We start from the raw sequence: 72,089 nt of genomic DNA on the forward strand, positions 1-72,089 counted from the left end.
TTTGTTAATACACATCATACAGGTGAGGTGCCTGGGCATGGCCATGCGTTAGTGAGAGGTTAGTAACAATGTAATATATTTGTTAATACACATCATACAGGTGAGGTGCAGGGGCATAACCATGAGTTAGTAAAAGGATAGTAATAATGTAACATGTTTATTACTTTAAGTCATACAGGTGAGGTGCAGGGGCATAGCCATGAGTTAGTAAAAGGATAGTAATAATGTAACATATTTGTTACTATAAGTCATACAGGTGAGGTGCAGGGGCATAGCCATGAGTTAGTAAAAGGATAGTAATAATGTAACATGTTTGTTACTATAGGTCATACAGGTGAGGTGCAGGGGAATAGCCATGAGTTACTGAGAGGTTAGTAACAATGTAACATATTTGTTAATACACATCATACAGGTGAGGTGCAGGGGCATAGCCATGAGTTAATGAGAGGTTAGTAACAATGTAACATATTTGTTAATACACATCATACAGGTGAGGTGCAGGGGCATAGCCATGGTTTAGTAAAAGGATAGTAATAATGTTACATGTTTGTTACTATAGGTCATACAGGGGAGGTGTCTGGGCATAGCCATGAGTTAGTGAGAGGTTAGTAACAATGTAACATATTTGTTAATACACATCATACAGGTGAGGTGCAGGGGCATAGCCATGAGGTAGTGAGAGGTTAATAACAATGTAACATATTTGTTAATACACATCATACAGGTGAGGTGCAGGGGCATAGCCATGAGTTAGTGAGAGGTTAGTAACAATGTAACATATTTGTTAATACACATCATACAGGTGAGGTGCAGGGGCATAGCCATGAGTTACTGAGAGGTTAGTAACAATGTAACATATTTGTTAATACACATCATACAGGTGAGGTGCAGGGGCATAGCCATGAGTTAGTGAGAGGTTAGTAACAATGTAACATATTTGTTAATACACATCATACAGTTGAGGTGCAGGGGCATAGCCATGAGTTAGTAAAAGGATAGTAATAATGTAACATGTTTGTTACTATAAGTAATACAGGTGAGGTGCAGGGGCATAGCCATGAGTTAGTAAAAGGATTGTAATAATGTAACATGTTTGTTACTATAGGTCATACAGGGGAGGTGCCTGGGCATAGCCATGAGTTATTGAGAAATTCGTGGAGTGGACTTAAATACATGGAGGCTGGATGTAGTTCTGATTGAAACTGGTATAGAGTTTCATACTTTGGTTATGCAATATGAGTATAAACTTTGCCCCATATTTTTTTTTTTTGATTTATAGATTTCAGAGAGAGCACAGCAGGCAATAGTGATTAAGTGCTAAGCAGATAGAAGAGCAGGTGGAGGTGTCAGAGTATTTTGCTATTTTAAGGGTTATAAGAAATTGTTTATGGGTTTGTTTATGTGGATGTTCTAACCAGTTGTGATGACATAAAGCAGAGCAATGGGGAGCTTTATGTGGCAGGTTAGCTACAAATCAAGCTGTCTTATTAAATCATTGATCCAGGTGTGATTTAATAGAGATCTGGATGTTAATCAGGATGGATAACCCATAGAGAAGAGATGGTAAAAGATAAGTGTTAGCTATCATGGCTATACTAGAAGGAGCAAGGATTTTTTTTTTTTTTGCTCTGTACAGTAGACCTGGCTTTTGATGAGTTATTTTTACACAGGTTTGTATGTGAAGATCAAGCTATGGTGACTCCAAGCAATTTTGTATGGGTAACTAGTTCAATAACTATTAATTAAAAAGGTTATGTGGAATTTAGTTTTTGCATTGGCATGAGACTTTGGAAAAAAATTAGGAGTTTAGTCTTTTTGAGATGTTTATTTATTTATTTATTTTACATTTGTTGACTGGGCTAGTCTAACTGGATACATTTCCATTTTCAGCAGAGGCCCAGGGAGATAAGCTCCAAAAACACACAATTACAAAAATGTTGGTACAGTACAATAATGTAACAAATGATCATAGTAAAATACCTTGCATACTAACAATCTTAACACAAACACTAAATAAAACTTTCTGCATTAGAATGATGTTTCTTTATACATTAGCTTAAATGACAAGATCATGGTCTCTTTGGTTATGAAGGAGAAAGACTGGAGTTAATACAGAATATTTAAAGGAGGGCAGCATCCAGTAAGTAAAAAGATGCTGAGATAGTCGGGGATGGTACAGGGGCATAACCAATGTGTTCTCAGGTATAGTTTCAGGTTATGTTTGAAAAGTGATATTGAAGACAGGGATAAAAGTTCACTGGGGAGTAGCTTCCAGTTTTTCCCAACAGTGTTACAGAACAGAGAGTCTCCTGCCAAGTTGTTGGATTTACTTGTGCAAACAAGTAATTTATTTGACGAGCGTAAGTTTTTAAGATTTTTGTAAGGGGTAATAAGACTAGAGAGTGTTGGGGTGTTGGTAGGTTGGTAAAGGGTCTTGTGGGCAATAGTAAGCTGGTGAAACTGAAGCTGATCTTCTAGCTCTAGCCATCCTAGCTGCTTTAGATTGAGACAATGGTGGGTTCTAAATGGAGTGCCAGTGGCAAATCTAGCGATATCATTGTAGGAGATTGCCCGTTTGTTGAGGTTATTTTTTGACAGATTAGTGTATATAGGCAAAGCATAGAGGAGTGTGGAGATTAAATGAGTGTGGGATATAGTGGTTCTAGCTAAAGGTGTAAGGTAGAATTTGATTCTATAGAGGGACCCCAGTTTCTTATTGACTGTTTTTATTGTGTTGTTAATATGAGTATCAAAGTCAAAGTTGCAGTCTATTGTTATTCCTATGAATTTGGTGGTTGAGTCAGGAGATATGAGAGTGCTATTATTAGACGTGACTGTAAAATCTACTGGGGTGGACTTCTGGGTAGGAGTGAAAAGTAAAAGTTTTGTTTTTATGGGGTTCAAGAGGAGGCAACGCTGTAAAAAAACATTTTTCAACTATAGTAAATGCCTTTTGGGTTAGGGACTGTAGTTCAGATGGTGAATTAGCTGAGCATATTATTGTGGAGTCATCTGCGTATTGTATACAGGTAGCTTGAGGAATTGCTGAGTGTAGGTCATTAATCAAAATAGGGTATAGCAGTGGGCCTCATATGGAGCCTTGAGGGACACCAAGTTTAATGGGGAGGTGGGTAGATAGATTATTATCCCATAGCACAGCCTGCTGTCTATTGTCTAAGTAAGATTGGAACCATTTTAAAGCCAGTGCATCAAATGAGAGGGATTTGAGGATATTTATAAGTAGCTGGTGGTTAACCATATCAGAAGCTTTAGAAAGATTGATAAAGAGTGCAGAGGAAAGAATGTTGATGTTACTTTTTTGTTTATGCAGTATGTAAAGGATAAGAGGGCAGTGGTGGTACTATGGAATGGCCTAAATCTATGCTGACAGTTAGCAAGTAAGTTGTTTTGGATTAGGTGGTGTAGTAGTTGCCTATGGATGCACTTTTCCATTATTTTTGCCAATGGAGAAAGTAAGGCTATGGGACGATTGTTTGAAAATTCATTTGAGTTACCACCTTTATGTAGGGGATAATGTGAGAGATTTTCCAGATAGTTGGGAAGGTACCTTCAGTTATGGTTCTGTTAATCAATATGGAAATCGGATAGGCTATGGCTTTAGCTGATTTTTGCATGTATTCTGCAGGTAGTTGGTCGGATGAGGGGGTGGTTGGTTTTAGTTTTTGGAGAAGGGTGCAGATGAGGGAAGTTGGAACTGATTGCAACTGAAATGAAGGGAGTGAGCTAGTGGTGGAAGTTGGCAGAGTTGAGCTGTCTGGGGATAGTTGATTGGCAAGAGAGTGGATGGCTTCTGTGAAAAAGGTATTGAAGGCATTGACGGTTTGAATGGCATTCTCAAGGTTAGGGCCTTGTGGGGTTGGTGTAATGGATTGGCCTGTGTGTAGAAGTCTGTTAATGCTTGGCCAAAACTTTTGTGGTTTATTTTAGTGAGTTTGTTGGAGTTGGAAGTAGAAGTTCTTTTTATGTAAGAGAATAGCTTTTTTTGCATTATTTCTCAGTTGTCTAAATTTGTGTCGGTCTATTGGGTTTTTAGTAGTATGCCATTTAGCCCAGGATTTGTTTTTAAGAAGAGTTTTTTGCTTGGTTTCTTTTGAGAGCCACGGGGCAGGTTTAGTCTTATTTCTGATAGAGCATGTTGGTGCATGGTGGTCTAGGATGGCTACGAATTTGGAATTAAAGTATGTTACGGCATCAAGTGGGAGGGATTTTACTGGTCACCAATTACATGCCTTAAGTTCACTTTGGAAAAGTTCAGGGTTGAAATGTTTTTTGGTCCATTTTGTCCTGAATGTACTTGTGTAGATAATATTGATCTTATGCCTGATAATATAGGTCACTGAGTGGTCACTTAAATCATCTGAGACGGTCCTTACTTTGTATGTTTGATGAGGATTATTTGTGAGAATCCAATCTAAGGTACTGCCTTTATTATTGGGTTTGTTAATCCTGGTTGGAGAGGTAATAGTTTGAGAAAAACCATATAAGTTAATACGGGTAGTAGGGTGTTCAGTACTACAGCACTTCCAGTCAATATTAAAGTTACCAAGAACTATAGTTTCTTGTGAGAGATTTACAGAAAGTCAGCTAAGGATATTTTTTAGGGTGTTTATGTTATTACCAGGAGGAAGGTAGATACAGATGATATATATGGATTTACAAGTACTGAGCTGAATCTTAGAAATAAGGATTTCGACATTATTATCTAGAGGTGGTTTAAGGACTGAAGAAGTGACTTGTAACCCTGCTTTGTAAAGGATTGCTACCACACCTCCCTTCTTGGCTGTGCGGTCTAGTCTCAGGATATTGTAACCAGGTGGGATGACTTCATTATCTTTAGTTGCAGGTTTTAACCATGTTTCTGTTAGACATAGGATATCAAATAAATGGACATCTAGCAGAGTGTGGAGGTTGGCAACTTTATTGTTAATGCTGCGTATATTGAGATGTGCTATAAAGAGTGATTTTGAAAGTCTAGTAGGGGTTTGTGTACTAGAGAGGTTAGGGCTATGGAGTTCAGTGGTAGGAGTGTTCTGTGGGCCAGGGTTGGGATGAATGTCTCATTCAAGTAAGAAGTGGAGTTGTATTCTAAATATAGAATTTAGAAGCTTACAATATTGGTACACAGATTTCCTAGCTTTTAGATTGTTATACCTGATGTGGGCCAGTCTATGATACTTAGCAAGTAGGTAGCTAGGTCAGGATGCAATGTTTATGTGGTTTTGGGAAATAGCTAGTGTTAGTGTGGCAGTATGTTTGGAGGGGCAATGAAGTTGTGGTCGTACTGGAAGTTCATAGGAGGTTAGCAGGTAGGCTATAGTTAGAGGATGTAAGAGTGAAACCATGTGTAATAGCTTTATGTGTAATGGGGTAGGTAATACAGGCATTGTGATGATTTAGTTTAAGATACTATGTGGAAGGTAATGAAATATTCTACAGAGGTAGAATAAAGTAACAAGAAGGTTTTGGAATGCTAACGAGGTGGACTGATGATTGGCTATAAGGAGATGGGGGTGTAGTTTATAGGTATAAATGTAGGAGCACTGGGGGTGGGTGGGAATTCGGGGCAAAGTAGGGGAGCGGAGAGAGCCAGAAGGGCATACGGAGTGGGTAGAGCTAGCCACGGAGTGGAGTAGCTAATAAAAACCAATCAGTTACACAGTGAGGTTGTACACTAAGAAAGCTTAAAGTAGGTAAGTTGCATCATCTGTGTCAACTTTGTTTGAAAAATAATACAAAAATTGTGCTTCCATTTCAGCTTTTAAGTGGACAATGTTACTGTTAATAGCAACCAATTGCCTGTCTCTAGTACTGTGGTGGACTTTTAAGTGGTATAATGCCAGTCCTCTATCTTTCTTTCTATATAGGTTTCCTTATTGTGTCTATTATGGGGAGAGACTACTCAGTTTTAATGTTTGAAATGGGGTGACTGGAGTTGGCTTAACAAGTGAAGTTGGATTCCACAACTGGGGTTTGCATGTAGCAAAAGTAATTGTGCTCTGTCTCCACCTACTGGCAAAGTTGTAGAATTGCAGTAGGCGTAGTTAAACTAGTTTAAAGTAGGGAATGTAAGATGGGAGAGGGGCAGACTGCCTCAGGGTAGGTCCGTGGGTGTGCTGACCCTTTACAAATATGACTTGAGAGGAATACACACAATATAATAAAATAAAATAATTACAGAACTGCAGGCTATATCCTACACTGTAAGGCTGAAAAGAAGAAGAAGGTAGTCCATGCCTGGGCCCTGGGAATTCTGTTGGGATATTCTTTTGGATTGCTATTTGCAGGTGGGGGGACAGCCCAAGTTTCCGTACAATGCTTTCAAGCTGAAAAACAAGAAAGTAAAAGTCTAGGTTAAGACTGGTCAAAAGGGTCTTGGCAGAACAGAGAGGAGGCTATGGGAGTAAAGTGCAGGTGAGAAGCAGATAGAGTGTGGAACACATTGTAGTTTTATCATAGTTAGTCCAATGTTGTACTCAATAAAACCTAATCAGTTTGCTAAAAAAAAAAAAAAAAAAAAAGAAACCAGGATAGTCCCATGCATTTTCCCTTCTAGTGGTCTTACTGTTATTAAGCATTCACTTTAGAGAAAACAGAGCAGTAAAATCCACATTGCCGTGAGACAGGCATTTACAGAACAGTAATATTGAAAGAGCGGTGTTTAGCTATTTCTCTAAATCTGCTGCTACTCTATGTAGGGCAAGAAATGCAGTCTTATAAATAATTACAGTGTTCTGTACCTGTTAGCAATCACATTTATAAAGTAGCTATTATGGCTTTATAAAGTTTTGCTTTATCAGTCTACATTAAACCCTTCAGTAGCTTTCAAAGTAAGTAAGACAGCTATAATGGCTTCCTAAAGGTCTGCATTAGCATTCTACTTTAAAACATTCACTTTTACATCAGAGCATCAACGTTGTCATAAAACCTGCATTTGCAGTACAATAGCGCTGATACAGCAGGTTATGTTGTGTGGTTCCAACTGCTTTAAATTATTTCAGGGCTAAAAATACTGCAGTCTTACATATTATCTAGCTACTGTACATTATAGGTCTGCATTAGTATTCTACTTTAAAAACATGCACTGAAAAAAGGCAAATCAGCATTTCCGTGAAACAGACATTTATAGTACAATAGCGCTGATAAAGCAGGTTGTGCTGTGTAATCCCAACTGCTCTTATCTTATATCAGGGCTCATTCATGGAGTCTTACTAATTAACCAACAGCTATATGATGTTATCTTTCTGTACTTTAAGAGCATAATATTCCCATTAGTCTGTCAAGTTTTGTTGCAATAAGAAATGATTGCTACTGTACATTTAAAGTGAAAGTTGCAACATTCAGCTGTGATACACCAGTTGCAGACATCAGTTATTACATACAACTGCAATCCATGATCTACATACACAACTCTAAAACCTAATTTGGAACAGTAGAAAAGTTTGTTATACAATGTTTTTTTTTTTACACAAGATAGAGGTGAGTATGGACCTAGACCTTGTTTAGCAACACGTTGACAAGACAGATACATAACAGTTTGAGTTTCATTAAAGTGCCCTAACAGATTTTAAATTACTTAGAAATTCACACAATAAGGCAGAAATATAAATCAAAAAAGCAGAAAATGAAGTAATTATGGACAGCACATCACCCGTATGACCGAGGGGACGTTCTGATTAGGGAGGTATAATTTAAAAATGGCGCCCTGACTACTAGCCTATACTTATAGGGTTTGGTTCTGGGAAAAAGAAAGGGGGTGGATGTAGCATGTGTTCCAGCATTGGGGAGTAGGGGAGATGAAGCAGCCGTTAATTGTTCTCAGGGGGATAATGTAAAAGGCAAAAATGGAGCCACGGAGTGCAGTACATAGTAAGAGCCAATCAGTTACACAGTGAGGTTGTACACTAAGAAAGCTTAAAGTAGGTAAGTTGCACCCCCTGTGTCAACTTTGTTTGAAAAATAATACCAAAATTCCGCTTCCACTTCAGCTTTTAAGTGGACAATGTTGCTGTTATAGCAACCAATTGTCCATCTCTAGTACTGTGGTGGACTTTTAAGTGGTATAATGCCAGTCCTCTATCTTTCTTTCTATATAGGTTTCCTTCCTGTGTCTATTATGGGGAGAGACTACTCAGTTTTAATGTTTGAAATGGGGTGACTGGAGTTGGCTTAACAAGTGAAGTTGGATCCCGCAGCTGGGGTTTGCATGTTGCAAAAGTAATTATGCTCTAATGTCTCCACCTAGTGGCAATGGTGTAGGTGTAGTTAAACTAATTTAAAGTAGGGAATGTAAGATGGGAGAGGGGTGGACGACCTCAGGGTAGGTCTGTGGGTGTGCTGACCCTTTACAAATAGGAGATTAAGTAAAAGTTTTGATGTAGCCACAGTTTAACTGAATTAAGTCATTTTGTGTTATGAATTGTAGCTGCACTGAGCTGCCAGTTGAGCAGGTGAGACTTGAGTCGTCTGCATACTGAATAAGGTAAGCTTGCTGAGAGACGGTATATAGGTTATTGATGAAAATGTTAAAGGGCAGTGGACCAAGAATAGAGCCTTGAAGAACATCTGTTTTAACTAGTAGAAAAGGAGAGAAAGATGATAGCCATTTGTCAAATTGATATCTTTCAGACAGATAGTTAGAGAACCATAGAAAAGTTCATTTGGAAAGGCCCAGGCAGAGCATTTGAGTAAGAAGTTTTTCATGTGATACTGTTTCAAAGGCTTTGGAGAAAATATAAACTTACCTTGGTCTCTAGCCTTATTACTGGTGTCAGAAAAGTTGAAGAAAGCTTTGGTGGTGGTGTGACCTGGTTGGAAACCATGTTGCATTGGGGTTAGAAGATCGTTTTGCAAGTGGTAGCAAAGGAGTAGCTCATGAATACAGTTTTCCAGGATCTTAGAAAGGGAAAACAAGATGGCAGCTGGCTTAACGTTAGAGATTTCAGCGGAGTTACTTCCTTTATGGAGGAGAATAATGAAGACCTTTTCCCACGGGATAGAGACATGGGAGTCCTGGATAAATCTGTCAATGAGCATTGAGACTGGTTATGCTATAGAGTCTGCAGCAACCTTAAGGTCTCAGCAGGAAGATAATCAGGTTAAGGAGAAGTCAGTTCAAGTTTCTTTAGTAACCGTTTAACGTATGATGTGTTGACAGGTTGGAGATTAAAGGCACGGATGTCAGATCTAATAGAGTTTTGAGGTACGCTAAATGGTCAGTGAGAGCTGGAGATAAGAGAGGCTATGATGTCAGTAAAGGAAGTGTTACCTTTGTTAGCTGTTTCTGAAGGGGATAAGTCCAAACAGGGGATTGCTGAGGAAGGAGAGCCAGGATGAAACATTTTCATAACTGAGCTCCAGAATTTCTTTGGATTTTTGTATAACTATTTTGCGGGTCAGAGCAATACTTTCCCTTGTCTAGGTGAATTTTGTTTCTTTTGTGCAACTCCTTGTATAGATGTAAGGTTTGGGGGGGGGGGATTATCTCTGTGCTACTGTTTCCATGCTGTGTCACATTTTTCAATGAGAATTCTTTTAGACTGAGACAGCCAGAGGGCTTGAGTATGGTTTGCTCTTTTATTTCTAGTAGGGGTAAGGGTATTTAAAGTATTTTATTTCTAGTAGGGGTAAGGGTATTTAACGTATTTTATTTCTAGTAGGGGCAAGGGTAAAGTATTTTATTTCTAGTAGGGGTAAGGGTATTTAAAGTATTCATGACTATATTTTTGAATTTTTTGACAGCTTTGTCTAGGGGTAAGGTTTTGAGTGGAGACTAGGTGTGTTTCAATAGATTATTGACTGTATCGGGATGAAAGTCAGAAAGATTTCAGGTAGTTCTGTATTGGTGTTTTTTTATCTGGTGGGTGTTTTCTTTATTGGTGAATATAGGGTGACAGTCACTAAGGGAATCAGGTAGTACCCCTCAGATTGCATACTTGCTAGGGTCAGAGACAAGTATCTAGTCAAGAATAGAATTTTTATGATTCACTTTGTCAAGCTGAGTAGGGGAAGAGAACAGCTGTTTGAACCCATGCAAGTTAAGACCAGTATTTGGGGTGTGTGATGTCAGAGATAACCAGTCAATCTTAACTTTGTCTAAGATAATGGTTTCAGGTAGTAATATTTGTAGTTAGCCAACAAAGAATTTCTTCTAATAAGTTAATATTATTGCCTGCTGGTATATAAAGGGCAGCAATCCAAGTTTCTTATGTTTATTAACATTGAGAAGAGAAATGATTTCTGTATTTTGGAAGGTTACTATGCTAGTTTTGAGGCGTAAAAAAACTTGGACAGTTATATACAATTGCAACACCTCCCCATTTCTGTTTAGTCAGTTACATTGTAGCCAGAGGATAGAATTTCAAATTCTTTTATATGGGGTTTTAGCCATGTTTCAGTAATGAGTGTAATATCTGGTGACTGTTGAAGAAACCATGCTTGTAGATCTGTAACTTTGAATACCATGAGTGCTAATGGAATTAAGGAAAGGTTTTGTGGATGTTGTATTGGAGTTAGGGGTGGGGGGTGGCAGACTGGATGAGGCTGATTGGCCAGAGTTGGATGGATGCCACCACAAAGAGCAATTTTAAAGAACATAAAGACCAATTATAGAGAAGACTAGCTTACGAATAGTTAGTTTTTATAAAGTATATGTAGTTGGGGCGGCACAGTGGTGCAGCACAGCCGCAGCAAGAGGTTCTCAAGGATTTTCTCGCCGGGTCGATTCTCTGTGGTGTGGTGTTTGCATGTCTGCATTTTGTTGTGTTTTCCTCCACTCCAGGGTGGTTTCCTCCCACATTCTAAAGAGACATTCTTGGAGCATTCCCCCGGCCCTCCTGAAAAAACAGGATCTGTGGAACCTAGTCGGACATTCCCGGTCAACAAATGTTAAATAAAAAAAAATAATAAATAGTTATTCCAGATTATGTCAAAATGCACTGAATGCTAAGATGTTTTGCATTTGAAAAGGTGAATAGGTTGGGCATTAAATAAATCTGAGGAAATATTTATGAATGAGGGTTTAGCCTGTGTGTAGGAAGGGTGGCCAGTAGTGTACAAGTGTGAATAAAGTGTAAAAGTAACATGGTGGGCACTGAAGTGACATAAAATGAATAGAAGATACAGGAAGATAACATGTTAGAGAGGAGTAATTAAGGGAGCTTATAGTTGAATTAAAAAGAAAAGACATTAAAGGAAATGGGAGGAAGATGAGGGAAATGGATAACAGTGGAAATGGCTTGCTAGAGCTGCTAGGCAGGGTGGTTCCTTATTATGGATATGTAGAAAGGTTAAGACTTTAATAGAGTATAATTAGAGAAATGTAGAATATAACATGGTGCGGTCGGGTGAAATTGTGAACTAAAAATAGCATTAGGAGAAGGATTATGTGGGTAATGTGTTTAAAGAAAGGTTTGTGGGTATTATGTGTTATGTCAATATTATGAAAGGAAGAGTAATGTTAAAAGACTTGCAGAGGAGGAAGAAGTGCATATTGTACAAGGGAGAAAAGAAGAATAAAAGTATAGCTTGTAAATTTAAAACGAGAGCAGATTAAATGAAGTGGGGAAGTGTGGAGAGAAGGTGATGAAGGATTCTAAAGGGTTTGTGTGAATGCTACTGGATAATGAGGTAGTAGCAAGGATTGTGAAGCTAGCAGGAAGAGGAGTGTATAGGAATGTGGAAGGGGTGGGAATATGTTTAGTATAAATTTAGATAAGGTGGGTGGGAATTGGGTGGAAGGGCAAGGCAGGGTAGTGAACCCGAGACTAGTGATGATGAATGAAGTGGGTTAGAACCCCTCACAGATGTTGGTATTAGCCCAAGAACACATTCAGTGGCAATGGAGGTAAGGGAAGGTTTATGCAACAGTTTGTGTGGTTTTGATAAAATAATGTGAGTAACTCAACAGAATAGTGGAGCAGAGAAAGTTTTAAAAAGTTGCTTATGTGTAAGAAAGCCATACATTAAAGGCAGACAAGCTACTCATGGGCAAGAATGCCACATGTATTCAAGTAAAATAGTTTTAAAAGTCTGAAGTACATTAACATACAAAGTGTCCTCTTTCTTTAGCAGTAGCATTGGCTCCAAGTTCAGGATCACTGATGGTTTTAGCAGTTTATCCAGTGGCACTCTTAGATACTGTCCGCACTGAAAAAATATTTTTTGCAGATTACAAATCCACCTGGCAGAACTGAGATAATTTTATGCAGAAAGATGAGGAAACTCATGGTCCGATCCAACCATAAGCTAATTACCTTAGATATCCACATCCTGCCCCCAGCCCCCATTAAGGAAACCATGGTAAAAAAATTCTCCAAACCCAACTTCATGCTTTTTAAGACAGAAGTGGTGAACTTCATGACACCCATGCAGATGGACAATACAGTTACGACTACTGAATCCTACACAACTGCACTTTGTAAGCACTTACATGAGTGCATGGATCGTGCTATCCCAAACAGAACCAAGATGCTATCCTCAAAGAAAACAAAGCCAGTCTGCTGGTCCCCTGCCATAAACAAACTGTACAACAGAAAGAAGAAACTGTTGCAAAAGAGAGTAAAATCCCATGAGTGGAGAAGCTCCCTGGTCAGCCTCAGTAAGAAGTTGCGATCCCTGATTAAATCCTCCAAAGCTAGTTATGAAAACAAAATCACCACTCTATAGCTATGTCAAGAATCTCAATGGCAACACTCAGATCTGCTCTGAGTTACATCACAATGGCACTAAATATACAGGCCCAACTGATATTGCCATCATCCTGCAGATAGGTTCAGTGCTAACTTTACCCCCCCCCTCACCCCCTAAAGAGCCCATCTCTATACCAGAAGAATGCAAAGTTCCTGCAATCATGGCTGCACAGGTACAAACACACTCTCCAAAGCCAAGAACACAGCATCCATGGGACCAGACAACTTCCCAGGCTGCATTCTACATGAACTACAGAACGAACTGGCACCCCATCTAAGTACCATGTTCAATCATAGCCTCACCTCAGACTTTGTGCCTGCTGAATGGCGCACAGTGACTGTTATCCCACTCTACAAAGGGGGAACCACCACAGACCCTGGGAACTACCACCCCGTTAGCCTGACAAGCCTGGTCTGCAAGGCCATGGAACATATCATCGTGGGACTTATAAACAAAGACATTGGTAATCTCCAAACTCTGGACCCCACCCAGTTCGGGTTTGTAAAAGGCAGATCATGTCTCCTAAACCTGATACTCACCAAAGCCGTAGACAAGGGTAAGGTGGTTTACACAGCCTATCTAGATCTTGCCAAGGCTTTCAACACCATCCCCCACTCTGGAATTATAGATAAACTCACTAAACTAGGTATAAATCCCTATGTCACAAGATGGGTTGCCAACTGGCTCACTGACAGAACCCACACTGTGAAAGTAGCAGACTCCAAATCCAACTTTAGATCAGTGACAAGTGGAGTACCACAGGGTTAAGTCCTGGGTCCTCTCCTGTTTGGTATCTACTTCTCGGAAGTACAGGCTAACACAGAAGGTCTTTGGCTAATGAAGTTTTCAGATGACTGCAAAATAGAAGCCATAATCGAAACTCCTAACAATATGGACATCCTACAAAAGGGCCTCACTGAGACAGATGCCTGGTGTCAAAGCCATGGCCTTAAGCTCAGTGCCAAAAAGTGCATTGTCATCCCCTTTGGTAAAAACTCTGTACCCATGAACTACAACATAGGCAGTATTATACTTAACACCAAAAGTGTGATAACAGACCTTGGGACACAAGTGGACAGTAGTCTCTCCTTTGATAATCACATCACTACAGTAGTCAGGAAATCCTTCTAAGTGGCACAGCTCATCACAAAAGGTTTCTCATCCAGAAAAAAAGAGGTCATTGTTCCCCTCTACTCATCACTCATTAGACCCATTATAGTGTACAATGCCCCTTTTGGTATGTACCTCACAAGATATCTACAACAACTGGAAAGGCTGCAGAAATACCTCACAAAGAGGATTATCGGCCTCAAACAGATGCTCTACATAAACCATCTAAAAAAACTCCAGCTTTACTCCGTCGCATATCGCCTACTCAGAGGTGATCTCTGCCTAACATACAAAGCTATGTCAAACCCAGAGCTGTTGGACATGCTCCACTTAAAGAAATCCCAATCCCTCCGAGCTACACGCTGTAGGGACCTAAACCTTGTCACCACAATAAACAGAACATGCCAGAGGGATAGATTCCTGTCCCAGAGACTTCCCATACTCTGGAATAAACTACCTATCTATATTAAACAAAGCTCCTCATTAACACTCTTCAAGAAAAATCTTGATGATTGGATGGGAAATAGGAAATTCACCCCGGGGATCACCTCTGTGGCTCTGCTTGACAGTGGCACAGGAAAATAATTTTCTTGGGTGGCAAAAGCCAGGGTACCTTTTTGGCTGGGCTTGTATAGGCCTCAGGGCCGATAGCCTAGTACCTACCTATGAACCTATGAACTGATGACTTTCAAGACTGGGTGGAAGTGACAATCATGCAAGACTATTAAAGAAATAAGGCCTGAGGTGAAATAAAATTTGTGCAGATTTTTGAAAAGACAAAATGAATAACTTTCAATTAATTTCACAATCTGTCAGTTAGGACTTTTAAACCTTCCTTATTGCAGTTATTGAGTCTGCTTTAAAGGTACAATGCATACTTTACAAAGCACAGATTTGAGTAAAGAATTAAAGAATCATACATCAGTTTGCTTAGATAACTGGTTTTCCAGAAAAATAGCTTAGGCCACTACAGTGCAGTATTAAAGCCTTAAACACCCAGCTGTTGTGTATCAGCGACCAGCTTGTAACATTAATTGTCTTTTGCAAACAGCTTTTGTACATCATAAAAGGCAGTATCTGAAGGTGGTGGTCTTTATGAAGACTTGTAATACGTTTCCAGATTCCTTAAATTCAGCAATGGGTCATTAGAGGAGAACTTGTAACTTAAATTAACATCACAAATTGCACTGTTTCCAATGCCTCCCAGTGATTACTTGAGACACCAAATTGATGGACTCAGTTACATTCATTCACTAAGTATTTACTTTGAATACAAACTGCATCTTACACCCACGGATATTACTCTTTGTAAAGATCTTAAATGTAGTTTACATAATGTTAACTGAAGATGTAAAGTCAGTTAATGTGCTTTAGACTGTGGCTGTAAAGCTGTATGTAGACACTGATAATTTCCCTGTAACTGAAATTACGGATAAAATAAGTTTAATAGATACCAGTCTATCTAATCGTGGTCACATTATCCTTATATGCATTAATTCTCTAGACTCAACAATTGAGCTTAGATTGATAAAATGTTTGTTTATAAAATATGTTGAAATTTAGTTCATATGTTAATCTGTTCATCTTTCCTTTCTAATCACTTTCAGTTTCACTAAGTTTCTCCTGAGCTTATGTACATCCTCACAATTCCAGGGACATGATTCCAGAGACATGTAGCTTTCTGTTCTAAATTAAGTAAATTTTCTGGTAAACTACATTAGCTTAGAATGACAACTAGAAGTACAATAACTGTAGTGTAAGTTGTTATACTCCAAAGTATACATTTTAATGTATATTATAATTATTAGGTTGGGTCTCTTCTTTACAAAAATCCTGGAATGCTGGATATATAAATATTCTTGGTACATGTTCCCTGGGATTTCAAAAGAAAAGACTTGGCAAAATGCAGAAGCCTTATCTCAGAAGGTTTCCAAACTGTGTCACAATAAACCTTTCTAATTTATAGACTGGGTGGCACAGTGGCTCAGTGGTTTATGATGTTGCCTCACAGCAAGAGGTTCCCCTGTTCGATTCTTGACTGGGGTGCCTTCTGTGTGGAGTCTGCATCTCCTCCCTGTGTTTGTGTGGGTTTAATCTAGGTGCTCCAGTTTCCTTCTACACTCCAAACACATGCAGTAGGTGGACTGGACACACTAAATTGGCCATAGATATGAGTGTGCATGTGAGTGTGGTGTGCCTAACCCAGTGTGCAAACATGGGAAGAGGGTTGGGCACCAGGATAGCAACCTGACCCTGTATAAATCATAACAGCTACAGTAACAATGAGTAATAGGAGAGCACTCATTGCGCAATATGCTGGATGCCACAACTGGAACTGAGGGAGAAAGAGACAGAATTATAGGCCATTCTACCACTGAGGTACTCTCAGTGGGACTTCAGCACAGAGAGTGGTTTCACACATGAAGCTGTGTGGTTTTGCAGCAATCTGAGGGAGTGCCTAATGCTAAATAGAGGGGTATTCCCCCAGCAATGTCTGTGTCTGCCAATTTGCTTGATGATTATGTTAATCACTCAGTTGAGTAAAACTTTAATTTAGGAGGAAAATGTGATAGCTGTCAAAAGCGACAGTCAGTCATTCACTCCTACAGGAATGCACACAGAGCACACAAGAGCAGCATCAGCCATCCATCCACTCCTATGAGAATGCACACACTGAATTTACACAGTGCAGGTAAGTCCAGCAGCAATCACCCATTCACTCCTATGGAAATACACACAGTGCACACATGTCCAATGACAGTCTCCTAGGGAAATGCATACATTGCAGCAGTGGTGACTGGTGACTGGTGACTTCTAATTAAAAGGGGGCTGCAGGAGACAGTTGAATGGGTGGGGCCAATGGGAAGGGGTGTGACCAACTAGAAAGGGGCAGAGCTATGCTCAAAACCACAAAAAATTGGGACTTTAATTAAATACGCTGCCCTGGGTGACAAACCATCATTATGAGAGTTCAATCAAGACAAAATGAAGTGTAGAAGAAAAAAATATTTTAATGCATTGGCTACATGACAGCTTACTTAATATCTAGATGGAAACAAAAAGGTTGTGAGGCATGAAAAAAATAAATTACTTTTTAAATACATTACTGGAATGCCAGTCAAAATCAAGTATAAAAAAACAAGCAGCACTCAACTCAAACCACTTCTCCTTGCACTGCAGTTCTAATTATAATTTATATTCAACTTTATAATAGTACCAAGTAACATGCTGAAAGTAGCAATCTCTGTGATACCCCCACTTATAAAAATGTTTCTTATCCAAAAAAGACCTTCTGCCTGACAACAACTATCTACTTGGTTCATGAGGAAACCATGATCAAAGTAAAAAATGAACAGCAAACAAGAAACAAGCTCAAAACAAATTACTTAAAGGATTACTGCACATGTTATGGACCACACATGATAGATTGACATTCTGTTTAGTTTACTGGTAAAGCCTGCAAAGATGACTGCAAGTCTCCAACAAATGTAGTGAGCTTCTGAAAATACTGTAATCCTGTCCTTTATTACAAATAATGTCATATGCATTTCAGTACCTAAGGCTTATTTGTTATCTAGTTATGTAAATATTCTCTGCATGGCAACAACAAAAAGGCTTTCAGTGTTGGTAATTCTTTAACAGTATGCTTATTAAAGCTTACTTGCATCTTACAATCTCAGACAAGCTTAACTGATGGTCATTAAAGCATTGCTACTTAAATACAGAGCAACAGGCAGTGCAACAACGTGCATTTTCTGAATAATAAGAAGCATAAATCAACAGTATAAAAATATGACAGAAAACCAGGACATTCTGCAAAATCAAGGACAGATGAAAAGCCACTGTAGTACTTGTGTCTACCTTGGATGGGGGGATACTCTACACACACACTGCATAACTGCTCCTTGCCTTGCGTGGACACATCCAGAGTCACTGCATGGGGGAGTAGGTTGCAACAAGCATGTCACAATTTGAAATGTCTCTAGCTGATAGTGATGGCCCTGACACATTTGTCATAACTCTCAATCTCGGATCAAAAAATCTGGACAAAGCCATAAATAGAAGTGGAACAAATGTCAAAAAATAAAGACAATTTTTAAATATTGCTCTTATAAACTTGGAAAGATAATAGAATACTAGGTCTTGCATTACTATGAATTTTCTGAAGGGTATGATGTCTGAAACTCAAATGTCTGTCATTTTCTAACTTTAATCTTTAATGATTTGCCACTAATTTGCCAGAAAACCACAATTTTATGAAAAACGGACCAAAAGTGTGATGCAAAAATATAAAATAGCCACACAATACAGCTGAGAACCTGTCAAAGAAAGGGCACTTTTTAATATTAGTACTGTTACATTGAGCAGCTGACAAAATAAGAGAATCTACATGCATTTCAAAATAGTAATCTATAACTCTGATCATTACAAATATTTCTTAATTGTAAACCCTGCACATTTTCTTCAAAAATTGTCATTTTGTAGAGGGATTATTAGGGGGAGAGTAACATTTTGAGCTAAAGTTGGGGGAAGTTCAGAGATTTGGATATACCTAATTCTATAAAGAGATTTATTTGCGCATACCTCTCAACCTGTTAATACAGGAAATCTGGACAAGGCCAAATATATTGGGAGAACATACAGACAGTACTAAACATTTCTGTTGGATAAACTTAGACAGTTCATAGAATAACAGGCCTTGTTTAGCATGCATTTTTTGAATGGTATGAAGTCTGAAACTCAATGCCTGTCATTATTTAGTGACTTCATTCCTAAATTATTTGCCAGAAGACCACACATTTTATGAGGAACAAACCAAAAATAAGAAGCAAAAATCTATTCATTGTTTAAACATCTGGACACTTTAGAGATATAGTTCAGCTGGGGCTGTCTTTAAGTTTGCCACCCTTTCCCCTCACAAAATCATGGTCGAATGTGGCCTCCACCCTGCAGCCATTCCACTGTCCCATAAATTTCACCCCATTTACCATAAACACTGTAATGTGCATACTGTTTTACTTCCATGATGATTTGGATTGCATTTAAAAGTTTTATTTTACATTTTACAGCACAAACACTAATAGACATCTGCTAAATAAAGCAATGCAGTCCCACAATGAAAATAGACTTAGCATTAAAACTTCTCTCTCCTTGAAACTCACATTCATTGAAACAGCATTGAAGCCCACATTCAAAGAAAATACATCTGGTCAGTGGCAGATAAAGATTAACTTTGGGCTGTTTTCCGATCAGAGGCCCCTTGCATATGAAACATACATGTGTTCTTTGATACGCATTCCTGATTGTATTAAATTATATTCTTGTATAATACAGTACAGTTGTTAGAGGGCATCTTACATTTATTGTTTTGAAAATGTTCCAGTAAATAATGAAATAATGAAACAAAATGCATGCACCAATAATGACAAAATTGCCCAATCATTTGCATCATAAAAGTCTACTCAAACTTCTACAATCCACCAGTATCAGTAAATAGGCACAATGTCTGCAGAAGTAAAAGGTATCTAAATAATTCCACATTAAAGAGATCTGTAACTAATGAAGAGGTTGTTGCTAGCAAACAATTTTATATTTCATTGTTTCATCTACAAATAAAGTGCCTGTTGCCCTTGAGGAATAAATTACCCGTGTTACATTAAAAAAAGATATGCTAGTAATATTGCAATAGGGAATGGATGGCAAACTGATAACACATTGATAGTTACAAGGTATCTCCACCAAAGAGGACATTCTCAGGACTGCAGCATCCGCCCCTTTAAAGTACAACACAGTACAGTATCAGCAATGCATCTACATGCTGTGGAAGTAGAACCCACAGCCTTCTGCATTGAAAACAAGTACACTATCTGTTTTGCTATTAACAACGCAAGCAGACTCAGCATAAGTAGCACTAAACTTCTCTTCCCCTGAAGCTCTTAGCTCCTTGTAAAATTCACTCAACATTCAAATGTATCTCTCACATTTGCAGCACAAGAAATCTGAAAAAAGCCAAAATTTATTTAGTGGGGGGGGGGGGCAAAAGCCCAAAATCCAGGGACACATTTTAAACATTGCTTGTATAACCTTGGAAAGTTGCTAGAATAAAATGCTGTGCTACCGCTATGCATTTCACTGCCAAGTCTTGAACCCAGGACCCTGTGCACTACAGTTAGAGCAACATACCACTATGCCAAATCAGCTGTTTCTTGAAACACTGGAAGACTGAAACTTAAATGGCTATCATTTAGTGAATTCAGTTCTCACCAGAGGTCTCAACCTCTTAGCACAAAACACCTAGACAAAGCCAGTAATGGGGGAATATGGCCCACAAACCAATTCAGTGAATTCAGTTCTCACCATACCTCTCAACCTCTTAGCACAAAAAAAAAACCTGCACAAAGCCATTAATTGAGGGAATACAGCCCCAAAATAGGGACGAATTTCAAATATTGACCTTATAAACATAGAAACTTGCTAGAATAAAATATTTTGCATTACCATGTGCTTTCTGAAGAATATGAAGTCTGAAATTCAAATGTCTGAAAATCCATAAAACTCTAAAACCACTGATTTTATGAGGAACATAAGAGAACAAAAATATGAAGCAAAAATCTGAATGCTTTTCACAAGTGATGGTGGGTAGGCAATTCAGGTTCTTGTTACCTGCACCCAAGGCTGAGGGTTAGGCTGAGGGTTTGAACCTGAGTTACTCTGTCTAGCCACCAGTTATAGTTAACTGGGACATTTCACACACACACACAAACACACACACACACACACACACACACACACACACACACACACACACACACACACACACACACACACACACACACACCACTAAAGCAAGTACCAGAACTTGGAGATCGCTCTGTCCAAGTTTAATTTGTCCTGAAGCAGCCAGCCATTTCCTCCATATGCAAGCTAAAAGTAGCCTGAATGCCGAGCATGCATGAGTGCGCTGCCTCTATGTGTTTCAAGCATGCACAGACTGCAGACCTTGCAGTCCAATCCCTTTCCAGTCTATGTGATTGTAACTGCATAGACTTCTGGGTTATCTGTATGATTGCTGCCTTCTTCTGAATCCAGACTGATTAAACAGCAGTCTGCATTTGAGTTTCCACTCGCACATGCATGAGTTTTGTGATTTTTTTTTTATTTTGGTTTTCAGCTGAGGGGGGGGCTGCAGTCCTGCAGCCCAATAGCACGAGCCACCCCTGCATTGCAGGCAGTGGCAGTCACCCATTCAGTCCTATGGGAATGTACACAGTGCAGATAAGTCCAGCAGGAGTCATGCATTTACACCAATGGGAATGCACAGAAAGCAAATAAGTCCAGCAGCAGTCACCCATTCACTCCTACAGGAATGCACACAGAGCGCAAGTGCGGTATCAGCCATCCATCTACTCCTATGAGAGTGCACACACTGAATGCACACAGTGCAGGTAAGCCCAGCAGCAATTACCCATTCATTCCTATGGAAATACACACAGTGCACACAAGTCCAATGACAGTCACCGTTCACTCCTAGGGAATTGCACAAATTGCAGGTAAGTCTAGTGGCAGTCATCCATTCAGTCCTATGGGAATGCAGACAGTGCAGGTAAGTCTAGCAGGAGTCACTTATTTATATCAATGGGAATGCACACAGTGCATGTAAGTCCAGTGGCAGTCACCCATTCAGTCCTAGGTAAATGCACACAGTGCAGGTAAGACCAGCAGCAATCACCCATTCACTCCAATGGGAATATACACATTGAAGGTAAGTCCAGCAGCAGTCACTTATTCACTCCTATGGGAATGCAAATAGTGCAGGAAAGTCCATCAATGCCATGAGGATGAGAGGCACATGTGTGTGCATGCCTGTAAGGACATAAATGAGGTTGCACAAATGGGTGTGGTTGTGTGAGTGTTTGCTCAGGTGGTCACACTAAGGGAGTTAAGTAGAGAATTACAAATCTGGATATGTGTGTACACGTATGTGTATGTAACAGCATACATGCAGGTGTATTTGGTGAGTGTGAGTAAATGGGGTCTATATCACTTTATCAAATTGCTATTTAGTGAATAGCAATTCATTGAACCTCTGTTTATCGAACGGCATTTCACTGAACAGCAAAATCTTTCCGAGGGTAAGAAAGCACTTGGCTAGCATCACGACTTTGCCCTTTTCCCCACCGTAGTGCGATCTTGGAGTTGGTCTATATAGTCAGGGTTTGGGTTGCTTTGATTTTGTGTGGTTTCTGTTCCAGTGTGCCTTTGTTGAAGTGCTTCCTTACCCTGGGAGAGAATTCATTGTTCACTGAAATACCATTAGATAAACAGAGGTTTGATGAATTGCTATTTGCTGATTCGATAAAGTGATATAGGCCCGAGTTAATGTGTGAGGGCTTGTTTTCAGATGAGTGTGTGTGTGTGTGTGTGTGTGTGTGTGTGTGTGTGTGTGTGTGTGTGTGTGTGTGTGTGTGTGTGTGTGTGTGTGTGTGCGTGTGTCTGCCTGTCTGTACTTGTAGGTGGTACCTAGTATTGCTTGCTAGGGAGAACACCTATGCCATCAGAAGTGACAGAGCAGTGTTCAGTTCACAGATATGGTAACACATTGCTAATGAGGTCTTTCTCATTATGGTTACATCATGTCTCTGATTTGGGATTTCACTCTGTTGTGCTAATTAATCAGCCTGCATTGGGAAACAACCACAGGCAAAGAGAGAATCTATGAATCCCTGGGTAAATGTTTTAATAACGTTTAAAAAAAAATGGATGAACATGATTATAAATCATGTTACAGTTACAGAGTTAAAATTTATGATAGCAAACTAAACTTGAACAGTTACTATTCCTCTCCTAAAAGTGTTTGAATTCCAGCAAAAAAGAGACAAAACTAGAAATATTAACTAATTAGACTCCAGCATTTTTAATGAAATTGACAAGTTCTAACTTTTTTTCCAAATTAAAAATGTTGAATGGACTCTACAGCCAGTATTTATATTTTTATAGAAATTAGTTCACTGTTACAAATACTGCTATCGAATACATTTTAAATCAGGTTGCTTTACACACTCTGACTAAATGACAACATTATCCATTGCAATTTTCTGCATTAAATGAAAGAAGTGATTGCATGTCTGCCCTGAAAACATTTGTAGGACTAAAGGACCATCTATAAACATACACATGCATCTTCATATTAAAGTAAATGACTCAATAAAGAAAGTCTGTGATAAACCTTTAGAAAGTGAAAATCCTTAATTTTCTTTATTATGAAAAGTTGGCTTTACTTTCTAAGATCACTAAACTAAAGGTCCTTATTATGAAACTCACCATCATCCAGTTTCATTGCTTAAGTCAGATTGCATTTTTGCATCATTATGGATAAAGTAGTTTTTCACCTGCTATAAATGATCAAAGTCTGGATGGTCTTCTACCAGGCAAACTAACTAGATACCATTCCAAAATAGTTTTGGATGCATCTAAGTCAGCTAACAATGATCAAATAAAATCTCTAATGTATTGCAATGTTGATTGTGAGAGGGCTTTTATAAATTGTATGGGCCTTTCCTTTTTGAAATGCTAAAATGTGTTTTAATACTTTATTTTTGTAAACTATAAAAAAACTAAACTTATACTTAATTTTGTATACTATAATTAGACGTATTTGCACCTCAAAAAACTCAAACTAAGCTGTGGTACAAAACAAGTTTATCTTCTGACCTATTGCCTTTTTATCCAATTCTATTATTCCATTAGTACAAAATATTTTTCTTACACAACCTTTTTTATTATTTACTGCAGCTACTACTACTCTATCTGCTGATAAGTTATTGATTACTGTCTCTGGTCCTTCCCTTGCTATACAACAGCAATATTTTACATGGTTGCACTTCTCAGGGGAGACTTCAAATCAAGCTCTTAATTCTATCATGGCTGAAGAGGTGATTCGCAATTCATGAGTTATGTCACCCTCTCTGTTGTTTTCATAACTTCTGTTTTTAAAACAGAATCTGCATTCTTGTTTTATTTTCCATCAGATGTTTTCATAGTGCACTACTGCATTTCTTCTAATAGTCTGATATTCTAATTCTAACTTAACTGCTCACTAATTTTACCAGCACAGATTTGAACTCATGAATGAGGTGCTGTACACACTGTATATGTTTAAAGGCAAGGCAACGTAGACCATGTCGAATGTGAGGCTGTCCATCCAATTATCTAGGTTTACCTTGAAGGTGACAAAGCTGTTACTCTGCTATGAGCTGTAGTGGAAGTTTGTTACAAAAGTGAAGAATACATTTGGGTGAGAATCCATCATCCCAACATATGTTATTTATCTGTTGTTGAAGGATTAATTCCTTCTGTGAAAGAATAGGAAGTCAAAGAGGATTGGATCTTTCAGCAATAGAAAGATTAGAACCAGATCTCCATGAAAGGGGTCTTTAAGTGACTGATTACAGACAGAGAGGAACTGCCAAATTGTACTGATGACTAAGGTTATTAAGGACACTGATCATTTTAGTTATGAATCTCTGAGCTCTCTCAACTTGAACAATATGTTTGGACAAATACGTGTGAAAAGGTGCATTATACTCAATAACGGGTTTGGTCAGGTATGATTAAAGGGGAATTAAGACTTCTTTGGATGTAGTGGAAATGCCTTAGGAAATTAGATAAGCCAGACAGAAGACTTTCAGAACTACCATGGAGACATGATGGTCTAACAATAAGGAATGATCAACAAGAATGCCTAGAACCCTTACTGCATTATCTGATTGGAAGGTTGTGTCACCCATAAGGTACGTGAAAAAGTTTTGTTCACCAAAATGAATTATGCTACATTGTTTTAAATTTAATTTGAGACCAGTGCCCTTGCATTAATTGTTATCATGGTCTAATCCATGCTAGAGCAACCATGAAGCAGTGGAATTTCGAATAATAATGCCCATTTAAAACTGACCTGCAAGCCTAAATAACCATAGGCCAAAAGTGACCTCTGAGCCTAAATAACCAAAGCGCAGGAGTGATCTGTGAGCCTAACTAACCATAGGCCAGGAGTGACCCGTAAGCCTAAATAACCAAAGGTCAGCAGTGACCTGTGAGGCTAAATAACCAAAGGCCAGGAGTGACATGTGAGCCTAAGTAACCATATGCCAGGAGTGACCTGTGAGCCTAAATAACCAAAGGCCAGGAGTGCCCTGTGAACCTAAATAACCAAAGGCCAGGAGAGACCTGTGAGCCTAAATAACCAATGGCCAGCAGTGACTCATGAGTCTAAATAACCAAACACCAGGAGTGACCCATGAGCCTAAATAACGAAAGGCCAGGAGTGACCTGTGAGCCTAAATAACCATAGGCCAGGAGTGACCTGTGAGCCTAAATAACCAAAGGCCAGGAGTGATCATCTGTGAACCTAAATAATCAAAGGCCAGGAGTGACCTGTGAACCTAAGTAACCAAATGCCAGGAGTGACTTGTGATCTTAAATAACCATAGGCCAGGAGTGATCTTCGAGCTTAAATAACCATAGGCCAAGAGTGACCTCTGAGCCTAAATAACCAAAGGCCAGGAGTGACCTGAGAACCTAAATAACCATAGGCCAGGAGTAACCTATGAGCCTAAATAACCAAAGGCCAGGAGTGACCTGTGAACCTAAATAACCATAGGTGAGGAGTGACCTTCAAGCCTAAATAACCATAGACCAGGAGTGACCTACGAGCATAAATAACCATAGGCCAGGAGTGATCTGTGAGCCTAAATAATCAAAATGCCAGCAGTGACCTGTGTGGCTAAATAACCAAAGGCCAGGAGTGACCTGTGAACCTAAATAACCAAAGGCCAGGAGTGACCTGTGAGCCTAAATAACCATAGACCAGTAGTGACCTGTGAACCTAAATAACCATAGGCCAGGAGTGACCTGTGAGCCTAAATAACCATAGGCCAGGAGCGACCTGTCTGCCTAAATAACCATAGGCCAGGAGTGACCTGTGAGCCTAAATAACCATAGTCCAGGGTGTTGGTCTGTAGGTCTGAGAAACATAAGAAATGAGTGGTAGACCACTGGTAACTTTTTTTTTCAGAAATGGCACCAACGTGATCCAAACTTAAGTGATTTTTAATGTCCAGCTCAATGAGGTCTGAGGTACTGTGCTTCATAGCTTTATATAATAAGCTGGTAAGACAGGTAGGTCTATAGTTACCAGGGTTCATGTTTGGCCTACCCTGGTGTAATGGCATTACAATGAGGTCTGAGGCACTGTGCTTCATAGCTTTATGTAATATTATAAGTTGGTAAGACTGGTAGGTCTATAGTTACCAAGGTTCATGGTTGGCCTACCCTGGTGTAATGGCATTACAATGAGGTCTGAGGCACTGTGGTTCATAGCTTTATATAATATTATAAGTTGGTAAGACTGGTTGATCTATAGTTACCAAGGTTCATGGTTGGCCTACCCTTGTGTAATGGCATTACGAGGTCTGAGGTACTGTGCTTCATAGCTTTATATAATATTATAAGTTGGTATGAGTGATAGGTCTATAGTTACCAGGGTTCAAGGTTGGCCTACCCTGGTGTAATGCCCATCTCAATGAGGTCTGAGGTACTGTGCTTCATAGCTTTATATAATATTATAAGTTGCTAAGACTGGTAAGTCTATAGTTACCAGGGTTTATGGTTGGCCTACCCTGGTGTAATGGCATTACAATGATTGTTTTACAGCTTAAGGACTGTAACCAAAGGAACATATTACATTAAAGATGTTAAGTACAGGTTCGAGTAGGACATATTTTTCAGTGATGAGCAGGCAACTTGATATATTATCAAGACTCATGAATGAGATTTTTTTATTAATTTATTTTCAGTGCTGAGAAAACTTGTTCCATAGCAGTTAAAAGGGGTGGCTAGGATTGTGGAATATGTGGAATTGCTGTAACTGTGGGTGGGGGGGGGGGTAAAATTAGTTAGCTAAGATTGTAGATATTCCCTTCGGGTTAAAGTATGCAGTATTATTCTGGAATAACTGAGGACATTGTTGGGTATTATTTCTTAACTTCCTGACACAGTTAAAGAAAGATTTGAAGTTATTTTTGCTTTAGGAGGTATTTTAAGTTCATACTTAGCTCAGGTACTCTTACACTCTTTTTAGTAATTTGTTTAAGTGTGCCATTAAGGTCAGTAGAATGAGACGTCTTATAAGCATTAAGCAATTTCTTTCTCTTGTTATATAATTTATTTACATGGGTGTTCACCCATAAGGGTTTGGTTTGAAACTTCTTATTATATTTGGTGCAGACAGGGGCTGCTTTATCAAAACAACTACTTAAATAGGTGTAGAAGTCAGAGGCATAGGCAGCAGCCTTAGCAATAGCATCCATCCGATGAGGATTACAATAAAACTTAGTCAGTTCATCAAGTAATTGAGGAATGTTTGCTTTTGAGAAGTCCCTTAACACAGAGGTATTTACATGGAAGTGACACCTGTTTAAAGGAAAAGGTCAGTAATTTATGGTCTGGTTTCACAAGGTAGGATGACACATATGGAGATGCTCTAGATGAGATCATATTTGTAAGGACTAGATCAAAGATACTGGGTCCTCTAATAAGATGGTTAAGTATTTTTAAAGAAGCGCTATCATTAATAATGTCAAGGAAGTGTTGGATATATCGCCTATTGTTAGTGTAGGTGAGCTAGTTTATTGAGGGATAGTTGAAGTCCCACAGTTACAACAACCACAGGTATTCATTTTAATAGGGATTTCAGCTAATATGTAAGATAGCTAATGCACTCAAAAAGGGGCACAGATGGTGCTCCATACCTAAGAATGAAGTGGTAATTAGTCTTATTAATGGTGATTTGGACATCTAGGAGTTCAAATGTTGTGTCCAGGGGAATCTGTTAGGAGGTGATGATATCTTTGAGAAATACTGATACCCCCCGACAACTGACCATAGGTCTGGAGACATGTTATGCACTATACACAGGAACAGATGGAGTGCTTTTTATATATTTAAGTTTGTGTACCAAGGTAGTACAAATTCATTGCTCTGAAACCAGATCTCTTTGACTACACACACACACACACACACATATATATATATATATATATATATATATATATATATATATATATATGTGTGTGTGTGTGTATAATATATATATAATATGAATCTGTTTAAGTTGCTGCAGACAGATGGCAAAATCCCACTCAAGACCAGTTCTTTTCTTGTCTCACACACATATGTACAGCAAAATCATTCATATCCTTCTGCATGTCCTTCTGGTTACAGCACCTAAGGTCATGCACCCCTGCATGGACAACTACCAGGTCATAATTGTATTTGTCAGGATGGGAGGATCTAAGAGCCCTTGCTACATCCCAGATCTTGGCTCCAGAAAGACAGATGTCACCCTTTTCTTATTCAGTCCATATGCCTAACAATAGAGTTGCCTATTACTTAAACATTATTGGGGAGAGGTACAGTCACAGTGGACCATAGGGGTGTGGAGTCTGCACCCTTGTAACTCTTAGAGGTTTGTGTACTGGTTGTGGATAAGAAGGGTGAAGTTAAATGCGTTACCATGTGGCCTAATGCCTGAGATTTCTTAGCATTTAGCCAAGGAGACGTAAGTGCTCTTTTCTTAACAACATCAGTGTAAACTGGTTTATGGGAAATGCCTTGTTCTCCATGTGTGTATGTGTGTCATGCTACCTGAATGTGATCTGAAGTGCGAAGACAGCCTCCAAGTTAGGTAATTACTTTCATCTCTCACAAATTGAATCATTATGATGTAGCAATAAAGAGTTTTCTCCATGGCTGCACAACAGAGAAGAAAAGGGGAAAAAAGTGTGCTGCTGGCTTGCACAATACATTACACTGCAAAGAAACTCACCAGGATGAAACATCATTGCACTAAAGATGCATGATGCAAGAACCAGAGATGACTTGTAGGTATGTCACTAAGATTACTCTCTGGATAACATCACCTTCTTCTATTAAAGGATAGCATAAGCCATATCCAGCTTCCTAATGAAGTTTCACATTCAAAGTTAATGTCTCACAACTCATTAAAATGATGGCTTTTTAGAACATGTTTCTTTTTAAAGGCAGTCATTAATCACCTCTATATAAATCAAATGTGTGGGTCACATTTTAGTTGCACGGCTAGGCTTATAAAGGCCGTGATGGTGTTAGTCAAGGATGCACCTATGAACCTAAACAATTTTGCTATGATTGTAGTGGGTTTTCTAAAAATTCAAGACACACAATGTAGAGGAAAGTGAAAAAGAACAATTTTTAGAAACCTCATGGTTTTTATGAGTTGCATGCGTAATAAGTGTGGATACCATAAATCATAAGGCTTCTGTCATTCCTGAACTAGTAGATGACACAAGAACCTCAGTTTGTTTATTCCAGAATGCCATTCCTTCCAGATCATGATAGTGAAAAGAGAATGACATTTATGACTAGAAGGCCACATGGTGACCTCTATTTTCAGATCCAATCTCATTTCATTACAGGAATGGTCTGTTTTAGCACATTAAATTATTTGGTAAACGGTTGTCACTTAGAGAACGTCAGTCACCAAGACATCTAATTCAGCAATAGAGTGACGCATGACTGAATTCATTGCCACAAATTGCTCTGATGATTATGAGAATAAAAAGTAAAAGGGATATAGCCCACACACTGGTTAGGTTATGTGACCAGATATTGGAGGCCAGTGACAGAATCTCTAACCAATGTCTAGTAGATGATCAGGGAAGGAAATATTAGAGTAGCACTTGTGCCAGTATTTGTGAGAATCTTGCAGCACTGATGAAGGTGTCAGTGGGCATAGTTCAACACCTTGCATACCACAACAGAATGCAGGATCTCTGTATTACAATACTTCTATTCTGTTAATATGGGTGCAGGGGACCACCAGGACCACAGGTTATTCCGAAGTGGTTACAGTCTGTATCATACCACTGGCATAGCAGCATGACAGATGTTACTCAGCCCGTTCTTCTCTATAATGCTATGCCCAGAGACTTAGCAAGATCTGTAGGTATAGGTAGTATCTCAGATGTGTAGTGCCTTCATTTAACCCATGCCTCTTGCATCAGAGAAGTTGAGAAGTTGTACATCAGACAGATAAGGGCAGTCAGACTGCCTTGCATGCCAAGGGATAAATGGTGCAAAAGTGACTGGAGCAGAATAGTGTATGCATTTCGCCATCCACTTCATAGAACAACTGCCCCCATTGGCATAGTAGCGTGACACCAAGACTTCTGTCACTGACCCCCCCCATCATGTGTATTATGCCATATGAAGACAATTATCATGTCATCTGGATAAAGCACTGTCTGGCATGTTGAGATACATGCCATACATTACTGACTGTAACAGGATAAAGTATGAGTTTCTCTGTCCACTACATTGAACAACGACTTCCACTAGCATAGTTGTATCACACCATGACTGCTGTCACTTACCCCCATCCTGTGTATAATGTCATATCAAATGAGTTTTCATGGCAGCTGGAGACAGTACTGTCTGATTCACTAAGTTCTACACTGTAGAGAGCTGACTGTAATTCTAAAGTGTACTATATGTCAACAATTTTTTCTGTGGCATCACAGGTCGATACACATCTTTCTGATATCTTTCCTGGCAGTTGTTCGAGTCTGGCAAGATGCAAACTTTAAGTATGTCATTTATTGCTCACAGGCATTACTTAATTTCCAAAGAAGAATGCATTGTATTTCATGTCTTCATCCGAACAGTTAAAGATCGAAGGACCTTACTTTTGTCTGTGACATAAACAGAACATGATGGAGAAACAGATTTGTGTCCCAGAGACTGCCTGTCCTATGGAACAGGCTTTTCATACATGTGAAGCTGAGTTCATCTGTTACCCAGTTTAAATATAACCTAGACCAGTGGATGGGGAATAGGAAAATTAGGGTCTATGTTATAACAGCGAATGATCAAAAGATCGAACGCTGTTATATTGACTACAAAAGAATGAAAACAAAAAAAGAGCAAACAGCCAGAAAAAAATTAGCTTTTCCCAAAAAAAAACACACTAAACACTATTTTAAAAGCCGCTTCATCATTTTGCATTTCTGACATTTACAGTTCGACGAAGATGCATTCGACAGAATGCATCTTCATTCTTCTGACAGTAAACCGAAAATTACACCAGGCCTGGCACCCATGTCCCGTATGGACAGATGTAGCTTATAAATGCCTGGACCTCAATGTCCTATTTGGATACAGGTCATCATTATTCTTTTGGGAAAATTTGGCTAGGCTTAGAGAGGACCCCCTTGGTCATTTGCCTAGTAACAATCTAGGAATCTATGAAAATAAATAAATAAATAAATAAATAACCTGCATGGTATAAACAAGAAAGACATAGAAAATTGCTTTGGTGGAACTCCTTTATTGACCAGTGAGCACTTTCAAAAAGCAGGGTTTAGTCTAAGCCCCTAACTTAATTTATAATATCCATCAATACATTCAGAATCAATTAACATCCATGAGAACACAGAACATTATGTATCTACAAACATACTTAGGATAGTAGGTTATGGTATAGTTCATTGAGTCGTGGTTCCATTGCACTGAAAATATAACAGAAGAATATATCATCCCTGGGTGAAGTGTAGGCAAGTCCTTAACTTAAAGTAACATCTTCTGGGATCGTGCAGCCTCAAAGAAAGTTTGCATTTTTGAAGGAATAGATTGTCAATCAATCATTCATTCAATCAATACACCAATCAAATCAATCAGTAATCAACCAATTTATAAATCACTCAGTCAACCAGAACTTATTGGACCACACAAATCTCAAGTAATAGCTTTGAAAAAGACAACTTCTTCCTTTTTATATTTAAATACACCAGTAGGCAGATACAGTCATATCACAGCTGTTAGCTTACTTACCACTCTGGTTAGCAATTTCCTCTTCAGCACACGGAACACAGTCAAAGCAGCAGGCAGGTTTTCCCTGGGGTATGACCTTTCTAAAACCTGGGAGACAGCTTTCACTGCAGACAGACCTTGGAGGCTGTGGATATGAAAAAGTGGCATATTATTTCCAAAGACAGTGTAATGTTTCTGTTTCAGCTTTTGTTTATGTAAGTGCAACAAAAGGTTGTTTGAGCCATTTAAACCTGGAACTCAATTGTCTAATAAAAATGCAGACATTTTCAACATGAAAGATGCTTCAAGCTTGGGTAAATTTGGGGTAGAAAAAGAAAAGTGGACTACAAAGTAGTAAGGAAGCATATGTTCTAGAAAAATGAAGACCAGATTTCTTATTTATACTAGCTGGGAAACTTGGATAAATATGTTAGTAATGTATATGTTTAACTAAATCCTATAGTCCCAATTTTTATGAAGTCATTACATTTTGGTGGAATAAAGACCTACAGACTTAAAAAAAAAGATTACCTGCACTTTTTTTGCTAGACACCCAAGTTGTTAAAAGAATACTGACTATTTATTTTATAGGACAGATGTTTGATTATAACCCTCATAAACTACAAACATTATATCCAAGAGGAAATCTCTGGAATAGCGGAATAGCAAAAAAAAGGAAGGACAGCTTTACTAAAAAAGAAATTCGTAAAAAAATGTGTATGTGAAGGGTAACCTCTGCGAGGATAAACACTGACCTTTGCCCTAAGTTTAGCCTGACGAGGATCGGAGTTCCTCCATAGGAAATCATTGTCAGCGAGTTGTGCCAACAGCGATCCCATTTCAGGAGCAACTTCCCCTGTCTTAGAGCTGGTGTGACAGTGGAGTTGGTATATATACATTTGGGACTGTGAGGGGCTTTCCCCCCATGTCAGGGTGTGCAAGGGAATTGTTCCTCTGCAAAAAACACTTAAAAAGAGTTTTTTCAGCTTTTTTTGGAAAATCAGGGTTTTTGATCCTTGTCAAATTAGAATTCATGCACATGTCTGAAAAGAATGATGAAATAAGTATTACAGAAGTAATGATCAGATGTCCTTTCTATACACAACTGAGAGGATTTAATAGGTTCATAGGTTCATAGGTAGGTAGGTACTAGGCTATCAGCCCTGGGGCCTATATAAGCCTAGCCAAAAAGGTACCCTGGCTTTGGCCACCCAAGAAAATTATTTCCTCTGCCCCTGTCGAGCAGAGCCACAGAAGTGATCCCCAGGGTGAATTTCCTATTTCCCATCCAATCATCAAGATTTTTCTTGAAGAGTGCTAATGAGGAGCCTTGTTTGATATTGATAGGTAGTTTGTTCCAGAGTATGGGAAGTGTCTGGGACAGGAATTGATCCTTCCAGCATGTTCTGTTTATTGTGGTGACAAGGTATAGGTCCCTACAGCATGAAGCTCGGAGGGATTTTGAATTCTTTAAGTGGACCATGTCCAACAGCTCTAGGTTTGACATAGCATTGTATGTTAGGCAGAGATCACCTCTGAGTAGGTGATATGCGAAGGAGTAAAGCTGGAGTTTTTTGAGATGGTCTGTTTAGGGCATCTGTTTGAGGCCAATAATCCTCTTTGTGAGGTATTTCTGTGGCCTCTCCAGTTGTTGTAGATGTCTTGTGAGGTACATACCAAGAGAGGTGCTGTATTCTATATTGGGTCTGATGAGTGATGAGTAGAGGGGAACAATGACCTCCTTTTTTCTGGATGAGAAACCTTTTGTGATGAGGTGTACCATGTAGAAGGATTTCATGACAACTGGGCAATGGGATTTTCAAAGGGGAGACTACTGTCCACCTGTGTCCCAAGGTCATCAGATGCAAACTTCATTAGCCAAAGACCTTCCGTGTTAGCCTGTACTTCTGAGAAGTAGATACCAAACAGGAGAGGACTCAGGACTGAACCCTGTGGTACTCCACTTGTCACTGGTCTGAAGTCGGATTTTGAGTCTGCTATTTTCACAGTGTAGGTTCTGTCCATGAGCCAGTTGGCAACCCATCTTGTGACATAGGGATTTATACCTAGTTTAGTGAGTTTATCTATAATTCCAGAGTGGGGAATGGTGTCAAAAGCCTTGGCAAGATCTTGTTAGGCTGTGTGAACCACCTTACCCTCATCTATGGCTTTGGTGACTGCTTTGAAGAAGTCTATCAGGTTTAGGAGACATGATCTGCCTTTTACAAACCCGAACTGGGTGGGGTCCAGAGTTTGGACATTACCAATGTCTTTGTTTATGAGTTCCATGAAGATACATTCCATGGTCTTGCAGACCAGGCTCGTCAGGCTAATGGGGTGGTAGTTCCTGGGGTGTGTTGTGGCTTCAACTTTGTGGAGTGGGATAACTGTTGCAGTGCACCATTTAGTGGGCACAAAGCCTGAGCTGAGGCTATGACTGAACATGGTACTTAGGTGGGGTGCCAGTCCATTCTGTAGTTCATGTAGAATGCAGCCTGGGATATTGTCAGGTCCCATGGATGCTGTGTTCTTGGCTTTGGAGAGTGTGTTTTTACCTGTGCAGCCATGATTACAGGATGTCAAACATTTTTGGATGTGAGAATGTTTTTTTCCTAATGTGATACAATTTTTAACCTCACAATTTTATAATACAAATGAGGAATGCCCACTTAAATTTATGTCTATATTTTACATACAAAAAATATGTAATACTGGATGGCGATATACACAACAAATGAATAGTAAAAATCTAGCATAATCTTAGTATTTTAAACATGTTTATTGAAAATATTTGCATTAATGAAGGTTGCTTTAGTTTAAGCATGTGCTTTATTTAGTGGATATCCCTCAAGATGGATTATTAATGTCACAGGTTCATTGGTTCATAGGTGTGTACTAGGCTAATGGCCTGAGGCCTTTACAAGACTAACCCTGGCATCATGCCACCCGACCTTAGTTCTCAGTGAATCTATCGAGTAAAGCCACTGGATTGATCCTTGTGGTGAATTTTCTATTTACCCATCCATTCATCAAGATTTCTCTTGAAGAGGGCCAGTGAGGTGCTTTGCTTGACATGTATGGGAAGTCTGTTCCAAAGCATGGGCAGTCTCTGGGTTATGAACCTGTTCATCCAGCATGTTCTGTTGATTGTGATAATGAGGTTGAGGTCTCTGGAGCATGTAGTGTGGAGGGATTGGGATTTCTTTAGATGTAGCATTTCTAACAGAGTTGGGTCAGACATGGCTTTGTAAGTCAAGCAGAGATCGCCTCTAAGCAGGTAATATGAGACAGAGAATAGTTGGAGTTTTTTTAGTCTGTCTATACAGGACAAGTGTTTAAGGCCTAGGATCCTCTTTGTGAGGTACGTTTGTGGCCTGTCCAGTTGTTGCAGTTGTCTAGTGAGGTACATCCCAAATGGGGCCTTGTACTCGATGACTGGCCTAATGAGGGAAGAGTAAAGGGAGACAATGACCTCTTTCTTCCTGCATGCAAAACCCTTATAAAGAGATGTGCCACATAGAAGGACTTTCTGACCACAGTGGCAAGAGAGAGGTTGCTGTCAACCTGTGTTCCCAGATCTCTTATGATGCCTTTTGTGTTCAGTGGACTACCATTGGTATGGTAATTCATGGGAACCATGTTTTTCCCAAAGGGGATGATGACACATTTTTTGGCATTGAGCTTAAGGCCATGGTTCTGACACCAGTCATTGGTCACAGTGAGGCCATTCTGTAGGATGTCAACATTACTTGGGGAGTTAATAATGGCTCCAAACTTGCAATCATCTGCGAACTTTGTCAGCCAGAGTCCCTTTGTGTTGGCCTGGACTTCAGAAAAGTATATACCAAACAGGAGAAGACCCAGGACCGAAGCCTGTGGGACTCCACTTGTGACTGGTCAGCAGTCTGACTTGGAGTCAGCTACTTTAACAATGTGGGTTCTACCTGTGAGCCAGTTTGCAACCCACATAGTGATATAGGGGTTGATGCCTAGAGTAGTGAGTTTTTCTATGATTCCTGAGTGGGGAATGGTATCAAAGGCCTTGGTCAGATCAAGGTAGGCTGTATGAACCACCTTGCCTTCATCCACAGCTCTGTTGACTGACTCAAAGAAGTTGACCAAGTTGAGGAGGCATGATCTACCCTTCACAAAACCAAACTGTGTGGGATCCAGAGTTTGGAGATTCCCTATATCCTTGTTTATTAGGTCCATGATGATGCATTCCATAGCTTTACATATCAGACTCATCAGGCTAATGGGGCGATAGTTCCCAGGGTCTGTAGTCACTCCTCCTTTGTGGAGAGGGATGACTGTAGCAGTGAGCCATTTGGTAGGGACAAAACCTGAGGTGAGGCTGTAATTGAACATGGCACACAGGTGAGGTGCCAGTTCACTCTATAGTTCATGTAGAACGCAGCTATGGATATTGTCAGGTCCCTTAGAAGCTGTATTCTTGGCCTTGGACACTGCTGTTTTAATCTGTGAAGCAATAATACTGGGTGCCTGGCAGTCTACTGGTATTGTGACTGGTCCCTTGGGGGGAGGGGTAAAGTTGGCATTGAATCTGTCGGCCAGTACATTGGCAATGTCTGTTGCCTTGGTATAGGAGGTACCATTGTGCAGTAGCTCAGAGCAAATCAAGGTATTGCCATGGAGATTCTTTACATAACTATATAAGGCCTTGTAGTTTTCTTTACTATATGCTGCAATTCTGTTTTATAGCTAGATTTAGAGGATTTAATGAGGGATCTCAAATTTTTGTTGAGGCTGATAAGGGAGTTTTCCAGTCTTGGGACTTCACCTTATTCTGCATCAGTTTCCTCCTTCTGTTGTAGAGTTTGTTTATGGCAGGGGACTACCAGATTGGCTTCCTTTTTTTGGAGGAGAGCATTTTGGTTCTGTTGGGTAGGGTGAGATCCATGCATTTGTGTACATGTTCATACAGTGCATTGGTGCATGATTCAGTGGTCATGCAACTATTCTCCATTTGCATGGGTGCCGTGAAGTTAGCCACCTGTTTTTAGGAGCCCAAAGTTAGCTTTGGAGAAGTTTTTCATGGTGGTTACCTTTGTGGGGTGGGTGGGAGGGACGTGGATTTCCAAGGTGATTAGTTTGTGGTCAGATCTAACCAGGGAGGAGATGACTATTGGTGTAGAGCAATGGTTGCCCATGTTAGCTATGACCAGGTCAAGGATGTTGCTATCTCTAGTGGGGATAAGAACGAGCTGGCCCAGGGCACTGGATTAATGAATTCCAGGACACATTGGGCAAGTGTATTGGTACATGAGTAGTTTTCCAAGTTAATGGAGGGGTAGTTGAAGTTGCTCAGTATGAGAGTGTTAGGTTGGACCCTAATATTGTCCAGGGTGCTCAGGAATGGGGTGTGTGAGTCTTGGGACATGTTTGGTGACCTACAGCAGGCTATGACCTGAATTGCTGTCTTAAACAGTGTCAGCTGCACCTGAAGTATCTCTGATGTGCTATGTTGGGCTACCAGCATGAAGGTATGTGCATCCTTTATGGATATGAAAACACCACCATCTTCTGAGCTTTGGTCCAAGTTCTGGGGCCGAAAGGTGTGGAATGAGCTATAGCCTGGTAGTGCAGGGGTGCTTTCTGCTGCCTTGAACCAGGTCTCTGTTACGGCACAAATGTCGATGTTATCCATTTAAGGAATTCTTCGAGTGAGTGCATTTTGAGATTTAGACTTCTAGCGTTGAGCAGCATGACTCTCAGATTGCATTTGTTTGTAGCTGCTATGGTGGTAATTTGGTCTTTGGAACACCACCTAAAAAAGCCACTACAGGGTTGACAAGAGCCTTGGCCAGTATCCGGAAGACCAGGGGTGATAGATGCAGGCCATTTCTGGCACAGCATCAAGGTCTGTCAATCATGTCATCCCAGGCAGACAGATACTGGATCTCCTTAGAATGACACCAGAAACTTAGCCAATTGTTGAAATCAATAATTTCTGCCTGTACTTTGCTATCATTCTGGGAGATGGTAGGATGCTGCTCAGGACTAGGGTCATACCTGCCTGGGCTACATAATACAAGTGCTCCTCCATGTCTCTTTTCATGTAGTCCAGGGAGGTATGTCTCAGGTCATTCACGCCCACATGTACAATGACAGAGTCATATTTGTACCTGTTGTTAAGGAACCTGAGTGCATGTGTTATGTGGCAGATCCTGGTGCCTGACAGGCTGCTGACTGTTACTTTCTCCTTATTCAACCTAGTGAGTGGGACACCAGTGTGCCTTACTATCGAGTCACCTATGATTAGTGTGTTAGGCATGCTGTTTTGCCTTAGGGGCTTTGGTTGAGTGGCATGCTGTTTTGGAGAGTTATGTGTCTCGTGATTTGTGTTGTGTTGTGGTGTTTGAGTGCATTTCTGCCTTGGAGGTCTCTGCTGTTTGAGTAGATTTTTATTGAGAGCCTCCACAAAGGTGAGTGTGTGGTTTGTGTTTTTATGTGAAGGTGTGTGTTCTGGAGGGTTATGTATTCCATGTGGTGTGGTGCAAGTGTTGACATTCTCCTCTTGACCAGCTATTCCTGACTTGGCTGGAGAGTGCATGGCTTCCAATTTGGATATATATAAGTGCATCTCTCAAAAGTCTGAGTGTTGGGACGTAAGAGGAGAGGGCTGTCAGTGTATATGAGGCAGTTGCTACATTGCCTCAGGATGTCCAAGTTCATCTGGTTAATAGGAGAATGCACAAGAAACTGACCTTTGAACATGCTTGGAGGGATGGGCATTAATTATAAGTATTGGAACTGTTTCCTTGTAGAACATTTTGCGCTGGTAGTACTTTTGTGTGCTACAATAATTGCTACAAGACGTCTGGTAAAGTGCTGGACTAATAAGCTAGTAAAAGTACAGGAGAGGAGAGAACTAGTAGATCTAAGGGTAAATTTGAAGAGCAGACTTTGGCACTGCTCAGAAGCTTACAAACAGCACTGGATACAGCAAATCTGTATCAGGACTAGTCTAGTTACAGGAAAGGTGGGAAACAAGCGCAAACATGATATTTTAAACCAGAAAGTTGAAAGATATGGAAAAACTGCCCAAACGGCCAATAAACTACAATTTCTGGGCCAGAAACTACTCCTTTGTGGTAGATAGGTTACCTAGTGCTTACCACTCCCACTGATAAGCTAGAAAGCTTCTCTCTAACACAGAAGGGCTTGGGGGGCTCAGAAGCTTACCAACAGTCCTGGATACAGCAAATCTGTATGTGGACTAGATTAGTTACATGTCTTTCTACTTGTGGTGTGCAGTAGTTTAGTGAAATTAAAGTTGTAACATTATGGATGCTTTTAGCATAAAAACATAACATTTAGAGTTCAGTCTTCAAAAAAAAACTAGCTGTTCTTCTATTTTTTGTGAAACAGTAACCATGACTTGGAAACAAACACCACAATACATAAGGCAAAAATGCATAAGTGATGGCACAGACAGTGAGTCCATTTCAGAAACATAAGAAGAATGCAAAATATTATGGTCAGTATGTTATGCAAATGAGTGTATAATGAGATGGAAATGGAAACATCATAATATTAAGACCAATGATGAATGCAGATAGGAGTAAACAACAAGGCAGAGCAATTCAGAGACATAAAAATGTTGAGGTGAGCTGCAACCACCAGTGTTGCTGTACACTATAATGTGTTGTTGAACAATAACAGGGACCAAATTATGTTAGTAGGGGTAAGAAAAGAATTAGCTGTAGTATACATGTAATATACATGCTAGAAGCTGCCCTCCTGTACATTGTAAGTTGCTGGTGAACAATAACAGAGACCACATTATGTTATTATGGATAACAACAGGATTAGCTGCAATGTACATGTAATATACATGCTTGAAGCTGACCTCCTGCACTCTGTAAGGTGCTGGTGAACAGTAACAGAGACCACATTATTTTAAGGGTAGCAACACAATTAGCTGTAATGTAATGTACATGCTAGAAGCTGATCTCCTATACACTGTAAGTTTTTGGTGAACAATAACAGAGACCACATTATGGTATTTGGGGTAACAATGGGATTAGTTGTAATATACATGTAATGTACATGTAATATACATGCTAGAAGCTGACCTCCTGTGCACTCTAAGTTGCTGGTGAACAATAACAGAGACCACATTATGTTATTATGAGTAACAACAGGATTAGCTGTAATGTGCGTGTCATGTACATGTAATGTACATGTTAGAAGCTGCCCTCCTGTACACTGTACATTGTTGGTGAACAATAACAGATACCACATTATGTTATTAGGTGTAGCAACAGGATTAGCTGTAATGTACATGTTATGTGCATGCAAGAAGCTGACCTCCTGCACACTGTAAGTTGTTGGTGAATAATAACAGAGACAACATTATGTTGTTGGGGTAACAATGGGTTAGTTGTAATATACATGTAATGTACAATTAATGTACATGCTATAAGCTGCCCTTATAGCCAGTAACAATGATGATGAACATTGTCACCCTCCATGTTGTTGAAGGATACCAATGTGCTTAATATACCTAACCTCCATGACTAGGACTTACTAGACCAGTACCACATGGACAGAGACAGCATACAAGAGCTGGTACCCATGTGCCACCTTCTCATGCAGACACACAGAATGCATGGAATTATCATCTACACCAAAGTGTATGAGGGACAGAAAATCTTTGTTATACTGACCCTGCAGTGACCATACTAGGACATGGTCAATGTGTCCCAGGCATCTGCCTCACAGGTACCAGACCAGTTCATTGATAGCTCAGAAGAGAGAAACAGCACTGTTTGTACATCTTATGATATAGCCCATTTCCCCTGAGGTACTACGTGCCATCAAATGCATCCACATCCCCATCGAGACCCCACCTGGGACACAGTGATAGCAGTATCACCTGGGACTCAGTGATAGCAGTATCATCTGGGACACAGTGATAACAGTATCACCTGGGACACAGTGATAGCAGTATGACCTAGGTAACAATGATAGCAGTATCACCTGGGACACAGTGACAGCAGTATCACCTGGGGCACAGTGATAGCAGTATCACCTGGGGCACAGTGATAGCAGTATCACCTGGGACACAGTGATAGCAGTATTACCTGGGGCACAGTGATTGCAGTATCACCTGGGACACAGTGACAGCACTATCACCTGGGACACAGTGATAGCAGTATCACCTGGGGCACAGTGATAGCAGTATCTTCTGGGACATGACAATAGCAGTATCACCTGGGACACAGTGATAGCAGTATCACCTGGGACACAGTGATAGCAGTATCACCTGGGACACAGTGATAGCAGTATCACCTGGGACATAGTGATAGCAATATCACCTGAGACACAGTGATAGCAATATCACCTGGGACACAGTGATAGCAGTATCACCTGGGACACAGTGATAGCAGTATCACCTGGGACACAGTGATAGCAGTATCACCTGAGGAACAAAGATAGCAGTATCACCTGGGGCACAGTGATTGCAGTATCACCTGGGACACAGTGATAGCAGTATCACCTGGGACACAGTGGTTGCAGTATCACCTGTGACACAGTGACGGCAGTATCACCTGGGACACAGTGATTGCAATATCACCTGCAGCACAGTGATAGCAGTATCACCTGGGACACAGTGACAGCAGTATCACCTGGGGCCCAGTGATAGCAGTGTCATCTGGGACACAGTGATAGCAGTATCACCTGGGGCACAGCAATAGCAGTATCACCTGGGACACAGTGACAGCAGTATCACCTGGGCACAGTGATAGTAGTATCACCTGTGACACAGTGACAGCAGTATCACCTGGGACACAGCGATAGCAGTATCACCTGGGACATGACAATAGCAGTATCAGCTGGGGCACAGTGACAGCAGTATCACCTGGGACACAGTTATAGCAGTATCACCTGGAACATGACAACAGCAGTATCACCTGGGTAACAATGATAGCAGTATCACCTGGGGCACAACAATAGTAGTATCTCAGCCATAATGGATTCCACTCCATCAACAGCAGGCATTGCGCAATGCACAGGGTATAGTACACACTGTATCAATGCATCACTGATACATTGTTAGACAATGTATCAATGTGCAACCCAGGCATTGCCCATGACTCCCACATCTGGCACACATGTGACTCATACTAACAATTTGTGTGGGGTGATTCCCTTAAGGACATCTCAGTGGTGACACTGTGCTTACCTCTTAACCTGCAGTTTTTGAAAATCTAGAAAAAACTTTTTGAGAAATAGGTGCATTCGGCAAAACATCTGGATGATGAGTGATAAAGTGTTGCAAAGTCAAACATATTTTTACTACAAGACAGATGACAAGACAATATTGAAGAATAGTCATTCATTTTTGTACTACAAGGTATTAAAAGGTAGTGTTATTTATGTTACAGGTATTACAAATAAGCATACTTTTCATATTTTTGTAAATATTTCAGTAAACAAGCTCTCAGAATGGAATTTCATGTTGTCATGTGAAAGAAGCTCAGGTCTGACTGAACAAGTCAGAATGAACCAAACTGATTGCTTACTAATCATCTAGGCTATATGGTTTCCAAGATGTGGAAAGTTATTTGTGGAAATATAACTCTGGGTTTCTGCTTCCATTTACTATAATATTTACAGTATTGATGTATGGAGTGGAAATGCACTGACTTATTTTATAATAAAACGCCACTTCTAAATCATTCCCTATCCCTGAGTTCATATAGAACTCATGGTCATACTGATCTGAAATGGATCAGATGGAAGTCAGCTCAGGACAAAGCTTCAATTTACCCAGAAAAAGAAAAACTCCACAGGTCTACTGGAATCTATTGGTCAGCAAAATTAAATGTATAAAAAGCACTTTGCTAGGATGACCCAAAACATAGGGCAAGAATAGTCACGAGAGCTACTGGACAAAATAACTAAATATGTGCACTGTGAGCAAAATTGACTAGCTTGAAAATGCTAACCCTATAAGCATTAAATGTCTTAAAAGTTTACTAATGTGGTGTACCTTGTTTGTTTGCATTCATTATTTAACTGTGCTATAATATATATATTTTTTTATCTCAGTGGTTGGATTATACCTATCAACTGTCCAGAATGTTGCTGAATGTCCCAGCTCCAGTCTCATATTTTGGGGTCTATAATAGACGATCGAAGTTTTACAACTTCGAATACCATATGGTTGACACCATATGGTCGAAGTTGTAAAACTTCGAATGCCTGTAAAAAAAATTAAAAATAAAAGTACCCTTATAGGTTAAAGCAGGGGGTCAATCCCCCCTACACCCCCACACCCCCCTCTCTGTAAATATACCAACTCCGAGATCACACTACAGTCCAGTAAGGGGAAATATTCCCTTTGCCGCATTATAGTGCAGTCTTGGAGTTGTTATATTTAAAGAGTGGGGGGTGTGGGGGGTGCAGGGTGGCTTGCCCACCTGCTTACAAATCTTAGTTTCATATTTTATGTTTTTTTTTTTTTAGAGATTCAAAGTTTTACAACTTCGATCATATATTGCCGACCATATTGTATTCGAAGTTGTAAAACTGATCTTCTAATATAGACCCCATATTTTGTACTATCCTTTGCAACATTTTTGATTTTGTGGTAAATCATGGTGGATTAATGTCAGTCAATGTTAACAGGCATGCATATCCTTTGAAAGGAAGCTACTAGCTTAGTGGGAGTAATCTGGTCAACAAATAATAAATAAAAAATCAGAGAATTCTACTTCTTGAGAGTAGTGCAGCATTCCATGCTTCTTATTGTCCAGAAAACGCATGCTGATACAAAACCTCTTGTTTTATTAACTTTTTAGTGAATTAGCATAGTGTTTAAAATTTGTCTCTGACTTTGGGCCTTTCTCCTCCAACCCCATTATTTTTGCCTTTGTCCATAATTCTTGAATAAAGAATATGAGCGTTATGTGGTTGGATGCTAGAAAAAGTATTGAAAACAAAAGTAGATGAAGCATCAAAGTGTTTAGTAAACCTCCTGCAGACCAGTGTCCAGCTCTGTCATAATAATTGTAGTAGCATCTTCACAGTGCTTTCCCACGTCAAAACTGCTATCAGCTGTCAACATCCCATGTCTGAAGCACAGGCATGAGCTGATGACAGCAGAGCTAACAAGGCATAAGAAGAATAAACAAATTGTGGTTAAAATGGTCACTTGCAATTTAATGACACTCTATTATTTTAGGATGAGCATTGGTATTTTACAGCACATTCGGGACAGATGAGAGGTATGACACTGGGTATTCACTGGAACCTTAGCTCATGACAGCAATAAGTACCCCTCAGACCATGGCAAATAATGCCTACAACTCTGCAGTGGCAAAGACCATCACCAAACCTGTGACTGGATGGATGATGGCCCACTTCTATTGCTTAGGTGCCTATGTTGCTTTGCTGTAGTGTGCTTTGGAAACCTGCACCAAGATCTTTGCCTTCTGTGTAATGTTACACAGCGTGTTGGCATGCAGACAGATACTGCAGGGTACTGATATGCAGACAGATACTGTAGGGTACTGATATGCAGACTGATACAGCAGGGTATCACCATCAGAGACATGATGTACCATAGTCAGCAGTGGATGATGGGCCTAATTAAGTGTCATTGGGGGACCATGTTGCAGGGATGACCATGTGAAGCAGAGGAGGACACAGTGCACCATGGCACTGACTAAGAGGCACAGTCTGGTTCACAGTTATAGCCCATATTAACCAAATATTAGCAGTGATGCATGCAATACCACAACCACACTATGCTATAGAGTGCATGCACTGGCCACACTATGCATCAGACACAAGCCATCCTGGTAAGAGATCACTGAGAGCCTGGCAGAGTTGTTATTATAAGCACAGGTGGGGAGGACCACTGCGACAAGGCTTAGCATCAGACAGAGTGTGAGGATCTAGTGATGTGTATGTGTATGTGTATCATGGTCTGGTAACTGTGCTGAGCTTGGAAGACAAAGCAGGTAGGGGTAGTGCTTCTTGTTTGAGGCAGGCGTTCAGATGACTGGGCCAGTATTCAGTGTTTGTGTGGGTCGACACAGCTTCTAAAGATGCTGCTGTCGGCTGTGTGTTTATTACAGATCAAGAGGGTCTTCAATAGGTATTGGTACTGACAATGCACCAACTATCCATGTGAGCACCACTAATAAAAAATGTCACTGGTACAAGCAGTGGCTGGTACAATGATGTCAAGTGTTGTAAGAATGACAGGCCATACAGTGCTGACCAGCATGTATGCTTCATGTGTATGGGGTGAACACTGTAGGCCACACCTCCCCCAACAATGAAAGTAGGCATGCAGTATGTGGTGCTACATGGCTGTGATGTACCTGTACGTGGTGCTACGACTGTGATGTACCTGTATGTGGCTCTACATGACTGTGATGTACCTACATGTGGCTCTACATGACTGTGATATACCTGTATGTGGTGCTACATGACTGTGTTATACTTGTATGTGGTGCTAGATGACTGTGATGTACCTGTATGTGGTGCTACATGACTGTGATGTACCTATATATGGCGCTACATGACTATGTATGTGGTGCTACATGACAGTGATTTTCCTGTATGTGGTGCTACATGACTGTGATGTACCTGTCCCATTCCCCCAACAATGAAAGTAGGCATGCAAGGGTCTATATTATAACAATGAATGTTCAGATGATCGAACGTTGTTATATCGACACCTAAATCTCGAAGACACAAAACAGTGAACAACCGGAACAGCGATTTTTTTCCCAGGGAAAAAAATCGCTGCCCCCCCCAACAAAAAAAACCCACTAAACAGTAAATAAAGTTGGGGGCTGCATCCCACACACCCCCCTGCTTAAATATACCAACTCCAAGATCACACTACAGAGGAGGAAATGGCACAACCCGGACAGCCGGCCCAGCAATTTCTTTCCCTGGGAAAGAATTTGCTGTTCTGGCCATTTGCTGTTTTGCTGGTTCGACACTTAGTGTTCGAACTAACAGTATTTGATCATCTGATCATTCGCTGAACTAAAGTAGACCTAGCATGCAATATGTGGTGCTACATAACTGTGATGTGCCTGTCCCATTTTGCATTTCTCCACAGCTGGCAGCTGATAAATGGTTGCATGAATAGTATCAGATCCAGAGTGTGGTAGGAGAAAGACCCTTGGAGGATATAGACTGCCCTGATGCACTGACAACAAGGTACCTATGTAGGCTGTGCCTCATCTGAGGTTATCTCACTGACAAGCCACTGCACCAATAAACTCCGCTGTGACTGTAGTGTCATTGTCCTGCTCCTGGAAGACAGACCTGCACACACGTTGCATAACAGCCCTTGAGATACTGAACTTTGGCATGAGTCAGGACACATGGCCCTTTTGGATGCCAGCACACTACCCACGGCTGCTGTTCTCACACTTGATGGAACCTCTAATGCCTCCTGTTGGTTGGGGGAGGAAACAAGGGTGTACCTTATGCTGATATGCTGCCCAATTCCTCACATTCAGTAGTCACCTGGGATTCAGGGGTGGTTTGTCCAGGCAATGATGCTGTGTCGGGGAAGGGGACGGTCATATGCCTGGCACATATTCATGCTTTGGCTGCCTGCCATTATCACAGTCTCAGATGATTGTGTCACATCAGCCATGATAACATCCATGATGGAAGACCCACACAGAGAATCACTTGTGAAAGTAGACAGAAACCTACTGACATAGCAAATAAAACACAAATAACCTAAAGGTGTTACTGCTCTATGAGCCTTAACAAGAAACTTTAAATGTGCAGGCTGTCCTCATGCTGGAGAATATAGACAGCTCTACCTTACTGAAAGAGTACTCCAGCAGTACAACGCTGCAGCGCCTTCCACACATGTAGATAATCAGCTACAAAGACAAGCTCTTAAGGTGGAGCTGTCTCCATCTACATTAGCAACAAGTGCTCCTCAAGGTGGGTTAAGGTGGAGCTGTCTCCATCTACATTAGCAACAAGTGCACCTCAAGGTGGGTTAAGGTGGAGCTGTCTCCATCTACATTAGCAACAAGTGCACCTCAAGGTTGGTTAAGGTGGAGCTGTCTCCATCTACATTAGCAACAAGTGCACCTCAAGGTGGGTTAAGGTGGAGCTGTCTCCATCTACATTAGCAACAAGTGCACCTCAAGGTTGGTTAAGGTGGAGCTGTCTCCATCTACATTAGCAACAAGTGCAGCTCAAGGTTGGTTAAACAGAATGACACTCTGGACTTCATCCATAAGTAAATTATCTTAGAGTCCCTTACCATATCTTAGGTTCATAGGTTCATAGGTGTGTACTAGACTAATGGCCCTGGAGCCTTTACAAGGCTAGCCCATAGAAGTGCCCTGGCATTGTGCCACCAGACGTTAGTTCCCAGTGACTCTATCAAGAAGAGCCACTGGAGGGATCCCCCAGGTGAACTTTCTATTTTCCATCCTCTCATCAAGATTTCTCTTGAAGAGGACCAGTGAGGTGCTCTGCTTGACATGTATGGGAAGTCTATACCAAAGCATGGGCATTCTCTAAGTTATGAACCTGTCCCTCCAGCATGTTCTGTTCATTGTGGTAATGAGGTTAAGGTCTCTGCAGCATGTGGTGTGGAGGGATTGGGATTTCTTTAGATGTAGCATTTCTAACAGAGCTGGGACAGACATGGCTTTGTAAGTCAAGCAGAGATCGCCTCTTAGTAGATTATATGAGACAGAGAATACCTGGAGGTTTTTGAGTCTGTCCATGTAGGACATGTGTTTAAGGCCTAGGATCCTTTTTGGGAGGTACTTTTGTGGCCTCTCCAGCTGTTACAGGTGTCTAGTGAGGTACATGCCAGATGGGGTATTATACTCTATGATTGGTCTAATGAGGGAAGAGTAGAGAAAAATGATGACCTCTTTCTTCCTGGATGCAAAACCCTTGGTAAAGTGATGTGCCACACAGAAGGACTTTCTGACCACAGTGGCAATGTGGTGGTTGAAAGAGAGGTTGTCGTTAACCTGTGTCCCCAGATCTCTTATAATGCCTCCAGTGTTCAGTGGTCTCCCATCGATGTGGTAATTAGTGGCAACTGAGTTTTTCACAAAGGGGATGATTACACATTTTTTGGCATTAAGCTTAAAGCCATGGTTTCGAAACCAGTCATTGGTCTCAGTAAGGCCTTTATGTAGGATGTCTGCATCATTTGAGGAGTTAATAATAGCTCCCAGCTTGCAGTCATCTGTGAACTTGGTCAGCCAGAGTCCCTCTGTGTTGGCCTGGACTTCTGAGAAATAGATGTCAAACAGGAGAGGACCCAGGAACGATCCCTGTGGGACTTCACTCGTGACTGGTCAACAGTCTGACTTGGAGTCCACTACTTTCACACTATGCTTCTATCTGTGAGTCAGTTTGCAACCCGTTTAACAATATAAGGGTTGATGCCTAGTTTGGTGAGGTTACCAATACTTCCTGAGTGAGCAAGGGCATCTAAGGCCTTGGCCTGATCTAAGTAGGCTGTATGAACTGCCTTACCTTCATCCACAGCTCTGGTGACTGACTCAAAGAAGTCAACTAGATTGAGCAGGCATGATCTCCCTTTCACAAAACCAAATTGCATGAGATCTACAGTTTGGAGATTCCCTATATCCTTGTTAATTAGGTCCATGATAATGCACTCCATGGCCTTACATAGCAGACTCGTCAGGCTAATGGGGCAATAATTTCCAGGGTCTGTAGCTGCTCCTCCTTTATGGAGTGGGATGACTGCAGCAGTGAGCTATTCAGTAAGGACAAAGCCTGAGCTGAGGCTGTCAGTGAACAGGGCACACAGATGTGGTGCCAGTTCACTTTGTAATTCATGTAGAACACAACCAGGGATATTGACATGTCCCATGGAAGCTGTATACTTGGCTTTGGACAATGCAGCTTTAACCTGTGCTGTAGTAATGCTGGGTGTCTGGCATTCTTCCAATATTGAGATTGGTCCTTTATGGGGGAAGAGAAGGGTAAAGTTGACACTGACTCTGTTAGCCAGTATGTTGGCAATATCTTTTGGCTCAGTATAGGAGGTGCCATTGTGCAGTAACTCAGAGCAAATATGGGCATTGCCATGAAGATTCTTGATATAACTATAGAAGGCTTTGTGGCTGTTTTTAGTGTCTGCTGCAATTCTGTCTTCATAGCTGGCTTTGGAGGTTTTGATGAGGGATCTCAACTTTTTGTTGAGGCTAATAAGGGATTTTTTCCAGTCTTGGGACTTCACCTTTGTCTGCAGCAGTTTCTTCTTTCTATTGTAGAGTTTATTAATGGCAGGGGACCACCAGATTGGCTTCCTTTTTTGAAGGAGAGCGTCTTGGTTTTGTTGGGTAATGCTAGTTCCATGCTTTTATGTACGTGTTCGTACAGTGCATTGGTGTATGATTCAGCAGTCATGCATCTATTTTCCATTGGCATGGGAGCCATGAAGTTAGCCATCTCCATTTTTAGGAGAAGTTTTTCATGGTGGATACCTTTGTGAGGGGTGTGGGTGAGATGTGGATTTCCATGGGGATTAGTTTGTGGTTGGATCTAAACAGGGAGGAATTGACTATTGGTGCAGAGCAACGGTTGCCCGTGTTAGTAATACCCAGGTCAAGTATGTTGCTTCCTCTAGTGGGGGTAAGAATGAGCTGGTCCAAGGCATTGGAATTGATGAATTCCAGGAAGCATTGGGACAGTACATTGGTGCCTGAGTAGTTTTCCCAGTTGATGGAAGGGTAGTTGAATTCACCTAGTATGAAAGTCTTGGGTTGGATCTTAATAGTTTCTAGGGTGCTTAGGAATGTGGAATGAGAGTCTTGGGACATGGTTGGGGACCTAAAGCAGGCTATGTCCTGAATCGCTGTCTTACCCAATGTTAGTTGTACCTGGAGTATCTTAGATGCATTATGCTGGGCTACTAGTCTGGAGGTGTGCATATCCTTTATGAATATGGAGACACCACCACCTTTGGAGTTTCAGTCCATGTTCTGGGGCCAAAAGGTGTGGAATGAGTTATAGCCTGGTAGCACAGGTGTGCTTTCTGATGCTTTAAACCAGGTCCCCATTACAACACAAATGTCAATGTTCTCCATATGAGGAGTGCTTCAAGCATGTGCATCTTCAGATTTAGACTTCTAGCACTGAGCAGCATGACTGTCAGCTTGCATTTATTTATAGCTGTTATGGTGGTAATTTGGTCTTTGGAACACCACCTAAAAAAAGCACTATAGGGGTGTCAAGTGCCTTAGCCAGTACCCAGAAACCTAGATGCAGGCCATCTCTGGCAAAGCATCAAGGTTTGTCAATCATGTCATCCCAAGCAGACAGATACTGGATCCCCTTAGAATGACACTAGAAACTTAGCCAATTTTTGAAGTCAATCATTTTCTGTTTGTACTGCGGTATCATTCTGAGTGACGGTAGGATGCTGCTCAGGGCTAGGGTCATACCTGCCTTGGCCACATAATTCGAGAGCTCCACCATGTCTCTTTTCATGTAGTCCAGGGAGGTGTGTCTCAGGTCATTCACACCCACATGTGCAATGACAGAGTCATACTTGTACTTGTTATGCAGTGACCTCTGTGCGTGTGTTATGTGTCCGATTCTGGCATTTGATAGACAGCTGACTGTTACCTTCTCCTTGTTCAACCTAGTGAGTGGGACATCAGTGTGCCTCACTATTGAGTCACCTATGATTATTGTATTGGGCAAGCTGTTTTGCCTTAGGGGCTTAGGTTGAGGGGAACACTGTGTAGGTGAGCTATGTGTCTTGTGGTCTGTGCTGTGTTGTGGTGGTCGAGTGTGCTTCTGCCTTGGTGGTCTCTGCTGTTTGGGTAGATTTCTATTGACAGCCTCTGCAAAGGTGGGTGTATGATTTGTGTTTTTATGTGAGGGCTGTGATGGTGAGTGCTTTAGAGGGCTATGTGTTCTATGTGGTATGGTGCAGGTGTTGACCTTCTCCTCTTGACCAGCTATTCCAGTTTTGGCTGGAGAGTGCATGGCTTCCAATTTGGACATATAAGCGCATCTCTCACAAGTATGAGTGTTGGGAGGTAAGAGGAGAGGGGTGTCTGTGTACATGAGGCAGTTGCTACACTGCCTCAGAATGCCCAAGTTCACCAGGTTAATAGGAGAAAGCACAGGGAATTGACCTTTAGACATGCAGGAGGGATGGTCATTATTACTAAGTACTGGAGCTGTTTCCTTATAGGACGTCTAGTGCTAAGCCTGATGAAGTGCTAGGTAAATGAGCTAATTAAAGTGCAAGAGAGAACAGATCTAGCAAGATCTAAGGGAAAAATTGAAGAGCAGACTTTCTGGCACAGGTAATATACTTTAAATGCAGTGCAAGCTAGCACACTTGATTGTGTAGCAATATTAAGGCAAATACAGTTAAAATAAATGCAGTTAAATGAAATAAATGATTTATATTAAGTGCAGAAAGATGTATAATCAGAAAAAAATCAAAATAGAGGCACTTAAAGTCTCTTTTTCTCCTTTCTGTTGCGCATGTAGTCTGCAGGACGCCAAAACAAGATTTGCAGAGCTTAAACAAGAGCAAACCTGAGCAAACATGGCCTTTTAAACCAGAAACTTGATAGGGATAGAAAAACTGCCCAAACGGCCAATAAACTACAATTTCAGAGACAGAAACCACTCCTCTTGTGGTAGATATGCCACCCAGTGCTTACCACTCCCACTGATAAGCTGGAAGGCTTCCTTCTAACACAGAAAGATCTGGGGAACTCAGAAACTTACAAAACAGTCCTGGGTACAGCAAGTCTGTATCTGGACTACTCTATAAACAGGAAAGACGGGAAACAAGCTTAGAACTTTTTTTTGTTTTTTTTTTTTGCAGAAAAGACAGTTAAAACAGTAATAAAAATACATTAAATGCAGTGCAAGCTAGCACACTCGAGTGTGTAGCAATATTAAAGCAAATACACTTAAAATAAATGCAGTTAAATGAATAAAAATGACTTAAATCAAGTGCAGAAAACAGTATAATCAGAAAAAAATCAAAACGGAGGCACTTAAAGTCTCTCTTTTTCCTCTCTGTTGCTCTTGTAGTCTGCAGGATGCCAAAACAAGATCCGTGGAGCTTAAAGAAGTGCAAATCCACACAAACATGGGCTTTTAAACCAGAAAATTGAAAGGGATAGAAACATTTCCCAAACGGCCAATTTCAGAGCCAGAAACCACTCCTCTTGTGGTAGGCAGGCTACCTCGTGTGTACCACTCCCACGGCTTCCTTCTAATACAGAAAGGTCTGTAGAACTCAGAAACTTACAAAACAGTCCTGGGTACAGCAAGTCTGTATCTGGACTACTAGTAACAGGAAAGGAGGGAAAGAAGCTTAGACTTTTTGTTTTTTAAAGATATGGATGCTGCTGACCTGTATTTAGACTATGCTACTCAATTTTAAGGTTAAGACATTCATCTGGAGCATTTTTCCCCAGGCCTCTGCTGAAAATTGGATTTGTTCCAAGTCAGATTTTCCCAGTAAACAAATGTTAAATAAATAAATAAAATCAATAAGAACTCAGTAAGAAAAAAACTCACAATGAAGCACAGATTAATCACTTATAATAAAAATAATAGCACTTGCAGTATGAAAAAATACAGAATTGCAGTAGATAGCAATGAAATATAGTTAATCAGTAGATTGCTTTGAAACAATCGCTCACAAATCACAACAGTAACAGACAGCACTAATAAAGCAATGATTCAGTAGAATGCTGTCATCAATATAGTGAGGCCACCAACAAGCAGTAATAAATATGGCAAACAGCAAAATGAAGTAGAAAGATGTACAGTTTTTTTTTTTTTTTTTTTTTAGCTAACAAGCTAAAAGTCACCATCTATGTCTCAAGAATCCCACAGGTCTTAAGTAGATGTACTGTAGGGACATTCAATCCAAACAAACACTCTATTTATGGGAGACTTTAACTGCCCCTCTATAGACTGGGAAACATACATTGCCATCAATTTGCAGGCATGTTTCCTGGACTTTATTAACACTAATGCCCTGGATCAGTTAGTGCACACTTTAATCAGAGGTTCAGACGTGCTGGAGCTTGTTTTCACCAATGTGGGAGAATGCTGCATCCCCCTCCCCATGTCACTTCCTTACTGGTGAGGTCAAACCATAAAGCTGTCTCGTAGAAAGTACAATTTAACATGGAAGACCCAGCAAAACAATTTAACATGGAAGACCCAGCAAAACATGTTACGTTTAGAAACTATTCTAAAGCATCCTATTAAAGTCAGATTGTCAAAATTCAAAGCACAACAGCCTATGCAGAATTATTAACAGAAATAAAGTATAAAACATGTAAATGGATGCATAGAGGCTTCTGTATCTACTAAAGGTAAGCCCAAAACAAACCACACTGGTGGAATCCTAATCTTAGCAGGGTGTATAACAAAAGGAAAAAATCCATGGCCTGAATCAGAAAGAGCAGCTCACATAATGACAAGAGCTCAGTAATCAAATTAAACAGGAAACGAAGAGGACTAATTAAATCCAACATGGCCAATTATGAGGTCAAGATAGCTTCTCAGGCTAAAGGCAACCAAATGGCCTTCTACAGCTATGTCCAAAACCTCAAAGTGTCAGCAGGGAGCAGGTCACAGCAGCACTCACTAAGGTGAAAAACACAGCCACAGTGGGGCCCAAGAACATCCCAGGTTGTCTCCTAAGTAGTCTGAAACATGACTAATTAGGACCACTTAAGATATTTTTCAATTACAGCCTCAAACCAGGTTACATACCAAGTGAATGGTGAATATCAAGGGTTATCCCCTTCACAAGGGTGGACAATGAACCAACCCAAGAAACTACAGATCCATTAGTCTGGCTAATGAAAAGATTGTACTGATTGGAACCTATCTGGTGAAGGGTGGTGTGTCTAGCGGTTGGACTAAGCATGCTCGTTGCTCCTTTTGAACCTTTTTAAAGTTTCTTTCAGGTTTTTAGATTCTGGTATTTAAGCCCTTCTTTGAGAAGATTTCTGCTTGTTTGTGCATAGCACAACATCGTGCACTGACTCAGAGTTGTGCACCATAGCTGGACAGATTCATTCAACAGATTTTCCCTTAGATACAGCTGTAGCACATTAGTGTAGCCCTCATCCTTAGTACTTTCCCAGTCAAAGAAAAACTGTTAGTGAGCTGTGACCTATTAAAATACTAAAAAAAAAACAGGCAGAGATATCCATCCCCTGAGCACCTGCTTGATCGATCCTGAAAAGCCCCCTTAGTGATAACAGTCTTCAACCAGCATTATGGATGGTTGGACCACCCTTGGTCCTCCTGTCAACCTTGTTGGCTTGGGTGTCTTGAGGCAGTGTAGCAATTGCCTCATGTACACTGACAACCCTCTACTAACAACTCACTCTAGCACAGACTGTGACAGATGTATATACACCAAGAATCTTGAATCCATGCTCTCTAACTCAAAACAGTAACACAGAAAAATTTGTCAACTCACCCACCACTACATATGTCATAGTACTACTACTCATTCATATAGTATGCATCAAATACAGGAAATCGACATATGCAGAGGTTCTCTCAAAAAAGTTACCAAAACACCAGAGAGCTCCAAAACACAAGACTGCTACAACTAACACAGTCACCACAGCACCCATGACACATAGCATTACCAGTCTCTCACCACCAGGCAGTAAGGCATGATACTCAAAAAACAAATTTTCTTTCATTGGAGACTCAATAGTGAGACACACAGATGTCCCACTGACCAGGATGGACAAGGAGAAAGTCATGGTCAGCTGCCTGTCCGGTGCCAGGATTCGTCAGATCATGAATGCACTCAGGTCTCTCAGCAACAAGTACCGTTATGACTCTGTCATAGTTCATGTTGGTGTGAATGACCTGAGATGTACCTCACTGGACTATATGAAGAGAGACATGGTTGAGCTCTCTGAGTATGTGCCCCAGACAGGTATGTCACTAGCCTTGAGCAGCATACTACACTCACCTAAAATGATGCCACAGTATATACAAAAAATAATTGATTTCAGTAATTGGCTCAGTTTTTTTGTGTCATTCTAAGGGAATCCAGTTCCTGTCAGCCTGGGAAGCCATGATCGACAGACCTCACTGCTTTGCACCTAGCACCTCTAGGCTTTCAGCTGCTGGCAAAGGCTTTGCCTTCCCCCACAGTGCCTTTTTTAGGCAAAGTCTCAAAAACAACATTACTGATGTGAAATTAACCAATCAGAACAAAATAAGGGTCATGCTGATAAATGCTAGGAGCTTAAACTAAATACTTCACTCACTGGAAGCACTTCTATCACTAGAAGATGTAGATGTCTGTGCAGTCACAGAAACCTGGTTCAAGACCTCAGAGAGTACCCCAGTCTTGCAAGTCTACAATGTCTTCCACACCTTTAGATCATAAAATGAATGTGTGAAAACCAAAGAAGGCAGTGTTTCAATATGTATTAGGGATAAATTCACCTCCCATCTAGTTAGACTGGACAAGTCCATAGAGTTACTCCAGGTCCAGGTTATGGTGGGTAAGACCCCCATTCAAAGTCAAAGAAAAACTGTTAGTGAGCTGTGACCTATTAAAATACTAAAAAAAAAACAGGCAGAGATATCCATCCCCTGAGCACCTGCTTGATCGATCCTGAAAAGCCCCCTTAGTGATAACAGTCTTCAACCAGCATTATGGATGGTTGGACCACCCTTGGTCCTCCTGTCAACCTTGTTGGCTTGGGTGTCTTGAGGCAGTGTAGCAATTGCCTCATGTACACTGACAACCCTCTACTAACAACTCACTCTAGTACAGACTGTGACAGATGTATATACACCAAGAATCTTGAATCCATGCTCTCTAACTCAAAACAGTAACACAGAAAAATTTGTCAACTCACCCACCACTACATATGTCATAGTACTACTACTCACTCATATAGTATGCATCAAATACAGGAAATCTACATATGCAGAGGTTCTCTCAAAAAAGTTACCAAAATACCAGAGAGCTCCAAAACACAAGACTGCTACAACTAACACAGTCACCACAGCACCCATGACACATAGCATTACCAGTCTCTCACCACCAGGCAGTAAGGCATGATACTCAAAAAACAAATTTTCTTTCATTGGAGACTCAATAGTGAGACACACAGATGTCCCACTGACCAGGATGGACAAGGAGAAAGTCATGGTCAGCTGCCTGTCCGGTGCCAGGATTCGTCAGATCATGAATGCACTCAGGTCTCTCAGCAACAAGTACCGTTATGACTCTGTCATAGTTCATGTTGGTGTGAATGACCTGAGATGTACCTCACTGGACTATATGAAGAGAGACATGGTTGAGCTCTCTGAGTATGTGCCCCAGACAGGTATGTCACTAGCCTTGAGCAGCATACTACACTCACCTAAAATGATGCCACAGTATATACAAAAAATAATTGATTTCAGTAATTGGCTCAGTTTTTTTGTGTCATTCTAAGGGAATCCAGTTCCTGTCAGCCTGGGAAGCCATGATTGACAGACCTCACTGCTTTGCACCTAGCACCTCTAGGCTTTCAGCTGCTGGCAAAGGCTTTGCCTTCCCCCACAGTGCCTTTTTTAGGCAAGGTCTCAAAAACAACATTACTGATGTGAAATTAACCAATCAGAACAAAATAAGGGTCATGCTGATAAATGCTAGGAGCTTAAACTAAATACTTCACTCACTGGAAGCACTTCTATCACTAGAAGATGTAGATGTCTGTGCAGTCACAGAAACCTGGTTCAAGACCTCAGAGAGTACCCCAGTCTTGCAAGTCTACAATGTCTTCCACACCTTTAGATCATAAAATGAATGTGTGAAAACCAAAGAAGGCAGTGTTTCAATCTGTATTAGGGATAAATTCACCTCCCATCTAGTTAGACTGGACAAGTCCATAGAGTTACTCCAGGTCCAGGTTATGGTGGGTAAGACCCCCATTCAAGTCATAGCCAGTTATAGATCCCCCTCCATGGGTCATGGCACCTATGAAGCCTACTTGACCAAACTGGAGACAATCCAAATTTTACTGAATACTGGTTATGGGAGATTTCATTATTCCCAACATCAACTGGAAAAACTACGCTATCCCTAACTCACTAGCAAAAGTTCCTTGACTTTGTTAATTCAAATGCCCTGGAACAATTTGTCCCTACCCCAACAAGGGGAATATCCATTCTGGATCTGGTCCTCACCAACATGGCAAACAGATGCACTGCCACAACTGTCGGACCCTCATTAGTTAAAACTGACCAAATTCAGTCACCTTTGAGCTGGTACTAACACCACAACTCACAAAGGGTGATATCAGACTAAAACTTTACCAAGGCAAACTATACCCTCCTAGGTGAAGGTATAAATGCATTCCAAGCCCCACCCCCACCTGTAAGTGGTAACTACACTGAAGCTTACACTAAAGCCCTGTACAATTACTTGAATAAGTGTATAGACTAGGCCTTACCAGAAAGAATCAATGCCAGAGCCCCGAGTAAAAACAAGCTGCCATGGTGGACATCCAGCATCAACAAACTTTACAATAAATGCAAAAATCTGCTGTCCAAGAAAACAAAGGCAAGTCCCAACAATGGAAAAGCACCCTCCTCAGCCTCAACAGGCAAATAAGACAACATGTCAAATCATCCAAGGGCTGCTTTGAGAGAAACTTAGCAAGAACAGCCAAGGAAAACAATAAGGCCTTTTACAGCTACATACATAACCTAAAGGGTTGGACCCAAGCATGTGCAGAACTAGTGGCTAACGGTATCACACACACACTGTGACCACCATGCAGATAGCAAACCTGCTGGCGGATAGGTTTGGTGAAAATTTCACCTCCACCCCCTACATATCTGAAGAGTAGGTCCTCAAAACCTTTTCCAAAGCAAAAAACACAACCTGTATGGGACCAGACGATATCCCAGGCTGTCTTCTAAACAAGTTAAAACATGAGCTATCATCACCACTAAGTACCCTTTTCAATCATAGCCTAACCACAGGCTTTGTTGCTGTGCAATGGTGAACAGCAACAGTTATTCCCCTCCACAAAGGTGGCCTAGCAACAGACCCAGGGAATTACAAACCCATAAGCCTGAGCAGCCTCTTCTGTAAGGCCATGGAATGTATCATTATGGCCTAATAAATAAAGACATAGGTGACCTCCAAACCCTGCATCCTACTCAATTCGGCTTTTTGTAGGGCAGATCCTGCATGTTAAATCTGGTGGATTTCTTTGAAAATGTGACCAAGGCCATTGATGAGGGCATATCTTTGCACACAGCAAACCTCAACCTGAAAAAGGCTTTTGACACAATCCCACATTCAGGCATTACCAATAAACTTAGTAAACTGAATGTAAACCCCTTTGTTGTATGATCAGTTGCCAAGTGGCTCACAAACCAGACAAAGACTATAAAAGTAGGTGACTCCACATCAACCAGCAGACCTGTTACTAGTGGGGTGACACAGGGGTCAGTGCTGGGTCCCCTATCATTTGGTATATACTTCTCAGATGTTCAGGTCAAAAATAAGGGGTTATGGCTGACCAAGTTTGCAGAAAACTGCAAACTACGTGCAGTCATTGAATCCCCAAGTGATGTTAATATACTCCAGTATGGTCTCACACAGGCCAACAATTGGTGTATTAGTCACAGCCTGAAACTAAATGCTAAGAAATGCATCATCATTCCCTTTGTCATAAACAATGTCCCCTCACACTATCAAATCGACAACAATAATCTAAGTTTCCATGAAGTGGTAAGAGTCCTAGGATCACAAGTTGATTGCAACCTTAACTTCAACAACCATGTGTCTACTGTAGTAAGGAAAGCTTTCTTCATAGCATACTTTATTAGTAAAGGCATTGCCTCAAGAGCAAAATAAGTTATAACCCCCCCCCCATACTCGGCACTTATGCAGCCTATAAATGAGTATAACTCCCCATTTGACATGTGCTGTACTAAGCACCTGCAGCAATTAGAGAGACCTCAGAGCTTTCTAACAAAGACGATCAAGGGGCTCCAGCATGTGCCTTACACAGACCGACAAAAGTTCCTGTCACTATACTCCATATTGTATAGACTTCTTAGGGGAGTTTTATGCCTGGCCTACAGAGCAATTCAAGACCCAAACCTAATGAGCTTGCTACATATCTGTAACTCAAATGAGACTAGGCCTACCATATGGCCTGTGTCATTAAAAGAACATGCTGGAGGGACAGATTCATCTCCCAGTAACTGCAGCATCTTTGGAACAGGCTACCAATTCATGTGAAACAGAGCACCTCTAAGACACTGTTCAAGAGGAACCTGGACTAGTGGATGGGGCACCGTAAATCCTTGTCAGGGATAGAACTTACAACCTTCCTACACATGGGCAGTCATCACTAATGCAACCTTGGGTATTGACTAGCATGTCTCTGGAATTTTCTTGATGTACTGGAAAATATTAGGGTTCAATCAAACACCCTAATAATGGGCGATTTCAACTACCCCACCATTAACTGGGAAAACTACTCATGTACCAACTCCTTCGCTCAATGCTTTCTGGAATTCATAAACTCCAATGCCCTGGATCAACATATCCACACCCCCACCAGGGGCAACAATATCCTGGATCTAGTCATTACCAATATGAGTGATCAGTGTTCCACACCTGAAGTCAACGCCTCATTGGCCCGCTCCGACCATGAGCTAATTACCCTAGATATCCACATCCTGCCTCCAGCCCCCATTAAGGAAACCATGGTAAAAAAATTTCTCCAAAGCCAACTTCATGCTTCTTAAGACAGAAGTGGTGAACTTTATGACACCCATGCAGATGGACAATACAGTTACGACTACTGAATCCTACACAATTGCACTTCATAAGCACTTACATGAGTGCATGGATCGTGCTATCCCAAACAGAACCAAGATGCTATCCTCCAAAAAAAGGAAGCCAATCTGGGGGTGTCCTACCATAAACAAACTGTACAACAGAAGGAAGAAATTCTTGCAAAAGAGAGTAAAATCCCATGAGTGGAGGAGCTCCCTGGTCAGCCTCAGTAAGAAGCTGCGATCTCTGATCAAATCCTCCAAAGCTAGTTACGAAAACAAAATCGCCACTGATTCTAAAGACAACCACAAAGCATTCTATAGCTATGTCAGGAATCTCAATGGCAACACTCAGATCTGCTCTGAGTTACAGCACAATGGGCACTAAATATACAGACCCAACTGATATTGCCAACATCCTGGCACATAGGTTCAGTGCTAACTTTACTCCCATCTCACCCCCTAAAGAGCCCATCTCTGTACCGGAAGAATGCAAAGTTCCTGTAATCACGGCTGCACAGGTAAAAACCACACTCTCCAAAGCCAAGAACACAGCATCCATGGGACCAGACAACATCCCAGGCTGCGTTCTACATGAACTACAGAACTAACTGGTACCCCACCTAAGTACCATGTTCAATCATATCCTCAACTCAGGCTTTGTGCCTGCTGAATGCCACACAGCAATGGTTATCCCACTCGAAAAGGGGGGAGCCACCACAGACCCCAGGAACTACCATCACATTAGCCTGACGAGCCTGGTCTGCAAGGCCATGGAATGTATCATCATGGAACTTATAAACAAAGACATCGGTAATCTCCAAACTCTGGATCACACCCAGTTCAGGTTTGTAAAAGGCAGATCATGTCTCCTAAACCTGATAGACATCTTTGAAGCAGTCATCAAAGCCGTAGACAAGGGTAAGGTGGTTCACAGCCTATCTAGATCTTGCCAAGGCTTTTGACACCATCCCCCATTCTGGAATTATAGATAAATTCACTAAACTAGGTATAAATCCCTATGTCACAAGATGGGTTGCCAACTGGCTCACTGACAGAGCCCACACTGTGAAAGTAGCAGACTCCAAATCCAACTTCAGACCAGTGACAAGTGGAGTACCACAGGGTTCAGTCCTGGGTCCTCTCCTGTTTGATATCTACTTCTCTGAAGTACAGGCTAACACAGAAGGTCTTTGGCTAATGAAGTTCACAGATGACTGCAAACTAGGAGCCATAATCGAAACTCCTAATGATGTGGACATCCTACAAAAGGGCCTCACTGAGACAGATGCCTAGTGTCAAAGCCATGGCCTCAAGCTCAATGCCAAAAAGTGCATTGTCATCCCCTTTGGTAAAAACTCTGTACCCATAAACTACAACATAGGCGGTAGTATACTTAACACTGAAAGTGTGATAAGAGACCTTGGGACACAGGTGGACAGTAGTCTCTCCTTTGATAATCACATCACCACAGTAGTCAGGAAATCCTTCTACATGGCACACCTCATCACAAAAGGTTTCTCATCCAGAAAAAAGAGGTCATTGTTCCCCTTTACTCATCACTCATTAGACCCATTATAGAGTGCAATGCCCCTTTTGGTATGTACCTCACAAGACATCTACAACAACTGGAAAGGCCGCAGAAATACCTCACAAAGAAAATTACCAGCCTCAAACAGATGCCCTACGCAGACCGTCTCAAAAAACTCCAGTTTTACTCCGTCGCATATCGCCTACTCAGAGGTGATCTCTGCCTAACATACAAAGCTATGTCACACCCAGAGCTGTTGGACATGCTCCACTTAAAGAAATCCCAATCCCTCTGAGCTACATGCTCTAGGCACCTAAACCTTGTCACCACATTAAACAGAACATGCCGGAGGGATAGATTCCCATCCCAGAGACTTCCCATACTCTGGAATAAACTACCTATCTATATCAAACAAAGCTCCTCATTAGCACTCCTCAAGAAAAATCTTGATGACTGGATGGGAAATAGGAAATTCACCCCAGGGATCACCTCTGTGGCTCTGCTCGACAATGGCAGAGGAAAATAATTTTCTTGGGTGGCAAAAGCCAGGGTACCTTTTTGGCTGAGCTTGAATAGGCCCCAGGGCCGATAGCCTAGTACCTACCTATGAACCTATGAACCTATTACACTGGGATGAGACAGCTAGACTTAAAATGACCTCCGGGTTGATTGTCTAGTAACCTCCTATGATCCTATGATCTTACATAGAGGAAGAACTGCAGCAGTACATATTCTGGAATGTTGTCGATCCAGTTGGAAGTGGGAAATGTTATCCAGTTTTCTGCCACACCCTCATTGTGTTAGCACATTGAAGAGAAAATTAGTATCTTGAAAATTCAGTGGAAGCAAACAGTTTACTTTTTTTAATTTCATTCATTTAAACAGGCAAAGTGTTCCTAATATAATCCACAACTGGGAACAGAACAAAAAGCGGGTTTAACAAATAATAACTCTGGCGTCTCGGCTCTCAGCCTTCCAGGAGTAATACAAAATCACAGAATTTCACATCTCTTTATATAACACCATTAAATGGATACAACAGCCACTTATTCAATTACACAGTAATTGCTTATAATTAATTTCCAAATTCAAACCTACAGGTGCCATAGTATTGATCTTTAAAATATAAATGGATTCTTTATATAAAAGTTTCTCCTTAGCATCACACATCTCACCAATTCTCTTAAAAACTTGTTCTAAAACAGAAACTTGTAACAAGGAATAATCACTATTATGCACTGTCTTAAAATGCATAGCAATATTGCTTTCAGTTTTATTATTCTTTATATCCCTAATATGTTCCTGCATTCTAACTTTCAATTTCTTTTACTTTCCCCATATAAAATAAATTACAGGGGCATCTAAGAACATATATTACACCATCACTATTACAGGAAAAACTACTGCTGGGAAAAAATTAACATAATTTATTTTCTTAAACCTTGTAACAATACAGGAACATATAGTGCAACAACCACGCGGATATGTGCCCATCAAACCAGGATCCACATATAACACCTCATCAGGCATGGAAAAATAACTAGAAACTAAAAAGTCCTTTATACGTTTTCCTTTCTTGTAAGAAATAGAAGGGCAACTTGGTATAATCTTTTTTAACTCAGCATCTTGAAACAAAAATTTCCAACAATTATGCAATATTTTGTTAATTCTATTGTCAAGACTATTATATACTGTAACAAAGTTTATTTGATCTTTATGTGGTTCAGTATTAACCACTACATTCTTTATATTTTTATGGTGCTGACTCAGTCCCAATCTACATGCAACTACTTCTAGTAAAGACTTTTTGACTATATCACAGTTGTACTGCCTTATTAACAAACATGTGAAAAGTGTAACTACATTCTCTGACAAAGTCCACACAATCACTACAAATTCTGTGCATTTTTAAAACTCCCCATAAGGGAGAGATTCTAATAAAGTCTTGGGATGGAAACTAGCCCCATGTAGAAAGTGGGTATTCTCTGTAAATTGCCTATGAACAGATGTCTTAATTTCCCCACCATTAATCCCTTCCAAAACCAAATCCAAAAAATTAACTCTGTTACCACACTATATGTCATCAAAACTGATACCATAAATATTCTCTTCCAAATCCAGATGGAAATTAGTGTTGGACAACTTTGTTGCTCAGGGTGTCTCTTCTGTTAATGGACAAAATAATGTAAGTGGAAGTTTCACCGGGTATATGGAGAAATTAATGGGGGAGAGACATAGTAAGATTGGTAACCCTTTTTCTACAATTGGCTCTGGAAGTCTTGGCTTGTCCAAAGAAAGCCAGGACTTGTGTGATAACTTGGAGAGATTAATGTTGGCTGAGACAAAGGTACATTTGAATATTCTGGGTCTACAGTGGTATTTAGAGCTTAAAATCACTCCAAAAGGTTTACGGGCATTCAAAAGTCCTATTATACCATGACCCCCCCATTAATATTCCAAAATGTGCACGCTGATTGGCCAGCGTTTACGTTGTAAATTGACTTATACTAATGGAAAAAGGTCCTGTCACCCGGACTTTTTCCATTAGTATAAGTGTCTTTTAAAACACTGTCTCGCTATGTTAAAAGAGTTTAACAGAGCGACAGAGGTTTTAAAAAAAGCAACGGATATCTCCGTTGCTTTTTTTAAAGCTGTCTCACTATGTTAAATCCATTTAACATAGCGAAACAGTAAAAAGCAACGGAGATCTTACTTTCTCTATTGCTTTTGCCCACAGCTCTGATGTACTGAGTAAGCATGCACAGTACATCAGAACTGCCACGGATACCAAACAGCTGCGGAAGGGCAGTAAGGAGGCATTATACAATGCCATTATTTAAGAAAAGTAATTATTTCTTTTCTTAAATAATGTCATAGTATAATAGCAATAACCCACTTTCAGTTCGGTTCTGTTTCTGCTTTGCCCTCGGGACCAAACCACGCCAACCATGGGTAAATCCAGCATTACCCACACCCAGGCGTGGGTTATTGCCATACTACGCCCTTTGATTTAACTAATGGTGTTGAAAAAGCTGTTTGTGACCGCTAGGTGGCAGCAGTGCATCGCTGCGCAAGTGAGTGGGTCTCTATTTTTGTTGAGCGAGACTTGCTGAAACAGGTGAGACTAAAGGAAGATATTAAGCACGCTTTTTGAAGCTTGTTCCATCACAAGTTGATTTTGTATTAAAAGATTTAAATAGTAAACTGAAATATTTGGAGTCCCTTTTGATCGAAAGGAAGAAAAGATAAAAAACGACTCTCGTGATTATGAACACAAATACGAGGAAAGAGAACGACTTCTGTTTTAATGGAGGTTTACATTCACATTCAGTATCATTTGCTTCCTCCAGTGGTTTGACCAGTGAATGAGAAAGTAAGGAAACGGCGTATCCATCTCTCCCTAATGCTCGCTGTCCAGCAGCCATGCAACAGTTTGGAGACAGGGGGATGAACAACCGGGAAACAGAACCGAACCAAAGAGAAACAGAAACTTTTTGGGATCGAACATTTATGTTGAAACAAAAGTCCATCTCATGTTAAATGAGGTAGATGGAACTGAAATACTGCCAGTAAGTGATGTTAATGTGCCTTATCATTGTTTAATTTGTCAGGCTGTAACCTGGATGAAAATGAATGTTATATTTTGAAATTTGGTTTGAAGTTTGTACCCACAGTTGTCCCCCGTCTACATGTGTTAAAACAATCAGCTTTTTTTTCTGGTTAGTAAACTGCATTTGACATATTTTGTTCATAAGAAGAATGATGTGTTAGACAAGGGAAATGCATGCTGTAGATGGTATAGAGTCAGAAGGTGAGAGTTTTATTTCTTATATGTCAAATAATGAGAAAAGCAGTTTTGTTTCATGCATTTCATATTTAGATGACATCAATGCATATTGTTTGGATACACACACTGTTAGTAATAAGTTATTTTATTCCCCCTGTACCAATAAAATAATAAAACAATTTTCAGCTATGTTTAATTATCAGATGATATAGTTGTTTATTGATTTTGAGAAATATAAAGATGTTATGTATAATTTAACCAAATTAGAATGGAAATAATTAATTGGCTTGAGTTGGAGAAAAGGTATTATAACTAAACCCTCAGACAAGGGAAACAAAATAGTTATTTTGCATTATACACAATATTGTATAATATCAATATAAATCTGACAGCATGCATCCGCATTTTATATTTTCAAATATAGTTAAGAGCCAGTTCATTAGACTTACCAAGTTATGCAGAGAGACTACACAGTTAATTGAACAGGCTGATGTACTGGAATACCTCTTTAAAGAAAGAGGATATAGTAGTTCCATGGTAAAGAATTTGAGAGAATCTGTTATAAAAAAACATATACTTGGTATAAAACAGACTTACATCAAACAGAAATGTTTGAAACATGCCAGGCACAATAAAAGTGATTATAGAGTAACCTTCATGACAATATTTACTAATGATAATAAAGAGATTGTGAAAACTATACGAAAAAATTGGCATAGACTTACAGTAGATTCTAACATTGGTAAGATAGTACGTGATACACCGAGCGTCACATATAGGAACAGTAAGAATTTAAAAAGGCTACTATGCGTTGATTATAGCCATATGGACATCAGACAACCTTTTAACAAAATTAAGGCTTTTCGTACTTTTCCATGTGGTAAATGTAAAACCTGTGACATGATTAGTAACATACAGGAATTTATACATCCTACCCTGAATTACAGGTTTAAACCTAGGTTTTTTGCTTCTTGTAATAGTGTCAATCTTATATACCTAGCCACTTGTAAACAATGTGACGCCTTCTATGTTGGTTTGACAACAAGAAGGCTAAAAGATAGAATATATAATCATGTTTATGATATTAGGAAATTAAATCCACTAAATGCCTTGGCTAAACTTATTATGGCCAATGAGGGCCAAATGTTTACATTTAGGGTGCTACAGTTAGTAGTCCAAAATAAGAGAGGGGGGAATAATATGTGAATTATTTAGAGACGATAGAACTGCAGCATATCAGCCCTTGAAATCAAGACATGCTTATGAAATTTATAGCCTGATGTTACAACATTCACTGCACGATGGAATGTATTATTTCAGACTATGTGCTTCAAGAATTGGTTTTATAGTTATAGATTGATTAAGACCTGGATCTTGAACTATAAAATCAATTCTTGAAGCACGTAGTCTGAAATAATACATTCCATTGTGCAGTGAATGTTGTAACATCAGGCTATAAATTTCATAAGCATGTCTTGATTTTAAGGGCTGATATGCTGCAGTGTCATTTATTATGCATTTTTATATTAGAATCAATTTATACTTATTTATATGTATTTTTTTATATTTTCTTATTTTACATATATCTTTAAGCATTATTAGAGTTTATTGTATTTATTATTACTATTTTGCATATATAGTAGTTATATATTATTTTTACTATAACACTGAGTTGATAGGTTCTTCCAAAACTGTAGGTTGATATTAATAAACAGATTGCTTTAATTAGGTAATTATCTGATGTAATTAATTCAATTCACTTAATTGCTATATATATAAATATGTGTTTTTTGGATGTGTTTTAAGATCTGATGAAGCGTATCTTTGGTTATACATGAAAGCGCTTATCTCTTGGAATAAATTTGTTTTTCTTTTTCGTGGTGGTCCTTTTTCATTTCTTTTACATTCAGTCATTCATTGTCGAGTAGGACCTTTAGACAGCAGCATTTTCTTTTTGTTTTCATTATACACAATATGTTAAATGTGTCATGAACATCTTAGAAATGTGGATGTTTATGAAAGGTGTGATATTATTGACTATAATAATGCTATGACAGAATATAGGATGTTATTAGAGAAAGGGGTTAGACTAGATTATTTAACTCGGAGTTGTTGAGAGGAAATTTGGCACAGAGGGGTGTAAAATACCTTCTTTTTACTATTTGCCAAAAGTGCACAAGAATTTACAGAATCCTTCAGGTCGCCACATTGTAGGTGCATATAGGTATTTCTTGACTAACATAGGTTTACTTATACATGAATATTTGAAGCCGTATGTATAAAGTTACAGTCTTATATTACAGATTCTTGATTTTATGAATAAAATAAGGAATATAATGCAGAACAATGACATGCATTATATAGTTATGGATGTGAAGAGTCTTTACACCAGTATTAAACATTTGGATGGTGTGATGTTCATGCCCTGGCCCAGCAATCAAGGAGCCTCAATCCTCACCACTAACACCAGAGAGGGCATATCATATATGAAGGAAAGGATAACAAATGCACACAGTAAAGTACAATTTCCCTTAAGAGCACACAGAGATCACAGGCAGTCTGGGACTAGTTGCTCCCTTGCTCTCCGGGTCCCCAATAAGACTCCCCACTGGCACAGCTGTAGGGTCTAGGTCTCAGCCTAGCTGGGCAAGCTAAAACCCCCAGTACCCTCTTCGTCCAACCAGTGCTTTGTTTCCATGCCAAAGTAGCTGACACACACACACTTTGAGATAAGAGTTTATACAACCACACAGACCCTCCTAGGAAAGGCTGGCACATGTTCTCCAGCTGTGCCCTTATTACCAGACTATATGGTAGTAATTACTGCCACCACCCAGCTAATAATTACCAGCTACTAAAAGGCCCTTAAAAGGGTGTTCAATTATTACTGTGCAATATTATTATCCAATTGGTGAGTGTGGCTAACCAGTCAAGGCTTATTAGAGTGGCCTTGTACAGTAATCACTATAAATATGCAATGCACTCTAGAGCTTAAATTATCTCTACACAAAACAGCTACAGTTGAAAGGTTTAAAATATTTAATAATAAATACTAAGAACACAAGACAATACTTCTTACTACACAGTGCTAGTCAAGCGTTCAGAGATCACAGAGAAATACTTAAAACAATACATTAAGAAAGTTCTGATATGAATACAGAAAAACACTTAATCTAATCTTTCTAGTTCCTAGCTTTTTCTCAAAGAAAATACAGTTCTAAAATAACTTACACATAGACCACAGGCAGAGTGCTGAGTTGGATGTTCAAGACAAAAATGCTTAATGCCTTCTGCTTCTCTCTGTTTAAATTGCTATCTGCAGTCCTAATTTCCATTACATCATTTTTTCACACTTTCCTGGGATCCCAGGCTACACATTAGTTCCCAGGCTAACAGAAGCTGCATTTACATTCTTTACACCTGGGCAGAAACCAGAGCAATAAAGGACATTTCACATGTAAACTCTAGTAATTATTCCTTAAGCTAAAACACTAGGCAGGATGCTTCACTCCAGACTCATCGACTCCAAATTTTAACTTCAAAGGGACAGACATGAAATAATTTTAACTTCAAAGGATAGACATGAAATGCTTGACTTAGCTTTCAGTACAGCAGAGGGCAATGTTGTTCCATTTTTGAAGTTCAACATTTCACAGCATATTCTTTCATTTTAAGAAAACAAGCCTGTAATTACATTCATATTTACAATGACAAAGTTATATATCGAATTCTATTTGGCTAGGTTGGCAGCCTTCACCCATCTCAGCCAGTCTTCACATATCTCCCCCCTGGAGAACTCAAGCTAGTTTTTAAGTGACCATTGAGAACTGCTGCTTGAGATGGTTAGGTCTATCTGAGTATACCTTACCCCATTGCCTGTCTTGAGAACCCATCTGCATTGACATTGCTACTCCCACTGTGGTGCTACACTGACATATCATATGCTTGCAACCTCAGGCTCCATCTTAGCAACTTGACTTTTTGATGGCTGGCTCTGTTTAACCATATTAGGGGGTTGTGATTGGTCATTACAGTGAATTTCCTTCCATACAGATAAGGCTGAAATTTCTGCCATGCCTGCACTATGGCTAGACATTCATCTTCTACAGCTGCATAGCATTTCTCCCTGAGTTGGAGCCTATGATTGAGATAAACCACTGGGTCCTCTTCTCCCTCTGAAGAAATCTGGCCAAGTACAGCCCCCACCCCATGGTTTGAAGCATCCACCTGCACAACAATTTTTTTGCTGTAATCTGGACTGGCTAACACAGGGGGTCCTTCCAAAGCTTCTTTAAGCTTCTGGTATGCCTTCACACATTCTGGGGTCTACATTGCCTTATCTGGCTTGTTCTTCCTTGCCAGGTCTGTGAGGGGAGCAGCTATGGTACTATAACTGGAGATGAACTTTCTGTAGTACCCTGCTGTTCCTAAAAATGCCCTCACCTGCTTTTTAGTAACAGGTGCAGGTCATGCCTGAATGGCTTCCACTTTGCCAGGCTCTGGCCTTATCTTTCCACTCCCCTCTATGTCCCAGGTAGGAGACCTCTGCCATACCCACCTGACATTTGCTCAGATTAATGGTCAACCCTGCCCTCTGTTGTCTGCCCGGCACCTCCCTGACTTCCTAAAGGTGTTCTTGCCAGGAATGGATGTAGATGGAAATATCATCTAGGTAAGCAAAGGCAAACCCTCCTGCTCCTGCTAGGATATGATCTACCAGCCTCTGGAAAGTTGCTGGGGCATTCTTCATCCCAAAGGGCATCTTTGTGAAATCATACAAGCCAAAAGGAGTCACAAAGGCTGACTTCTCTCTAGTACTGGGAGTCAAGGGAAACTGCCAGTAACCCTTGGTAAGATCAGTGGTAGTAAGATACTTAGCCCCACCCAGTGCTCTTGCAAGGAATGGCTGTAGATGGCAATATCATCTAGGTAAGCAAGGGCAAACCCTCCTGCTCCTGCTAGGATATGATCTGCCAGCCTCTGGAAAGTCACTGGGATATGCCAAAGGGCATCATTGTGAACTCATACAAGCCAAAAGGAGTCACAAAGGCTGACTTTTCTCTAGCACTGTGAGTCAAGGGCACCTGCCAGTAATCCTTGGTAAGATCAGTGGTTGTAAGTTACTTACCCCCACCCAACTGCTCTAGGACCTCATCTGTCCTAGGCATGGGGTAAGCATCCGACTCTCTGTGACTATTTAATTTCCTGTAGTCCACACCCAAGCTGGTGCTGTCATCCTTCTTTGGCACCAGCACCACTGGGGAGGCCCAGGGACTGTTGGACTCTTGAATCATCCCTAGGTCCAACATCTCCTGTAACTCCTCCCTCAGAGTCTGTTTGACTCCCTCAGGCACCCTATAAGGGGCCTGTCTAATAGACCTTTGGGGTCCTGTATCCACCTGGTGCTACACTAGATGGGTGCACCCTGGTTTCCCAGTGGACATGTCCCCAAACTCCTGCAACACTGCTTGGATTTCTCTAACTGGGTAGGAGATAGCTGCTGTGACATTGCTACCCCTTCCACTGAGGTGTCAGCCCGAGCCTCACTGAGAAGATCAGTCACCAGTTCTCCCTCAGACTCCTGCTGCAATTCACTGCAAATATTCAGCACAAGGGCCTCCCTATCATGGTAAGGTTTCATCATGTTAACATGGTGCAATTTGTGCCCCTGCCTGCTGCCTAGCAGTTCCACCATGTAGTTAACATCACTTACCTTTCTTACCACCTTGTAGGGTCCATCCCAAGCTCCTTGCAGCTTGCTGTGTCTGACAGGCATGAAAACTATTACTTGCTGCCACACAACATACTCTCTTAGCTCGAGCATTTCTGTCATATCACACCTTTTTCTGTTGGGCTTCTGCCAGGTTCTCTTGAGCAAAGTACATCCATAAAATAATGATCCAGCACAAAGGAAGATAAAAATATTTGGCTTTCATTGTGGCAACTCCATCATGCAAACCGGTCTTGGCTAAGACATAAGCCTTCTTCAGTGCAACAGAAAATTCAGTTAGAGCACATCCTAGTGTCTGCATATATATATAAAAAAATAAAGAGATATATATCCTGGATAACAGTCAGATAGAACCACCAAAACAAAAGTTAACTTAATTAATTTAGAACGGCTCTGAATAAAGCTCCCAGCCTAGTAATCCAAGAGGACTCCATATTATCTAATCTTTCATGTCAGCCTGCTTTGGAGGTTCTGTACATCTGAATTTTATCAATTATTGTGAACTTAAAATTGGCAGTTTTGTGTATAGTAGTGTGTTTATATAGAGTGTTGGAGACTCTGTTGTTTCTAATCTCACTCAGATGTTCACTTATGTCTAAAAGGTCTGGATGTTATGCATGTAGCTAAATAGATTATCCAGTCACTGCTGCAGTTCCCAAAAATGTTTATCTGATACACTTGAGAAGTGTTAGAACTAGTAAATTCTTTGGTTTTAAAAATATGTTTACATGCAGTGCAGTGACCACAAGGAGCACAGCCTACTAACGAGTCACCAAATAATGTTTTCTGCATTGGGATGGGTGGGTTATATCTTTTGTAATGTGTAAAATGTGAATTAATTGTTCTGCCCCTGCAGTAAGAAAAAGCACATCTATCTGGTAGTATCCTATTAAGATGTTCATGTGCCCGCAAAATATCCCAATGATTATTGATGATATCCCTAAATTTAGATGTATTACTACCAGATCTAGTGATTACTTTGATAGATTGGGGTGTCTGTGTGTTGTGTCCAATGGTTCCATATTGATATTTCAAAAGATGTGATCTTGGAATATCATTGACTTGGGTTACAGTTTGGGTAATGCAATATTTGTTATATCCTCTGGTTATCAGCCTGTTTGTAAGGTCTTGTTGACACTCCTGGTGGGATTCTTCTGAAGAGCAAATCCACTTAATGCATAAAAATTGAGAATTGGGTATGTTGTTGATGATGTGGCGCGAATGATGACTGGAAGCATTAAGTAGTGTGTTGTATTTTGGGAATTTCCTATGTGCCCGAGTATCCAATGTATGGTCTTCTTGTCGAGTGACAAGGACATCCAAAAAAATAATTTCTTGATGTTCAATGGTTACAGTAAACTGAATGTCCCATCTGTTGCTGTTGAGATATCTGACAAATTCATGTACCAGTGTCGCATCACCCCGCCATCTGTTGCTGTTGAGATATCTGACAAATTCATGTA

Source organism: Protopterus annectens, chromosome 7.part0 (genome assembly GCF_019279795.1).
Source record: "Protopterus annectens isolate FY-2018-M chromosome 7.part0, PAN1.0, whole genome shotgun sequence".
Classification (NCBI taxonomy): Eukaryota; Metazoa; Chordata; order Ceratodontiformes; family Protopteridae; genus Protopterus; species Protopterus annectens.